The 71,144-nt window shown below is 46.4% G+C and overlaps 1 protein-coding gene, 2 long non-coding RNA genes, 2 other non-coding genes and 1 pseudogene across 10 annotated transcripts; 4 read left to right on the plus strand and 2 right to left on the minus strand.

The window, feature by feature from the left end:
- The first annotated feature begins 5,059 nt into the window (after positions 1 to 5,059).
- LOC120696308 lies at positions 5,060 to 5,166 on the plus strand. The gene has a single exon (XR_005684086.1). It is a non-coding gene; the product is annotated as a small nucleolar RNA R71 (small nucleolar RNA).
- Positions 5,167 to 9,974: 4,808 nt separating this feature from the next.
- On the plus strand, positions 9,975 to 10,083 carry LOC120696309. Its single transcript, XR_005684087.1, has one exon. It is a non-coding gene; the product is annotated as a small nucleolar RNA R71 (small nucleolar RNA).
- A 13,451-nt stretch (positions 10,084 to 23,534) lies between these two features.
- Positions 23,535 to 29,605, plus strand: LOC120673829. Of its 3 annotated transcripts, XR_005674884.1 has the most exons (6): positions 23,535 to 27,206; positions 27,347 to 27,432; positions 27,530 to 27,889; positions 28,445 to 28,730; positions 28,885 to 29,014; positions 29,345 to 29,605. It is a non-coding gene; the product is annotated as an uncharacterized LOC120673829 (long non-coding RNA). The 3 variants fall into 3 exon arrangements; XR_005674880.1 differs by having other exon boundaries at positions 28,445 to 29,014; XR_005674882.1 differs by having other exon boundaries at positions 28,514 to 29,014.
- Positions 29,606 to 30,454: 849 nt separating this feature from the next.
- On the minus strand, positions 30,455 to 30,960 carry LOC120696007. Its single transcript, XR_005683983.1, has 3 exons — positions 30,931 to 30,960; positions 30,755 to 30,850; positions 30,455 to 30,672 (listed from the first exon to the last, which is right to left on the minus strand). It is a non-coding gene; the product is annotated as an uncharacterized LOC120696007 (long non-coding RNA).
- Positions 30,961 to 33,206: 2,246 nt separating this feature from the next.
- On the plus strand, positions 33,207 to 52,750 carry LOC120673844 (putative receptor-like protein 8). 3 transcript variants are annotated; one of them, XM_039954888.1, is made up of 6 exons: positions 33,207 to 33,806; positions 33,929 to 34,414; positions 38,854 to 39,012; positions 44,191 to 44,443; positions 44,544 to 44,693; positions 51,677 to 52,750. In XM_039954888.1, the coding sequence occupies exons 5-6, from the start codon at positions 44,669 to 44,671 to the stop codon at positions 52,606 to 52,608; spliced, it is 957 nt and encodes a 318-aa protein (XP_039810822.1). In that variant the 5' UTR covers positions 33,207 to 33,806; positions 33,929 to 34,414; positions 38,854 to 39,012; positions 44,191 to 44,443; positions 44,544 to 44,668; the 3' UTR covers positions 52,609 to 52,750. The 3 variants fall into 3 exon arrangements, 2 of the variants coding, with proteins under 2 accessions (XP_039810822.1, XP_039810814.1); XR_005674889.1 differs by lacking the exons at positions 44,191 to 44,443; positions 44,544 to 44,693; positions 51,677 to 52,750 and adding an exon at positions 39,525 to 40,011; XM_039954880.1 differs by lacking the exons at positions 33,207 to 33,806; positions 33,929 to 34,414; positions 38,854 to 39,012; positions 44,191 to 44,443; positions 44,544 to 44,693 and adding an exon at positions 51,085 to 51,369 and having other exon boundaries at positions 51,432 to 52,750.
- Positions 52,751 to 52,870: 120 nt separating this feature from the next.
- LOC120673841 lies at positions 52,871 to 57,200 on the minus strand (annotated as a pseudogene). The gene is made up of 12 exons (XR_005674886.1): positions 56,781 to 57,200; positions 56,580 to 56,695; positions 56,382 to 56,488; positions 56,168 to 56,282; positions 55,406 to 55,503; positions 54,691 to 54,797; positions 54,174 to 54,423; positions 54,025 to 54,078; positions 53,762 to 53,905; positions 53,589 to 53,652; positions 53,302 to 53,355; positions 52,871 to 53,199 (listed from the first exon to the last, which is right to left on the minus strand). The product of XR_005674886.1 is annotated as a BRAP2 RING ZnF UBP domain-containing protein 1-like (transcript).
- Positions 57,201 to 71,144: the final 13,944 nt, after the last annotated feature.

Raw genomic sequence — 71,144 nt, forward strand, 5'->3', positions numbered from 1 at the left:
AAGTGTGTGGATATTTTTGGTGGATGGTGGATGAAACTCCTTCATATGAATTCTTTCCCTTATAAAATGTTTTTGGTATGGGATATATTTTCTCTTTCTTTTTTTTCTTTTTTTTACACGCCTTGTGGGCATGTGGCATACCTTCTTTGGGTATGCATCTTTTCTCTCTCTCTCTCTCTCTCTCTCTCTCTCTCTCTCTCTCTCTCTCTCTCTCTCTCTCTTTGACATGCCTTGTGGGCATGCGGCATACCTTCTTTGGGTATGCATTTTTTATTTCTTTTTGTATAGCCCATACATCATGATGATAACTTTGGAGAGAGATAAACATGGTACAACATGGAGTTTTATTTGTGGATGGATGGATGTACTTGCTATCTTCCAGGTGTTAGAAGTATAGCATGTGAGTGGTCATGTACGTGATCTTGATCATGGGCGTATGAAGTGATTCTCACAAAGGGTCACAATAATTTGACAAAGCTCAATGAGAAGACAAGTTGTATGTGGAAAGGCTGTTCAAACTTGTAACTCATATGGCTCTGGATGGGACTTGCATATCACCGAGGAACATTTATTTTTATTTTTGTATTTTTGAAAAGAAATACTCCGGATATCAAGCATCATGTAGGAGAAGATCATGACAACTCTTTTCAGCCATACCATAACCCACAACAACCTAGATTCGAATTCTATTTTTTTTGCTACCCACAAATTTCAAGCTTAAGGTTTGAACATCTAGCCACCAAACTCAGAACTTAGGGAGAGCACAAGGTTATAACTAGGCATATGAAAGGAACTAACAGAGCAACTATTCGTCATCTCAACAAGGAAAAACTACACATGCTTACTACACATACTGGAAAGCAAGTAAATATTTTTTGGGTTTTTAAAGGTTTTGCCAATTTTTATTTGATTTTAGTTGTGCAATTTTTTATGGATTTTCAGAATTTTGCAAATTTTTGTTTGGTTTTATGCAAGGTTTTGAAAGCAGTAAAGATAGAGTTTGATACAAGGTACCTCTCATGGCGTTCCTCCCCCAAGCTAGCTTCAGGCTCACTGCTGCTGGTTGGGATTAAACCCAGCCCAACGGTAGTAGGCCCTCCACTCCTCCTGGGATTGCTGCTGTTGCTGCTCCAGGTTGCGGATCCTCTCGCCTGTGTATTGCTGCCAGTTTTGAGTTGACTCGATGTGCTGGCCCAGCGACTCGTCGATGTTGGTGGTGCGCACGTTCAGCTCGCCCATCTGCTGAGTCAGAGTGGCAAAACCTCTGGACGAAGCTGTACGTCGCGGGGGACCACTGGAGCTGGAACTAGTGGACCGGTGCCCTGAGGCCTGCCGTGCCCACTCGGTGGAGCTGGCACTCTACCATGACGAACCTCCAGCCTCATATTTCTGGGGTTGAGGCTGAGGTTGCTGCTACATGAACTCCTCCCTTCTGGCCCTGCTTCTCGTAACCCTACCAGGAAGACCAGAAACACTATGCCTACGGCTCTCCTCTTGTGGAAAAAGAGGGATGGTTAGCGAACGGCAGTTATACAGATGATACCCCGCGTTTGGCAACGGGATTTCATTTGCATAACCAAGCGAAAAGAAAATCAAGGAGTCATCCGGGCCTTTCTTGAGTGTGTGGCCTTGAACCAAGTACGCCTCATCGATCATAACACGGGGCTCCTCCATGAAGGGAACGGGGTTCCCATCTAAGATTCCCATGTTTCATGCGATGCGGGTGATAAAAGAAGTGCATTCAATAGGACCCGTCATCCTAAAATTTGTGAGCCATTGCTTAACCATTGCTTGTGCAGGGGAGATTCGGATTTTGTTGACCATGGAGTATAATATCATCAACTCATCATTCCGCACTGGTCGTGGATCATCTCTTGGAAAGAGAGTGATAGCCACCCACTTGTGCATCAAACGAAGAGTCGGATTTTGAATCTCATTGCACCGAGGTGCAAACTTGCCATGAACAACTTGACCCAAAATCAAACCCCAAAACTCATGTCGATCAAAACCGCGGCAAGCTTTTGCAAGGGAAACTGGCAAGCAAGTGCTAAAACCAAGGAGGTGACTGAAATTTCTCCAATTAAAATAGCGTTCAACTCCAAAAAGTCGGAAAGAAACACCATCGTCCACCTCCCAAAGAGTGCAAAGAAACTGGATGGTGAGGAGATGAGAACCATTCTCCTCAACGGGCACAAAACCATCCCATCCAACCGCATGCCAAACACGAGTGAAGTCAACATCCATACCTGTTTTTTTCGAGAAGGTCCGGATCAAAGGCTCTGGTATGACCAAAGCTTCGATTCTTGATCATGGCGTAGGCTTGACGCTCGCGGTCATCTTGCAAGTCGAGGTATGGTGCATCATCTTCATCTATCTCCATGTCCTCGGCTTGCGGTTCTGCAGCTTGCTCCTCGAACTGTTCTTCTTGTTCGTCTTGCTCATAATCCATTGTAGTCGGTGTTGGTGCAGGTTCGGGGGAATGATGAGAGCTCGACTCGCCCTGCAAACGGGATGAGCCCAACCTCGTCATCCTCTTAAGAGCTCCGGAAATTTTTCGCCCTGCACCTCTCATGCTTGCAACAAGAACGAACGAGAACAACTCGATTCGGGTTACGTTAGTGAAATGAAAATGAAACTCTTACCCAAATGTTATTCCTCCAAATATGTGATCAATCTTGCAGCAAAGAAATGAGAGAGAGAGTGTTCTTGCAATAAAACTTGAGTCAAAATCCAAAGGAAACCCGACCAAGAATGTGTGAGAGGGAGTGAGAGTGGAGAGAGTGAGCATGAGAGCTCATCACCCCTCTCTCGGCCTCTATTTAAAGGAATTTGGGCGAGTGCACCCGAGGAAGAGCCAGGCACAACGGTCAGGTAGCCGTTGGAGAAGGTGGGGCCCAGGAGCCGTTGGTCCTGGGTCGGCCGACCTGTGGGGTCGGCCGGCCCTAGGGTGGGCCCCCTAGTGCCCCCCTTTGGCCAGATGCTTCCTCAATGGTTATGAACTTTGGAAATATGGTGCACGGCCAAAAGTTTGCTCAAAAATATGTTCAAATTATTTTTTCTAAAGAATTTTAAAACTCAAAAAATATTTTTGGTCTTTCTGTAAAAAGGGAAAAGTGCTAGAAAAATTCCAGCATGCAGAAAACAATTTTGAAAATTTCAAACATGCAGTGGAGAAAAACAAATATGGTGCAAAGAAAATGTTGAAAAGCGGATGAAACAAATATGAGATAAATACCAATTTACCTTTGGTAAGGGCGCGTCATTTAAAGTCCGACATGCACGACTCCTCTTTGATTATGATTGAGCATCCGTCCTGGGAGGAGCAGCGACGGATTGTTGTGCTTTCTCCGCCTTTTTCATTCTTGATGAGGAGGGTTGACCTTGTAGAGTTATCTGGGCTGGTATTACCACCTCTTCATGATTACCCTCCTTTATGACTTCTATCATGAGGCCGATCATGTTGTCCTTCTTTCGTGGTGTTACCACGACTTCTTGTATGCCTCGTGGATTTGGCCCAAACTTGATTTTGATCATAGAGCATTGCTCAACCTTGGGCTGAAATGGGAACCTTTCTTCCTTGCCATTGATATTGAAGTGGATTTCTCCGGCTCCAACATTGATTTGTGCCCCTGCAGTGCTTAGGAATGGTCTCCCTCGGATAAGTCGTGTATCCTTGGAAATGTCCATGTCCAGTACCACAAAGTCGACAGGGATGAAGTAGTCCCTGACTTTTACCGGTACGTCTTCTGCAATCCCCTCCAGATACCATACCGAGGATTCTGCCAACTGGAGATGCATTAAAGTTGGCGTGAGGTGTGTGAAGTTTAGCTTGTCGTAGACAGCTTTTGGCATCACGCTGATGCTTGCTCCCAAGTCACACAAGGCACAGCTGAAGTGTTGTGCCCTGATTGAGCACGTGATTGTGGGGCATCCTGGATCTTTCTTCTTTTCGGGGGGTTGGTTGAGTATAGCTGCGCTACACTCTTCTGTAAGCTTGACAACCTCTGTGGTGGGCAGCGGCTGTTTGTTGTTAATGATGTCCTTGATATATCGGGCGTAGGTCGGCACATGCATAACGTCCAATAGAGGGACGTTAACATGTATCTTCTGGATCATCTCAACAAAATAGGTGAATTATTCATCCACAGTTGCCTTCTTGTTACGGGTGGGGAACGGCAAGAAACTGGTCTCAATGTAATTCTGTGGAGCCATTCCCTTTTCTGGTTCCCTGGTTTCTTCTTGATCCGTTGGTTGTACTTCTTCCTAGGTTGCCGGTGCTTTTCCTGCATGGTTAAGGTGTGGTCGATCACGAGTGGACATACCACCCCTCGTGGTCACCGCTTTAACATTCTCAGAGACAGGAACAGAAGCAGCTATTTGAGCAAGAAGAGATTCAACTTTTTTATTGAAACTTGACTTGTTTTTTAGCGTAGAAGACAAAGTTTCAAGCTTAACATTTAAACTTTCTAGGGATTTATCATTGGCCAAAAGCTTTTTATTTATATTTTCGTTGATTTTAACTTGGCCAAGAACAAGTTCTCTCAAGGGAGGTTGGTTTGAATTGAAATTCGAATTATAAGAAGGATTGTAGTTATTACCTCCGTGAAAAGGTGGACGTGGCTGGTTCCACCCCTGGCCTCCTTGTTGTGGACGGTACCCGTTGTTGTTGTTGTTGAGGTAGGTGCAGTCTTCATGGGTTTCGGGGCAGTCGTTCCCCGAGTGTCCTTCATTACCACAGACTTCGCACGTGAAGTGCGATTCCATGGCACGAGCATAGTTTTCTCTATGCTTCTTGAATTCGGTCCTTTCGCCGAGATGCTTCAGTAGGAGGTCCAGTTTGGCAACGATCATATCCGTCTCCTTGACGATATGCGTGCCCTTGGTGTGGGGTTGGAGTCGTTCATCACTCCACCCCTAATTGGAGGCCATCTTCTCGACCAATGCTTTGGATTTGGCTATGGTCAGGTCGAGGAAGGCTCCTCCAGCAGCAGCATCAATGTTGGCTCGAGATATTGTTGTGAGCCCATTGTAGAAGCTTTGTAGGACGAGCCACTCATCCATGCCAAGATGAGGATAGGCCAGGATGTATTCCTACAGCCTCTCCCAAGCTTCTGGGATGGATTCCATCCCTGTCTGCTGGAAACTTGAAATTCTGCCGCGAAGGGCATTTGTTTTGCCCAGCGGGAAGAATTTTGCGAGGAATGCCTTGGAGCATTTGGCCCAGGTGTCGATGTCTTTTTCTTTATAAAACCACTGTTTCGCCTTCCCCAGGAGGGAAAAGGGAAACTGACGAAGCTTGACAACATCGGCGGCGACACCCCGTATGACAATGGTGTCGCAGAGCTCCTGAAAATTCTGCAAATGTGCATTTGCGTCCTCATTTGGCTTGCCACAGAATGGGCTAGCCTGCACCATGTTGATGAGGCTTGATTTGAGCTCGAAGTTCACGTCCCCGACATTGATGTTGGGGCCAGTGGCCACATTGTCGGTGGAGGGGACGGAGAACTCGCGGAGAGTCTTTTCAGCCATAGACTCAAGAACGAGTGGTGTTCCGAAATGGGTTCCTGTGCCGGGAGGATAGCGAGAGGAGGAACGATGCGAGGTCGTGCCCTTCTCACGAGCCTCTCTGGATTGTCTGTGTTGTTTTCCGGCAGGGAGAAACCAGCCATACACTACTCCTGTCTTCTTTCAAATCAAAAATAAAAGAAGACATAAAGTGACATTAGCCTGAAAGAGTAAAGACTATATCCTGAGTACATGGTCTAAGTTAATATCAACACAATAGCTTTGTTCACATGCCGTCCCCGGCAACGGCGCCAGAAATACTTGTTGACATTTCTTAGCGCAATCACTAGGAATTGTTAATCCTTAGCAACAGCGCCAGAAATGCATGTTGGCAGTCCTTAGTGCAATCACAAGAAATGAGGGCGCCGAACCCATCTTAGCAACTGCACCTAAGGGGTGCCACTCTCGTGGTATAATCAATACGATTACAGATGGATCCGCAAGCGCACGGATATACCATTGTAGCATTTCACCCGGAGAGTAAGGATATCGTTATTTATTTGTGTCCCAAAGGACGGCATCGGCAAAGGTATTATACTCAACATTAACCATGACATTGTGCCTCAAGCAATAGGCAATACTCTAACAGGGGTAAGTACTGATAAAGAATAAGCAAGGGTAATGTGACACAGCACACATCCGCACTCCAAGAGGAAGGAATAAAGGAGAGAAACTATAAAACAAAGAACTACTCTATCCTACGTCAAGTCAGTTGGAGCTTAGGCTAGGTTAAGTGTCCTAGTGCTTCTATCCAAAGCTAGGGTCATGTTAGATCATGGTTAGGACTGCAGGTGCCAGGAAAATGGGATAGCGGGGAGAAGGTCCCACACCGGAGTACATCCAGTCCCGTTACCTCTTTGAATGAACTCCTACACTGAACCCGAACGTCGGGGAGTACGCTAAACGCAACACCGCTGTTACGCCGGACGGACAGGGCTGTCATCACCTGCCGTCTACCCCAGTCACACTATGGAGCACGGTCATATCCGAAGGATCCCGCATACCCGAGCACTACGCTCGTGTATGAAGTCACTACTCTAGGTCTCCCACCCTTCAGATGGACGAGTAAAACACTAGAGCAAGCCCAAAAGCACAACGAACCTCTATCCGTACCCGGATCATCTGGCCTAATCAAGACCGTAGCATAACTTATGAACGAACTAAGCATGGATTGATAAACTATCAAGATAGCAAAGCAACCATGGCAAAACTCTATATTATGAATAGAAGTCTAACAAGTCGGATACAAAGCCATACTAGGAGCCGAGGATTGCTCAACGACCCCGAGGACGACTTGCTCGCTAAAGTGAACTAGCCTAGCTCCACTACCTAGCTAAGAGAGCAAGAGAGAGGAGAGCCTTCTTGGAGAGAATGGAATGAAGTGTGTGTGTGTGTGTGTGTTGAGGGGGGTGGAGGAGAGGCCTATTTATAGCTTTAGAGGTCAGTTTCCCGCCAATGCACATATGGAAGGAGATCAGGTGCCTTGGCAGCCACTCCTCCTCGAAGTGCACCTGGACAGGAACCAGGCCAGGTTTGGCCAACCCAGGGGGTCGGCCGACCCCACCTGGCAGTCTCTCGGCCTGATCTTCTGCTGGATGGTATATTCTTTGATCTTTATCCTTATCCTCTAGTGCATCTTGCGTGGAGGCCCCGTTTCCTCTGACATGTGGGCCCTCTTTGTAAGGGTGTGACGCCGGATGCGATATTCTGCGTAGTTGTATGGCGTCTGCTGCATGTTTTCGTCTTATTCCGCTCTTGCTCATCTAAAATGTACAAAACTCAAAAACAACTGTGGAGCGAGGTGAGTGATACAAATATGTGAGTAAGGCATGTAGTTTTCCTTTATTATTGAGTATAGTTGACGGGTGAAAATGGCACTTAAGCACCGTCAACAGCAGCCCACCTAGGTCTGGCTTGGATCATGATCTCGCGGCCCGCGGCTTAAGAGGCTGGCTTGGGAGATTGGCTCGGCAGGCCAGCTCGGCTCAGACGGCTGGCTCAGCGCGCGGCTCTGTTTCTTGGGCCCTGGAGCAAGCGGCGGTCCAACTCCTCTTCCTTCTCCTCTTCTTTTCTTCATGGGCGGTCTTGGGCCAACTGGGTACTGGCGGGCGGCGGCCCACTTCTTCTTCCTCTTTTCCTCCTTCTCTTCTCCTCACTGATGGAGCAGGCCCACCTGCTGGCTTCTCCCTTCTCTCCTCTGCTTCCTTGCTTCCTCTTGCTAGCGGCTGCCCCAACGGGCCAAGGCAGGACCGCGCCGCAAGGGCGACGGTGGCGAATGGCCAGCTGCGGTCTAGCGGAGGTAGGGCAACACGGGGCTGGACTTGTGTGCATGCGCACGGGGCTCGGGAAGCCGAGTCTGCGGCTCGCCTGCTGCGAGCGCAGCTGGACGCAAGCCAAAAGGGCGTGGCAACGACTGCCATGGCCGCACGGCGGCGCCAAGAGCAGCAAGGTCAGGGACACGGTGGCGGGTTCGATTCGGCCTCAAGGCTCATTCTTGAGGCCGGTGCAAGGATGTGCGCGTGTGTGCGGTCTCTATGTGCAGGGTGCTCGTCCAAAGGTCCTGACGGGCCCGGCTCGCCACAACACAACGTCATAGGCGAGCGCGCCTCCACCAGACACGGTGGCAAGGCGGCGTCGACGGCGTTCCTAGCGGCGGCGGCTTCATTGCAGCCGCAAGGCTGGCAAGGGCAAGGCACGGCGAGGCTTGGTGGTTGCGCGGCGAGGCGAGGCCGGGCACGGGCTCGCGATGGTGTGGGGAGGCCATGACGGCGGGAACCGGGCGAGGAACGCGAGAACAGCAGGGCTCTGGGTGGCCAGGCCAAGGCACGATGAGGGAACGGCAAGGGAGGCGGGGCCGAGGGGACCGCGACAGCGGCCACAAGACAGGACAGAGGTGACGGCGTCAAGGCAGCATGACAGGCCCGAGCTCAGTTCGGTGGTTGTGGCGACAGCAGAGCGGTAGCTCACGTGGTCCGGTGTGTGCGCGGGTGAACGCACGCGGTGCGCTCGGCAAAATGCTGTAGAGGCGCTCGCGTGCGCGACGTCGCGCGGTGTGTGCGGCGAGCAGAGACGTGGCGAGGCTCAATGGTTATAAACTTTGAAATCATGGTGCATGCTCAGAAGTTTGCTCGAAAAGATGTCCAAATTATTTTCCAAAGGATTTTGAAACTCAAAAAATATTTTTGGTATTTTTGTAAAAGGGAAAAAAGTGCTAGAAAAAATTCTAGTACTCGTATTTTTCCTCTTTCGACATCGATCCTTGCCCTAGCGGACCTTAGGAAAGGTCGCCCAAGTACGAGGTCAACTCCGAGGTCGCCCTCCATATCCATTACCACAAAATTGGCAAGGATGAAGGAATCTCGTACTCGTATGAAGATGTGTTCGGCAAGCTGTACGAGCATCGTTGTTGGGGAAAGAGCAGGATATTGAAGTTCTTCATATATTACCTTGGGCATAATGTTGACGCTTGCCCCCAGATCACAGAGACATTGCTCGAAGTGTTTGACGTAGATCGAGCAGCTGATCATGGGGACCCCTGGATCCTCTTGCACTGCTGCCACCATGCCATCCCAAATGTCGTTCCTTGGGGGATTGTACCTACCTGCATGATTAGTGTGTGGTGGCTTCCGGGACGAGTCACCCCATCCGGTGAACACCATGCTGACATTCTCAACGGAAGTCTCAGGTTGCCCCGGGATCTTCCCATTTTCAACAGCAGGTAACGAAGCACCAATTTGAGCAAGTTGATTTTCGATCATTTTGTTGAAACTTAACTAGTTTTTAAGCGTGGAAGACAAAGTTTTAAGCTTTACATTTAAACTTTTCAGGGTTTTGTCATTGGCCAAAAGCTTTTTATTTATATGTTTATTAATTTTAGTTTGACCAAGAACAAGGTCTCTTAAGGGAGGCTGGTTCGAATTGAAATTTGAGTTGAAAGTAGGATTGTAGTTATTACCTCTCTGGAATGGTGGACGTGGCTGGTTCCACCCCTGGCCTCTTTGCTGTGGATGGTACCCGTTGTTGTTGTTGTTGAGATAGGCACAGTCTTCACGAGTTTTGGGGCAGTCATTCCCCGAATGTCCATCATTGCCACAGACTTCACACGTGAAGTGCAAACCCATGGTGTATACGGGAGCATGGATTTGTTGCTTGCTTCCTTCCTCCATCTTCTTGATGAGGAGGTCCAGCTTCGTGGCAATCATATCCATCTCCTTAACGGTATGCATGCCCTTTGTACGGGGTTGGAGTCGTTCATCGCTCCACCCCTAATGGAGACCATTTTCTTGACCAATGCTTTGGCATTAGCGATGGTCAGGTCGAGGAAGGCTCCTCCAGCGGCAGCATCGATGATGGCTCTTGATGTCATTGTGAGCCCATTGTAGAAGCTTTGAAGAACGAGCGACTCGTCCATGCTGTGGTGGGGACAGGCCAGGATGTATTCCTGCAACCTTTCCCAAGCTTCTGGGATGGATTCCATCCCCGTCTGCTGGAAACTTGATATCTTCCCGCGCAAGGCATTTGTTTTGCCCAGCGGGAAGAACTTTGCGAGGAACGCCTAGGAGCATTTTGCCCAGGTGTCGATGTTTTTTTTCTTGTAAAACCACTGTTTCGCCTTCCTCAGCAGGGAGAAGGGAAACAGGCGAAGCTTGATAACATCGGTGGCGACACTCCGTATCACTACGGTGTCACAGAGCTCTAGAAAGTTTTTAGATGAACATTGGCGTCCTCATTTGGCTTGCCACAGAATGGGCTATCCTGCACCATGTTAATGAGGCTGGATTTCAGCTCGAAGTTCACGTCCCCAATGTTGATGTTGGGTCCAGTGGCCACATTGTCGGTGGAGGGGACGGAGAACTCATGGAAAGTCTTTTCAGCCATAGCCTCAATAGCAAGTGGTGCTTCCGAAATGGGTTCTTGTGCAGGGAGAATAGCGAGAGGAGGAACGACGCGAAGTCATGCCCTTCTCACGAGCTTCTCTAGATTGTCTGTGTAGTTTTCTGATAGGGAGAAACCAATCATACACTACCCTTGTCTTCTTTCAAATCAAAAATAAAAGAAGACATAAAGTGACATTAGCCTGAAAGAATAATAACTATATCCTGACTACAAAGCCTAGATTAATATTAGTGCAATAACTTTGTTCACATGCCATCCCCGGCAACGGCGCCAGAAATGCTTGTTGGCATTTCTTAAGTCGCTACCGGGTTTGCGAAGACCTCGACAACGGCCTCAGAATTGCCTGTTGGCGGTCCTTAGTGCAATCACTAGAAATAAGGATGTCGAACCCATCCTAGCAACTGCACCAAAGGGGTGCCACTCTCGTGGTATAATCTATACGATTACAGATGGATCCGTAAGCGCACGGATATACCGTTGTAGCATTTAACCCGGAGAGTAAGGGTATCGTTATTTATTTGTTCCCAAAGAATGGCAGTGGCAAAGGTACTATACTTAACATTAACCATGATATTGTGCCTCAAGCAATAGACAAAACTCTAACAGGGGTAAGTCCTGGTAAAGAAATAAGCAAGGGTAATGCGACACAGCACACAACTACACTCCAAGAGGAAAGAATAAAAGAGAGACAAAACAAAGGACTAATCTACCCTACGTTAAGTCAGCTGGAGCTTAGGCTAGATTAGGTGTCCTAGTGCTTCTATCCAAAGCTGGGGTCATGTTAGGATATGGTTAGGACTACAGGTGCCAGGAAAATGGGATAGCGGAGAGAAGGTCCTGCACCGGAGTACATCCAGTCCTGTTAGCTCTTTGCATGAACTCCTACACCGAACCCGAACGTCGGGAAATATGCTAAACGCAACACAGATGTTACGCCGGACGGACAGGGCTGTCACCACCTGCCGTCTACCCCAGTCACACCGTGGAGCACGGGCATATCCGAAGGATCCCGCATACCTGAGCACCACGTTCGTGCATGAGGTCACTACCCTAGCGTCCCCGGGTCTCCCACCCTTCGGATGGACAAGTAAAATGCTAGAGCAAGCCCGAAAGCACAACGAACCCCTATCCATACCCGGATCATCTGGCCTAACCAAGACCCTGGCATAACTCATGAACGAACTAAGCATGGATTGATAAACTATCAAGATAGCAAAGCAACCATGACATATCTCTATATTATGAATAGAAGTCTGACAAGTTGAATACAAAGCCATACCGGGAGCCGAGGATTGCTCAACGACCTCGAGGACAACTTGCTTCGCTAAGGGAAACTAGCCTAGCTCCACTACCTAGCTAAGAGAGCAAGAGAGAGAGCCTCCTTGGAGAGAGTGGAATGAGAGGTGTGTGTGTGTGTTGAGAGGGGTGAGAGGGGGCCCTATTTATACTAGTGGAGGTCGGTTCCTGCCAAATGCATGTATGGAAGGTGATCAGGTGCCTTGGGGACGACTCCTCCTCGAAATGCACCTAGACGGGAGCCAAGCCAGGTTCGGCCGACCCTGGGGTTCGGCCTACCCCACTTGGCAGGCCCTCGTCCTTATCCTTCTCCGGCAGGCTGACATGTGGGCCCTGGTATCTTTCCTTGTATGCATTATGAGTGGCGCGCCCGTTTGCTCTGCCAGATGGGCCCTCCTTGTAAGTGGGTGACGTTAGATGCGATCTTCTGCGTAGTTGTGTGGCGTCTGCTGCGTGTTTTCTTCTTATTAGGTTCTTGCTCATCTGAAATCATACAAACTTGAAAACAACTGTGGAGCAAGGTTAGTGATACAAATATGTGAGTAAGGCGTATAGTTTTCCTTTATTATTGAGTCTAGTTGACGGTCGGATTTGGCACTTAAGGACCGTCAACACTCCCCCTCGCTCGCAGTGGAGGCCAGCGGTGGAATTGGGCCCAGGATTGAGGGAGGAAAGCGGGGTATCCGAATTTGAACAAAACGGAGAGTGTCCTGAAGAATGGGGTGGAAACGGAAAATGGATCCGCCATGGACAAGGCCAGAGAGGGAGACGAGGAAGGCCACGATTGAAGGGGAGGAGACAGGGCTGGATTTGGCGAATCTGCTGGTGATCAAGCCCATAACCCCACTAGAAAAGTAACGCATCAAGCGCAAACACCAGCGAAGAGGGGGAAGAGGAAGCAGCAATTACCGTGATCCAGAGTGGTGAAGCTTGTAGAAGTGGAGAGGAGGCCGGCAGCAGATCGGCGCAGAGCGGAGTATGGAAGTGCTCGAGGACGAGGTCGACAAAGAGAGCACCTAGAGTCATACCCCGCCGCCTGGCAGTCTCGAGCAGAGACCGGAGCCTAGGAAAGGGGCCGCATGATAGGAATCCCGGACGGAGGAGAGTCGTCGGCGGTGAGGTTGCTGGAGGGGAAGCAGACTGGGTCGCATCCGGGGAGCCGGAGTGGGGGACCACGGGATCCCCCGGCGGAGGGGGCAGCGCTGCCGAGCGGTCGGCCTCCAACCCCATCTCGAGCTCCCTGTTTCCTCTTGGAGGAAAGGTTTTTCGGCATGAAGTAGATGAAGTTTAGATGAAAATATGTGGGCTGTGCAGCGGCATCGGCGTGTTATTATTGTTCAAGTAGATGAAGTTAGACAGCACCATGAAGTGCTCGTACCTAAAACTATATTATTGCTGAACATCTTATCAAGAGAAACATCTTTTCATTTGAACTCGGGCGCGTCGTATTTCTATTTTTGGCTTTCAGAAAAATCATGGAAATAGCAGAGGGATGTCAACCAATCTTTAGCTCCAGCAATGTTCAAAGCGTGCAGCAGAGAAAATTCTTCCTCTATGAGTTAATTACCAGGAACATGACAATTGTTATTATGAGTTTATGACCAATCGCTAGATCTGTAGCGTGCGACATATTAGCCGGATCTTATTCCATGCATAACTCGATATGTACTGCTTCATATTCTTCTCTCGATGTGGTAGCAAGACTTCCCTTCTTTTTTGTTGTTCACTTAAAACACAAAACAGGATGTTCATTCACATTGAGTAGCAAATGACTCGGCAATATCTTTTTTTTACAATTATGTACAACACAGAACATGCCCATGACCGATCACAAGGTTGTCTTTCTTATTTCAATATATTCTGCTTCACTCTTCCAGCACACCAATTCAATAATGTCCTCTTTCGTCACATTCTAGAATTTGCACTACTAGAAAAATGCCTTAAGGCACCGGTTGCAGGTGCCCTTTGGTACTGGTTTTTTGAACCGATACCCCGAAAGTGGTACCAACGACTCGAGCCTTTGGTACTGGGTAAATTAACCGGTACCTAAGGCCTCCAAAATTCACGAAAAAATATTCTCTTTGGTTGGGATTTGAACTCGCGACCTCTAGCCTTGCGCATTGCTCCTTTACCATCTCAGCTACACAGTTCTTCTGATTAAGAAGGAGATTTCCTTTTGAAGTAACCCATGGATGAGCCTAAGGTACCGGTTGGTAACACCAACCGGTACCTAAGGCTCGTCTAAAGGTACCGGTTGGTGGTACCACCCGGTACTAATATAAAAGTTACAACCCGGTACCTATGGAGAGCCTTAGGTACCGGTTGATAATACTAACCGGTACCTAAGGCTCATTCAAAGATTTCATCCACCCCAAAAGTACCGGTATGGAGATGAACCGGTAGCATAGGTACCGATTCATCTCCATACCGGTACTTTTGGGATGGATCTAAGACTTATTTTCTAGTAGTGTTGTCAGCCTTCTATTGCTAGGAAACGTGAACTTGCGAATGAGGGGCATCTGGAAATCAGTTTTCAATACGGCAGTTCATATGTGCAATGTGCAAATGGCCAACTTACTTGCTAATTTAGGTGCCATGCGCTTCAACTGAAGCGAAAGACTCCCATGCCACTTAATTGCCATATTGGACATGGTGCTTGGACAAAGAGCATCCATATGCAATTTCCATCATGCTGCACATTGCATATGGATGCGCTAATAAACAGCACCAGCATCAACTTATGCATTGTAACCGTAGTGTTACATGTCAGTCACGTTGGATCTGTGGTCCAACTGCGTGCCAACCTGCCGAGATTTATTGGCAAATTACTTCACCAAAGTTTGCAGAAACTTGAAAAATAAAGTTCTAAAAAAATCAACAGTGAATGTTTTTTACATCAACAATTGAATTTTTGGGGCCCGTACAAAAGTTGCCAAGTACAGCAGTAAGGACCAAGGTCTACGCGGTTTTTCTTGAAACACAGTACACAGAGACTCACATACGCGCACACCAACTCAGGTTTAGTTTGCATGTGTATTTCCTTTTACGTAAATTATTCACATTAGATCGTAAGTCTCCATATGTAGAAAAAAATAACAACACATAAGGTTAATGGTGATACAGTTAAACCGAGCAGGGACCTGAAATCCTTGGGTATACATCTGTCCTTGTTCGTATTCATTTGCTGGTCAAGCAACTTGTTAATTACTTTGTTAGAGACGTGTCTCATGCATGGGTCGTGCTCACCCTGTTGCCACCCACAGCATATATAGGTCCTCATGATGTGAGATGGCAGAAGCTACACGGCATGGAGTCGATTGCTTAAAAAAATTACAGTGAAGTTTCATCAGTTGTGCCTACCATAAACTAAGGATAATGTTATGAGGCTGTGGCGCAGACGTGTAATGAGCTGTGAATGTGTTCGCTAAAGATTTATCCTGATTTATATGCATAAGAGATATTAATAATACCCACTTGTAATGTTGCAAATCACTCTAATGGACCAAAACTAAGGGCAGATACAGAGAACTACCAATAACCTATACTACTATAATAAGTTCATCACGATCAAGTCAAACCAGGACCATCAGCTGCCTTGACGTTCAGGACAAAGCTTCTCCTCTTTTACCTAAGTGGTCCTATATAGAACCCAGACGACACTGTCACTCTCAATTCATCGGTGGCCTCCCTTTGGCATCACGACTTCATTACCAATAATAAAAATTCTCAACTGGGTATCAAATTGAGCAGGATCCACTTCATCCAACATTAGTCCTACACTGCTAGTCAACCTGAATCTTCTTGTAGGATGAGCCATATATAGATGCTCCAGTTCAGCCGACCACTTCCAGAAATTTACCCTACAATGAGCGAGAATACCAGTAAGCTAAAAAAACATAGAAGTTTGAACCAAATGCAGTTTACAAGTAATGTTGCTAAATGAAAACATTTCAGTATAAAAACTTTTCAACACGAAAGAAAGTTTAAGGTGCCATTTTTACATAACACAGTTTATAACCATGTGTATATTAGACTACAGTTGGAAGTCTAACAATTCTACAAAACAAATTAAATATGTATATTTGTGACAAGTTTAATTTGAGAATGCCTTTTTCTATATCATGCACTTGTGTTAGCTATAGCATTGAAGAAAAAAGTTTGATTTACACCCCTCAAGTATATATAGCCAAAGTTTAAATAACCCCCTAAACTATAACTTGGTTTAATTTACCCCCTTAACTATATCATTTAGTTCATTTTACCACATAATACAATTTGTTTTTTTTGTTTCTCCATACACAAGTTGAATTTTAATTTCAAATTTTGCAGTGTAGTAAATGTATATTTAAAAATTATTATAAGTTTTCATCATTATTTTTCATATAATTTTAAACTCTAATGATTAATTTATTATTAAATATTCTAATCTATCAAAATAATGAATAAAAATTATATTGTATTTTTTCTAACATGTGTTATTATGTGTACTATCATCTTGTAAAATTTCAACTTACAACTCCACCTATGCATGGAGAAATGAAAAGGACAAATTATATTATGGGATAATTTGAACCAAAGGGCATAATTTGGGGGGTAAAATGAACCAAACAAGTTTAGGGGGGTTATCCGAACTTCGGCTATATTTGATGGGAGTAATTTAGACTTTTCCTATATTGGAACTAGTATAGTATTTTAATTTAGAAAAAAGTCTAGTTTACACCCTCGAACTATTACAAAAGACTGAATTTTAACGTTCAGCTACAGAACCGGACAAGTTTGGCCATTAGTGTGGTTTCAAATATGGTTTTATATTTTAATAACAAAAATAAAAATTTCAATTAGATATAAAAAACAAAACTAATTCATTTTAAATTACAAAGATATGAGAGGGGTACTAAAATTTTTCTAAAAATTTAACCTATCTATTGTGGATCTATTTGAATCTTTATTTATTCAACTATAAGAAAATAAAAACTAGGAATATGAAAAAATTGGATCCGAATAACTAAAAAACTAGAGTGCCAATAGATAAAAAAATAACTTACTTAGGGTATTTACAATCAGCGTAGAAACTAGTTTCATATTTTTCTGATTTAAAATAACTTACCTATGAATTTTTTAGTTTAAATTTAAATCTTCTTTATTTTTTAAAAACCCACCTTTGGAACCACCTAAGGGCCAAACTTGCCCGATTTTGATAGTTGGATGTTCTCTGTTATCCTATTTTTTATTTGAAACATTGGATTTCTGTTATAGTTCGAAAGTGTAAACTGAACTTTTTCCTTTAATTTGGCAAGCCTGGCAGTGAACAAATTCAAACCACCGCACCTAGTCTGCCCCTCCCACATACGACAGTTTGAGGCAATACTGGCCAATTATAAGATGTATTTTAGAAGTAATAGGAATTTTTTTTTGAGAAAAGAAGTAATAGGAATTAGCCTACCCCAACTTGCTTGGGAAAAAAAGCTATGTTGTTGTTGTTGTGAAAAGAAGTAATAGGAATTCATAATACAATACAACCCAATTTGGCATTAGGGTAGCACACCCAGCGGTCGGCGCCAAAGAGATGTGTGGCTTGGCAAGCTTGTAGTATTATCAGGACACTCCGCAGCTAGCACTAAGGAAAATATATAGGGCCCGCGCACGTACATGTGTGTGTGGTTATTATTTGGGGTGTTTGCTGGAGGATCTGGAGAGAAACAAGGTAGAGGGAGGGTGCGCCCTCGTAGAACTGCACTTCTTGTATCACTACCTAGCTCCGTTACTAATTATTTGACATTTGTAGAGTAATTCCTTAGGGTATTTACAATCAGCGTAGTGTTGTGCCTTTGATTTTTTATGTTTGCACCGTATGGAAGCAAGTTTATGTTCTTTATGTCCTTCAAGTAAAGCGGTCCAAGAACACAAGAACATCGGCCGCTTTTAAAATTTCCTGAGCCAGGGATCAATTAATGAAAGCCTTCGACTTGGTATGGACATGTTCCATTTTCTCTTTCCCCAACAGAACAGAACTCAAAAGAAAAAAAAGGTATTTATTATTCCTATCAACTGTAGTTGAAACAATTAAACATACATGTTCTAAGTTGTACATGTCCATCAGAATAGCTACAAACACACAAACTTCATACCAGTATCTCAGAAAACAATCTACAAGTCCATATGAAACAAAAGAACAAACTGCATGATTTTATTGACCACTAACTCCTACTGTGGTAAATACATAAGAACACATTTTGAAGATTATTGTGTCTACAATCGTCACAAGCATATGGAGTCAGTGCCTATATGATCCAAGTGGATAACAATGACATTAGCTTGGGGGATACACCAAACCACTGTGTTTCGAGTAACATATATGTGGCTAATGGCCAACGCCATCACTTGGGGTCGACCATAGAACTCGACCATGTCCATCGCTGCCAATGTTAGCCGGTTCACTGGCTGGCGGTGCCAATCCCCATACTTGTGCATCATGCAAGCATGGACTAGCACTACCAGTGGCACTACTAGTTACGACGGAACCCTTCTTGTCATGAACACGATGATCATTTCTTGCAAACATCCTAGCAGCTTGCAGACTAGATGATGAGGCCAAGAGGAACATGCAAATGACCAAAACTGCACGGCTGGTAGACATGGTGCTACCGTGTTACTAAAACTTCTGCTGTGTTCTGAATAGGGATGTGTGCAGCTGAGTTCTGTTATGATCTTATACTAAGAATCTAAGATGTTTAGCATATTTATAGGGAAGAAACTAAAGCATCTGATGTTGGGAAGCTTCAAGGAAGAGCAAGCAGGGTCAAGTTTCGTTGTCGAAGTCAGCCAACTTGGACTTGCAGGGGTATATCATAGTTCCCTCAGTCGGAGGAAAAAGCTTTTGACAGATTCTATGTCGACCACAGCTATTTGTTTGGGATTTGATTGTGTGACATAGGACAAGTAACCCAAGTTTTTGCTGGCTCCATCACGTAGGGAGAAAACATCCATTTAGCATTAATTCATGTGGTCCAAACTATCTGAGCAATATGCAGGTTCCTTGAGATCAACGTCAACCATTCAATTGATGATGACAAAGTAAATAGTGCATGCACATGCTCTAAGCTCTATGTCCAAGAGATTGAGGTACAAATAAGAATTCTTCCCTTGGAAAAAAAATGCCAGCTTACCACGCTTTCGTAAAAGTATTTTAACTTTGACTAGCAAAAATCTTCACACAAATTTAGGTTGGTTATTTCAAAGGGAATCCATTCTACATGCATGTGTAAGTAACTACTCCCACCTGCATACCTCATAATATAGGACGTGCCTGACCTAACAAAGCATGCACATGGAGTATCTGATCATAGTAGACCATCTTTGATGGTCTATAAGTTGGGCATGCAAGCATATACTCTATAGAGTATATGAATGTACTCATTTTTATGTACCCATGGTATAATCACAATATATTATAAAATAGGGGCTTTTGAATAGTTCCTTATTGCTCGCTTATCTTAGAATTAGTATATGAATATACTTAGAGTGATAAATATGTAGATATACGCATAGTGGTATATTAATGATGGGGGTAGCTACATATGCGTGTGTAGATAAAACTCATCCTTTATTTGAATTGCTGATATATGTATGTATGTATGTACGTATACCTAACAAATTACATTGAATGTCAAATAAAGCGTTGTTTGACAACCAAGATGAGCCCCAAAATAGTGATTCAGCAGCAAGCTAAGACCGTACTATACTCAGTAATAGTTGGATTCATGATGAAATTGTGGGACAATGTGGATGGGTCTAGGACGAATATAGTGATATAACAGGAGTAAATGATGCTACTATTTATGTACTTTGGCTAAAGCAATAACATGGGCTTCACTTCGGTAGTACCTCCGGTGTAGACTAAATATATACACAGCCTGTGTGGAACGCAAACTATATTGTCATCAACTTTTTTAAGATTAAGGTTAAAATGCACACCGATTTATTATAACAAGGAAACAAGGGCCATGCTCTGAGTTCACAAAAATGTTACACAACCCAAAAAAGCTCATGCTAGATGTCGTTAAAGCTCCAGAAAGGAGGCCACATTAATGTGACCCTTGGCTAGGCTTCCACTAACAGGAAGCCACACCAATCTCAGTGGAGTTGATGACATGATGTACTTGGAGAGTCACAGGCCTCTTGATTTGAAGCTTTGTTAACAGCTAGTAGGGGAACAAGTCAAATTCAATTCCCCCATCATCGTGAGTACAATGGAAACTTAGATATGTATGGAAAAACAGTTTTCAACAATTTATATCACTAGAACTCAATGTCTTTCATGTGAACTTGACCTTGCACAAATGGCCGCTCATGACCGACACGAAGTCCCCATCAAGAGCACTCGAAAACAAGCTAGCATGCATCCCAAAAAGCAAATGTGAAAACGACAATCAGAACGGTAAGCACAAGTGAGAATGACACTGAATCTTAGATGGGTGTGCTTGTGGCATATTCCTTTTGTATGAGATCAATTGGAGTAACTATGGCTACTACTATAATGACTATATATGTAGTTATATAATTATGATTGCACTGCGTTGATGTATTCTTCTACATTAAAATAATTACTTCTAGCACTTATTACATCTTACTATTCTAAACAGTTTTGTATGCGCACTACTCAATTTTAGGCAAATCATATATTGCAGAACATGATGATGCACATTTGAAAATAAAGTTGGGGGCGGGGAGAGGGGTAATTCTTATTTTTTATATTGTTACATATAAATATTAATTAGTAAAATAACTCGAAATAGACGGTCACTCTGTTAGGCTGGCTTATCAACCAACCAGGCAGTAGTGTTTTTTTCTCACACTAAATCAGCATCAGCCACCAGCCACTAGCTAGCCAACAATACTCAACAAATCAGTACCAGCCACCAGCCACCAGCCACAGCCAAGCAAATGGAGTAGAATCTACATATCGGCATCGGTCATTTACTGGAAATTTGGAACCAGGACAAGTTTTACTGCATGGATTGTTGTGTTCCTGGCCCTTCCAAATTGGTGCTGTCTTCAATATATGTAGTCCAAAAGTTTATAGTATGTATGTGCATCTACGATATTGAATGTGTCATTAAAACTTTTCAATAAAGTTGTGCCCTCATAACTTTCAGCCAGAACAGTATTTGACAACTGGTTATTTCTGTATAGATACTCTACTATTTAGTAAGCTTTTCCCAAAAAAAGGACTGTTTAATATGCTATAGACTACCCCCATAAAAACCTGCTTGATACATCTCCACTAGCTGCTTACAATTTTTTTTAGAAAAAAGAAACTTCAGGGTATGACTGCATACAGACAATTTTTATAGAATTATGAGGAACGAGAGTACTCTATCCTGCTTGTGATGAGTGAATTGTCAACCGTGCGGTGTGATCGTGCGCTTGGTCTTTGGATTGCAGGTACACGGGCGTCGAGTGTCGACGGGGAGCTGCCGTGGAGGTGCTGTGGCTGATGGACCGTGCGGTGGACGGCGGTGAAGGGAAGCCGGGACCGGAGCTCGGACCGGGCGGCAGCTGTGGCGTCCACTCCTAGATCGAGGGCGCAAGCGGCGACGGAAGGCGGGTTTCTTGGTTTGCGCCACAAAACCAAGGAGGCGGACGGCGGTTGAAGACGCCAAGTCGTGGAGGCACGGGCGTCGGTCTCGGGACTGACGGAGGCGACGGGCGTCGACGGCGTCTAGGGCCTCGCTGCGGGCGAGGAGGTGACGGGCGTCGGGCGGCGTCTAGGGCCGTCAGAAGGCCGAGGCGGGAACGGCGTCTAGGGCCACGGCGTGGAGGCGGGAATCTTCCCGCGCGTGAGGTTTTGGCGGTTTTCTCAAAACCGGCCACTTACCCGGGTTTCGCGGACCCTCCAAAACCGCGGACTGGATCTTCATCAAGACGGCGGCATCGTGGAGAAGACTTCGTTCCGAAGAAAGAACCTCGCCCGTCGGATGAGATCGTGTACAGGGGGTGTTGCAGGCCAACCGGTCTGACCGGTCCCTGGCACCGGTCAGACCGGTCTAACCAACCGGTCAGACCGGTCCAGCGTACCGGTCTGACTGGTCCCGCGGGTATAAATACCCCTTCACTTGTGTTAGGTTAATTGCGGCTTTTGTAATCTACTCGTGGACACCTCTGTTCTCCAGGCCGCCGCCCCTGCATCCCCCTCCCTCTGTTCCTCTCGTTTGAGTTGATTTTGTCCATGGATTGTTGAAACCTTGTAAGGGATTTGATTGGGAAAGGAGGCCCTATCCTCCTCGTGCCCTCTAGGCTTATGATTTGATTCAATCCCCTGGTTTTGTGCCTTGTGCAATAGATTTTCGATTTCGTTTTTGGCACACTTGATTGAGAGGAGGCTACGAGTTCTTTGCTGTGATTCCCGTGCTCCCAACTCTGACCTAAACCCTCTGGAATCACTGGCGTGTTCGAATTCGAGTTCTTGAGTGTTTGAGAAAACCCCAATCCCTTTTGATCTCCCCCATAATTCTCACGATTCGTTGATCTTTAGGACGAGATCTTTTGGGGATATGTTCACGGGGTAAGGGCGAAGCAATCCCCCAAGTTTCATCGGTTTTCGTGGTCGTTTGCTCGGGATTTAACGTTTGAATCCAATTTCTCGGGGGTTTTTCTAGGTGCTACCGGTCAGACCGGTAGGCACGACCGGTTAGACCGGTCCAGCGCACCGGTCAGACCGGTCCAGCGCACCAGTCAGACCGGTCCTGGCAGATCAGTTCTGCAGTTTTCCCAATTCGCTTCCGATTTGATTCGTGGTTTCGCTCGCTCGTTCGAGGCCTTTTGTGTTGGTTTAGCTTTTCCATAGCTATTCCAAACTTTGGACAGAACGCTTGAGGGCTTGGGTGATTTTCGGGATATAGGCCGACAGTTCGAATTTCGGAAGAAATTTTGATCGGCTCCCATTCACCCCCCTCTGGTCGCCGGCTTCGGTCCCACAAATTATCAGCTCAAGAGCTGATAAAAATAAATAAAGAAAAGTGTACACAGTGAAGGAAGTAGCTCAAAGCAAAGTCTACTGTTGTTTCTTAATCCATTATTGGCAAAGATATCCATAGCCATGACCCTCTACTTCCAAGTGAATAATCTTTTCTTTTAAGATCCATATATGTGAATGGTATTTGATAGAAATAAGTGCACATAAATGGCATAAAACTATATGGAGGAAATCATCTGTTGCTAAAATTTACAATAAATAAATTTTCTTATAAATAGCATTACATTTCCCATAGATACTTAACTCTAGCCTCAAAAATCAGTTTGCCCTACAGTCACAGTTTTGAACTTATATTTTTGTAGAAGAGTGGTGCACATGATCTCTTTATCATTCACCGAGTAAGCATATAAAGTTCATGCAGATGGAGAACTATATATGTATGTGTTCTCAATCAAAATGGTATATGAGACAATAGATTACTGGCTCGGGTGCACAAAAGTACACGACAAAGGGCGTTGTGACCCATCATAGACACAGTCACAGGTATGCTTTCCCTGGAAGGGTATAGTTGCTATCAGAAATCATCTCTAAGTCTGAGGAGACCAGTGAGCACGGAACATCTCTAACTGAATTTGAACTGTGGCTAGTAAACACATAATTTGTAGTTAATAGGACTCGAGAACAAGTCTCTTACCTTGAAAATATGGGTGCCTAAGATTGGACTAGCCATATACTGTCATAAGTCTGTATATGTCAGCTTTTAATCCACCAAAATTTAGTCAAAGAGGAGTTATCCACCAAAATTTAGTCAAAGAGGAGTTATTGATTTATGTATTATCTATCTCAGACATCTAGCAGCACTAGGCACAAAATTGATTTTAATGCTAACATCGATAGGAAACACACAGAGTTAATTGCGAGACCTAACTGGATGTGCCTAATAACCTGAATGCCATGGAACCTATGGACGACAAATGTTTAGTGGTTCACATAGAGAAAATAGTCGAGTCTTACCCTTTTTTCCTTCTGCTAGTTTCATTGCAAAGATAAAGTCAATAATTTTCCAAATTAAGGACAAATTCAACCTGGCCGTGACTTGGACGTAGCCCCTTTGTGACTGGTGTTGATACTGTTTTGTTTTATTCAGTGTGTACCGATATCTTTGGACTAACCATATCTTACATGCTTTCTCAAATTCCATATTTAGCAATACCTCCTAGTAGATGCTAGTTGCTAGGATCGTGACCGATTAACCTAGAGTACAGGGAACGTACATCGATAGAGCCAAAGGACACGCGCGGTGCTAACCTAACAAACTCTACTTGTCATGGCTAGCAATACCAGGTAGTTTGCGCCCCCCCCCCCCCCACCCCACCCCACACACACACAGTTTGAGCATTGTTGGTATGGACGCACAAAGTGGTCTTGAAGTCCTAGAACAATGGTGATGCCCCCTTGGTCAAGATGTCGGCGAACTGCTGGCATGAAGGGATTTGAAGAACAAGAAATCAATGATAACGATGGCATTTGCTGAAAGCCTGAACTTGAAATGGATTTATTTGCTCATTTGTTCACTGTGGTCTGGGAGAAGGATTCACTTTTCCTGACAGTAAGTTTCCTTTAAACAACGATTGTGTCCTAACTATCAGATTAATTGCATGTCAATATCTTTGGGCCTCTGGATGTCAAAACTCTGGATGAATTCTGATGAGCTTCAATCGGTACCGAGGAGAAGATCAATGTGACTCGGGCGTCTGCCCCCGCATCATCCTAGAGGCGACCCGGGCGGCGCCGCCTCCCATCTCTCATCACCAACCCCCAAACCCTAGCTCAGGTGGCTGTCGCCGCCATCGCCGCGACGGCTAGCGGCTGAGCCGAACTTGGTCTCGGCACGCTCCTCCTATCCCTTTCCTTCACTCCCTTCTTCCCCCGCTTCCCCTGCTCCGTTGGCTCCAAGATCATTCAGGTCGCCTGCCAACCGCCACATTTGTCGGCTTCCGGGTGGCCAATCGTTAGATCCACCGCCCCCTTGTTGGTGATATGCCCAAGAGACAATCATGTGTGGGCCGAATATTGATCCGAGAAAGATTAGAACCTTAATGGGCCTCCGGCGTGATGGCCCATTATTGGGGTCTATATAATGAGGGGCAGGGCTAGGGGCGGATGACGACTCACGCGCCATAAACCCTAGCCACTGCCGCCTCGCCACAAAACCCTAGCCGACCACGCGGTGCTAGCACACCAGCGACCGGCGTTCCCACCCTGTACGTGTGGACTTCGTGGAGGCGTTGCTGCTGTTGCGACGCTGATCGGCGAGGAGGAGACGGAACGACTACTTCCCCTACTTCGACGTGCGATTATGTTGGATGAGTCTACTCCAACACATCTTCCGCTACGCTGCGCATCGAGGGGTAATGATCCATGATCATCCGCTTACATGAGATCCTAATGCGGTAGAATTAGGAATTCTTGCTAGCGTAGCGGTCCCATTTCCTAACACCCCTGTCCCGGATCCATCGTTTATAGGCCCAGGGTGGCCTTCTCCCTCTCGTCGGCGCCGCCTTGAGGGCTGTGGCTGGTGGCCATCGATTCGTGCCATGGTGACTGCGGCCAACATGATTTGATTGGGATCCCGTCGACGATGGTGCCCGCCGTGCCTCCTAGTGCTTGCGTTGCTGGCACTATTGAGGGGTATGCAGCCTTCCCGTTCTTCATGGTGGGGGCCGCCACCATCGGCGGTGGCCACCACCGCTACCGGTGGTCTGCCCCATCAGTCGTCACCGTGTGCTGCCCCTTACCTTCAATTCTTCATGCCGAGGGAGGCAGAAAGCCGTCAGAGTTGTCCTCTTCTTATTTGATCTCAAGATGGAGGACGTATTCTTCGCTCATGTGGTCTCCGCCATGGGGGCTTGCCTCCGATTGCCACCCCCCGTTGGGGTCCTGCTGGGCACTCTATGGGCATTCTAGTAGAGCTGATCCAGGTGAAAATCAAAGAACCGACTTACTGGTTCAGGCGGCCGCAACATCTTAATGTTTCTCTCCTCTTGAGGAATCTTTGGAGACCTTGATGGCAATACCATGGGTGATCGGAAGGCACAGGACCGTCGATGATCCTTACATTAAGTGTTTCTATGAAGATAGTTGATGATGCGAGATTTTTATTACGATGTGAGGACCAAAGCAAGGTTGAAGGAAAGACGTAAAAGAAGATTGAAGCTTAGTCTTTCACTTTCTTTCTTTTTTCTTCCTTTCTTGTCTTTTGTGTTCCTCGGTTGGAGGTTTATAGTCTAAGTACTCGTGTACGCTTAGCCAGATGTATTTCTTTGTGGTCATAGGCATTCATCCGTGAATGTTTAAGATTGGGTTTTTCCCTTAATCTAAAAAACCAAAGTCTCCTTGTTCTGTTTGTTTCTTTCAACATAAATTTTGTTTGAGTTGATATTCAAAAGTTTATTTTATTTCGAGATCAAATCGATTTTGTTTGCATGAATGCACCTAGAGAATGGTCGGCATTCTTCTATAGTTGATCTCTTTTTGCATCTTCTCTTTAACATAGCAACAATTGCTTTGTGTGGTATGTCAGATACCTCCAATCAGTAACAGCTTGCTGAAAACAGTGCACAATGAGTTTCAAATTCAACACATTGTATATTTGTATGCATGAGCTACAAGAAAGTATTGCTAGTGTGTTCAACTACAAGCTGGTACCTTGTGGTTGCCCGTGTATACTACAAGCTGTGCACAGGACCCATGTTCTTCAGTTGTTTTGGGTAGGATAGGAGTAAATTAGTTTTAATTTATTAGCTACCCCCACGCTGGACTAGTTTGCCTACACAAGCCTTGCATTTTTTTCTCTTTTTTAAAACCATGGGTTCATAAAAGAACATTCTGTTTGTAGGTGTCTTTCACTCAAACTTTCTGTGAATTGAATTTCGAAATGAGAAGCTCTGTTTATTGTTTAAAACCAAGGCAGTTTGTAATATGAACAGGGGTTTAACGAGCATGATTATCTCTTTTTGTTGCGGCAGGTATTAGTAGTGCAAATATGGATCTAACAAGTGCACGAAACAATGGTTGATATTATATGGATATCTCTATCTCTATCTCTATCTCTATCTCTATCTCTATCTCTATCTTTGATGTGTGCTGTAGGGCAATCCTGCAAGGTCTTCACCGGAATTGCTCTAGAGTCAAGACACGGTTCCATCGCAGCCGGCTTCGAGAGGATCAAATCTGGTGGTTCCACTATAGCGGCGTGGCCATCGTGTTCGGCAACCTCACAGGCATCGTCCCCTTTCCGCCTCTCTATTCCCCGACCCGTCGACTCGGACAGGCCACCGATGATTTTGCATGGTGCGTTACTCCAGTACCGGTTCCCCTCCCCATTGGTCAAGCTTTTTTCTTTGTAGTTCCAAGCAGGCGCAGGCGCAGGCGCAGGAAGGTGCAACAAGGGGGGATGAGGAATGATAGCATGGTGAGTTGCCGATGTCATTTAATTTTATTCCATTGGTCCTGAGATCATTTTGCTCCAATGCCTGAAAATATCGATGATCTATGGCTTTCTTTCTGAAACATTGAATGTGTAAATAGGAGCCATCTTTTCTCTGTCTGCAGGTTCTTGCATTGAAGGTGCATTCCTTGAATATGATGCACTGTGACCTGAAGTCTGACAACCTGTTATGGGCTATGGCTATATAAAGGTAAATGGGTATCAATTGCTATTTTTCAGCTTTCTCCAATTATCAGTCAATGCATGCTTGACTTTTTTCCCCCTTGGATGGTGCATACTGATTTCAGGATATTGAAAGTTGGCCTTATCAACAGCACGGACGGCCTATGTCAGGCCCAGACATGAGCAGCAACCGCTAAAGTTGATCGCAAAGGACATGTAGACTACATGGCGCCCAAGGTTCTGTGTGGCATGGCCCATGGTTGGACACTGCCTGCTGCATCTTGTGCTTGTAGTTTCAGTGCTAATGGGAAGGGAAGTGTGAACTGTGAAGTCATATTCAGTGACATGGTCCTAAGTCCTGTGGTCATAGCAGTAGCACGATGTGTATTTTGCTGGAGGGTTTCAAAGACACATCAAAGGTTATCTTATAGAAGACAAGTGTTGCATTGAGGCTGAAGTCGCAGTCCTTTGATCCTCCAAGACAGGTGATTTTTGAGAGCTTATGCGAAGTGTTATTCTCGCTAGAACCAGCTATATTGAGATTATGCCTGAATATTGTTTTGAATATATATGAATATATCAATCCTGTAGGCTCCCCACAGAACAACCCCTCCTTGAACTAATTGTCTTTTTAGAGTAGCTGAAGAATTGTTTTTGTTTGTCCATACTTTACAGTCTTTGTTAATTTGGCAATAAAAGCTTCCACATTGAGATATAATAGTTTTAACATTTTTGATACTCTCATTTTTTTATCACTGTTGTGTACACGAGACACTGAATTGGGTGAATAGAGACTGTACTTGAGTTCGTTTGTTTCCATGTAACAAATCATATATGTTCTCAGTTATGATTATTTGATATTATATTATGTAATGCAAAAAACACACTTATCTCTTTCTACTTCTTTTTTTGATAAGAGCCACACTTATCTTATTGACTTGTTACTGGAATTCTCATGGCGCTCGAAATATTAATGTTCCATGTAGACTCCATTTGCACTGTGAGGAATACTTTCAAAATCCCTGCTGAATTCTTTTCAGAATAGACAATGCTCCTTATGCCTTAACTGTGTTCCCTTGCTCCAACATTAGACCACTCTTACTGTAAAGGCTACCGATGATGTATGTGGCTGTACACTTGAGAAAGGATATTCATATCTTGCTTCTGCTTAATAAATCCACGTCAAAATCAGGCAAGTATATTTCGATGTAAATCCTTTTGACTATGCAGTTTGTGATAATTAATGTGCTTTCCTTTTCCAATTCCAACTTCAGTTTAGTGCACTACTTTCCTCTCAGAAAATTGCAAAAGGCAACCATGAACAACGTCAGTGACCTTGTTATTTCAATTGCTCCTTGATCTTTTGCTTCCATTTCTTGTCAGTTTCAGAAGTTCTTAAATCTATTTATTTTGTTGGTATCTAGACCTGATGTATCTATTGATGTATCTATTTCTAAAATTGTCAGATTTTTTTTGACAGCCATCCAAGATCCCCTCGACGTCAGCCCCATATATGTCCCTACCAGACGCCAGCCCAACCTCTGCAAGATCGCTGATGACTCCAAGCCGTACGTAGCCTCCACCACTTGATTGACAACACTGCTCCCATGGTGAGTCCATTTGCCTCATTATTGCTGGAGCATGCCTAATGCCTCAGGCAGATAAATCATACACGACACATATATAAATTCTACATTTATTATGAAATCAAATATTAATTAAAAAAACTAATGGCTTGAGCAGTGTATTATTGCCGCAAGACTTAGCTTATTGGCTCATCAGGTAGATCAAATTTATAAGTAGAAATTTATTTGTGGTTGGTATCATAATTTAGCTTCAGTGTATGTTTCTTCTCTTTGTACTATGCTGATTTTCAAGTAATTCGATTCGATATCCCTAGCTTAGTCTTATAATGTTTCCTATCTTTCCCCTTTTTTCAGGCTGTAATGGAGTGTGGAGCTTCTTCTAAAGTTTCTGAGGCAATGAAACATATCATGGAGACTTGTCACGCATGTCGTTTCTTAATTACTTGTAGTTATTTGTATCATTAGAAGATATTTGTTCTTTTTTCTGTTGTGAATGATGCACTGACTTTTGGGCAGTTCATGAAATGATTCAATATTGAACATAATATCATTCTAATTGTTTGAAAAAATGTTGCTTCATCATGTAACATCTGGATACATCTGTAATTCGTTGCATTCCAATTTGGTTCCCTTATTTCTATCTTTTTTTTTGGCTGCTTTGTGTTTTTGTGAAGTGTAATTTAGCCGTGTTTTCTCATGAATATCCAGGCGGTTCATATTAACCATGATTACATATTATTACTAGAGGTTCTAGCCAAAAACCATCGGTGTTAGTGTTTATTACTAGGCATTCAGTTATAGTATTGTGCAACTATAGCATGCTGTTAAGATTAATATCAAACCTTTTCATGCTCCATGTATTGTTAGAAAAGTTTTAGATCCCGTAGCAACGCATGGGCATATACCTAGTAAAAATTACTAATCCTATAGATGTACGGCGGCCCCCGGCACTGTTGCCCTGTTCATTTGCCCTCCCCTACTGCCAGTCCCTGCGGCTTTTCCCTTCCAGAACAACCGAGAGGATAAGCTCATGAGGAAAAGAAAAAAACAGGGGAAAAGTAGAGCCGTTGTTCTTCTCTCCGCCTCGCTATTCTCTGACTTTACGAAGGAAAGGCACGCGTGGCTTTACACCTGCGGTCCCGCCCGATGCTCACCACTTCCAGTCAGCCTAAGTATCCAGCATTTCTGTGTGGCCCGGCTCCCATTATCAGCCCAAGTAAGGCCCAATCTGAGAAAAAGGAAAGCTGCCTCATGGTGCTATCTGGTTGCCGGCCGCCGACGCCGCCTATTTGCAATTTTCAGTATAGAAACACCAAGTATAACATTCCAAAAGCTGCAAACAATGAGGCTTCTGGAGCTCAAAATACACTAGCTCCAAACATTCCACCAAAAACTGCTACTACAACAATGAATTTCTATAGTTAGCCCTACAGTTTGCATGGTTTCTAGAGCTCAAAATATACTAGCTCGAAATGTTCCACCAAAAGCTGCTACTACTGCAATTAATTTCTACAGTTAGCCATATATTTTGCATGCCTCCAGGAGCTCCACCTATTATCCTGAAATAACAAAATATCATCATAAAAGAACAAAATATCCTTGCACATGACAGGAGCTACTAAATGATGCTGTAACCCCTAAAGAAGATCTTGAATAGGCATATCATCAATTTCGCTAGGACCCTGCAAAACACAAATAAAAAATTAAAACAAGGCAATAATTGAAAATAGTTTAGAGAAATGAGAGAGCAATATGGAAAACTACCGTAAGCAAATCTCTAAAGCTAGTGAAGGCATTGCAATCCACATGAGAATTGTCAGGTGGTACTTGACTTTCTACATTACAACCACCCTCTTCATGCTGCATAAAGCATAAACCTTGCTGTTTAGAAAGTAGCAGTAAATAAAAATACTATATTGAAAGGGTTTTCAGCAGCATACAGTAGTTTTATTTGGCACTTTCTTTTTATATTTCCGTGTCTTGTCAAGCCAGCTTCTATGTCTCTTCGAACTTCTTGGTTGAACCTCTTTTTTCTTTAGGCGTGCAGCACTAAGCAAAGCCTCATCTTGGTGAACATCAGGTTGGGGTGCTGATTCACTCAATATATTTGTAGAGGTGCAGATTTTGTCCTTTAGCTGCTTACCAAAAAGTTCAAGTGCATCGTCCATCAACAAGGAATATTCTGTAGACCTTGCAGCTTCATATGCCAAATTCAAAGTTTTTTGAGACAAAAACCTATAGCGGATCATAGCGTCCAGTTTTGGATTTTCAATGATCCTTCTTCCTTTGCTGTCATGTATGTGTTCCCTCCCTTGCTTCCCTTGTCCAACGCTTCAGAACATAATGGGCTGGTAATAACTTAATATTCATCAAGTCAAGAACTTTCAAAGCATGGGAACACAATACCCCAGTCCTTGTAAATTGGTAACAACTACATGATGATGCTTGCTCTAAAGGATCGCCTACCACTATGCGCTCTTGTTCAGAACTTAAGTCACCATTAGCCCTCACTATTGCTACTGCATATGTGTCATTTCCACTCAAAGGTCTAGCACATGCAGCCATGCTTCTTTCATATTCGGTCTGGAATGCTTCAAATATGGGGTGTGTGTATATTTTGCTGGCTTGCACTAACATAGGTGTATTCATTCTTATTCTAGGTAGCTTTTTTCTAGCTTCAAATTCTTCGTCTAGCTCTTTGTTTCTTTTTGTTTGCACAGCCCTTTCAAAATGCTTCAAGAATCGAATGATGTCTAGATCTGATTTCAAATGGTCTTTTAGGTCACTATTGAAACTCTCACTTAATTGTGTGCTTCTCATCCCCAATGTGAAAACATCCCTCATGTAACATTCAGCCCATTGTTCTTTGAACTTGTAGATGTTTTGCAGCCATGATGCCTTCTTCTTGTCCACCTTATTTATCATGATGTCAAATGCTTCATCAAAGGCTACTTTGTCCTCAATGTCATACATGCAAGCACTAAACTCTGTGAGAATGTGAGGCTTTTTGTTGTCCTTGTCATCATCCTTTTTATCCTTTTTACTGTCACTCAGGTGCTTGGCAGCATTTTGCATTATGTGAAAGGTGCACAGTCCATGCCAAGATTCGATAAATACCTCCCGAACAGCCTTTCCCATTGCAGAGTCTTGATCTGTAAATATAGTTCTAGGATGTTTGCCATTGTGTGCAGCTAGAAAAGCCTTAAAAAGCCATGTGAAAGAAGCACATGTTTCATCAAACATAAGAGCAGCTCCAAAAATAACTGTCTCTCTAAATTGATTGAACCCAACAAAGACACCAAAAGGCCTATATTCTTTGTTTGTGCCAAAAGTAGTGTCAAAGGTGACAACATCCCCAAAGTGAGCATAATCAATTATCATTTTAGCATCAGCCCAAAATATATTGCTTATATGTTCTTCACAATCCAACTGAAGCGCATAGTGAAAAGATGGGTTCTCAGATATCTTGTCTTGAAAATACTTCAACATGCTTCCTGCTTGACCATATGCCAACTCCCTTTGGCGTCTACCTTGTAAGTAATTTTTTTGATCACGACAAGTGTAGCTAAGATTGATTGCTCCTCCAACCATCCGACTAGCCAACTCATGTGCTGCTTTTGGCCTAATTCCTGAATCATCCGCGGCCTCAATTTCAAAAGCTTGCACTTCTGAAATCCTTCTCTGTGATAGCAGCAGATGAAAGGTTTGTGGCAAGTGAAGAACATGATTGTGTGCAAGCACTAGATCTAACACTTCATATGTTCCTTCCACTCGATCTAATGTAAGACCGATTCGAACTGGACAACCTGTCCTTGTTTCAGCTCGAGGATTCTTTGTGTTATTATCTCTCTTGTCTCGTGCTCGATAGCCCTCTTTTGCACACACAAATCGACATGAAGTTATCTTCCCATCATATTTGCTTTCATTTGCGTACCTTTTTCTGACCTCAAAACCTACATGACCTCCATAATCTACCCAAAATGTCCAAGCATCATCTAAATTTCTAAATTTCTGACCAATTTGAGGTACCCAAATAGGATTAACATTCTCCCTGTGTGGAATAAAATGCATACGCATTGCTTACAAATCACGGAACACTGTTCAAAAGTACTGTTTTACACTGTAGCAGGGGTACTGTAGCAATCAATCCTGGCCATCCATCTCAGATCGGGCGGCCGGAAATACACCGAAAGTCACCGCTGCAGTGTTCCCTGCCCTAACCTGGCGCATTCCTCCGCGTCGCCGTCCTCCCACGCCTACTTCTCTCCTTCTCCGCCCTTGGCCGGCTGCCGAGCCTAGCGGCTCAGTGGAGGCGGCCGGCCGTCATGGAGGCAACCTCTGCAGCGCGGTCGCGTAGGTGAGGTACTCTGTGCTCCTGAATCGCCATCAGCCCCGGCAACCCATGCCCCCTGCGCCGTACCAATCCCCTCCCCTTCCTCGCTCCGCCTACACTGGATCAGGAGTCGGCAGGCCGGCACCACATTGCCGCCGATTGCGTGTGCCCGTCAGGCCGCCCTCTCCTCCTCGCTAGGCCCCGACCAGATTAGGCTTCGGCATCCCGGCACGCATCGCCGCCGATTGCCTCTGCCTGTCAGCCTGCCTTCTCCTCCACCGCGTCGTCGTCCTTCCACGCTTCCTTCCATCCTTTCCTCTCCCCACCTCAGACGACCGCCGAAACCTGCGCCTGTATACGCTGTTGGTCGCTGAGCCGCCGCCTCGCAGCTCTTCTGCCTCTGCAATGCTCTGCGCAAGTCGTCGTCCTTCTTTGACGCGGCACGTCGACGGCCTTCCGTCGTCTGCACATGCGACACAGCAGGTCAGCAGAATTAATCGTTACATTATTGGGCAATTTTATATCCCTATGTGCATATTCTTTTTGGTGTGGGCAGCGGCGGTTACTATGCTCATCATTTTGAGTGATCTGTGGTCCTGCTGCAGATTTTTCCAGCTTCAGCCTTTAATATTGTCGTCATTGCTTTGTTAGCGGCAACATGAATTGGATAATCAGATGTGCCTTCTAATTGGTCCTATTGGACATAGTACTTGATTACCAATGGCTGGAGGCTTTTTTCTTCACAAGAATCAAATGGTAGAGCGATTATGCTTTCCTCATGTCCTCCTCCATCAATTGTTGTTGATGCACGCAGAATGCTCAAGGCATCTATCCATCTCCAAATACCAACAGGTAGGTCCTTCCTCTGACTATTTAGCATGCAGTTTCTATGCTTTAGTATGCATGTCTTGGCTGGCTGTTCATTTCCCTTTCAGCATTTGTTGTTGCCCATTCAAAGAATGCGCTTCCTGCTTTGCTCTTATAAATGCAATTGGTCCTCTGCATTCATCCTGAGCTATCCATCAACACATCTTCCGAAACACGACACCAAATGTAACAAAAACACGACTCTCATACCGCTTCGCATCGAGGTAATGACATCATTTCAGCTTGCCTTTGTGCCACCTTACTACTATATTTTTTATTTGAATTGTTGCATCACACTTCTTGCACTGCTTCCTCATGCCAGAAAGTCCTCTTTCATTAGCAGGTTGACATCTTTGCAATTTTCCATGCTCTATTACTTTTTCCATCATCATTATATACTTCTTTCATAATGTAAGGTTTCCTGAGATCTCATGTAGTTGTCCTGTGTCCTACTACCTTCAATTAATTCTATGTAACTAATTTTAAGTGATTTGAGATGCACTTAATATATACTAATTTATGTACTACTGTGGGTACCATTAAATTTCCCAATTTCATATAAGAAAAATGCATTCTCTTAACGATTGGACCATCAGTTATGAATACTTTTGCACGTGGATCAGGGTTACCTGTTCTTATTGCCATATGAATAAACATGTTGCTCTTTCAGGTTAAGTGAAATAGCTGCCTACATCTAGAAACTGCTCATAGTGCATAAATCATTTTGAGTGCATCATTTTATTGATCCCAATTCATTTGATCGTTTCCCAATTTCCATTGTGTAGGGTTGGATGACTTATCTGCTGGGTGTTCATGTTCCCCCATCAGAATCTAAAACCTGTATAAATTTTAAATGTGGCTATACGGGCAGAGACTTTTATATTAATTGTTTACATAATTAACTCTCCCTAATTAAGGACCCTCCCACATTCCATCTCATCCATCCAGCTCATTCTTCATCAGCCCACCTGCCGTTCCTTTCCTCTTCCAGCGTGTACCTCATCCACTTATCACCGTAAGTTGCATTACACTATTGGTGAAATATTGAACCATCGGCTATTTGGTACATAAGCCAACTGGTAAGACAGTTACCATCGGCCATGGTTCATAGAATAGCCATCTGTAATTGTACCACCGTTGGTAATTATCTAACCATTGGCTATAACTACTATTTGCCATCTGTATATTGAGACAGTTGGGAGATACTCTTCCTTGTTTCACTAAGATTAGTATCTTTAACAAGGGCTGCATTACAAATTTGCAAGGACTATTTTGCAACTTGGCTGAAAAATATCTTATCTGCATCTCATCTCTCCTGATCTCTCTCGTCTCTCTCGGTCCTTTCTCCCTGTATGGTCGATCTCCCAATGGCCGACGGTCGGAGCACGGTACGTTGGCTTGTGGGTGAGCGCATGATGCAGCAGCTCCTGGCCAGCCGGCGCGCAGGGACACATGATGCAGTGGGCGGGCAGGTTCCACGACAGTGCGAAGTAGTGGCTAGCCGGCGGGCGACGACACAGCAAGACCCGCCGACACGGTGACTGGAGTATGGAGAGAGGCAGGTATTCTGATTCCTCCATATTCGTCGATGCCTCCGATGTTTCTCGCCAAAAATCGATTACCGCACCGAATCAAGAGGAATTGTCGTCCCGTGGAGGCAGAGGCGTACAAGATGGCTCGGCCATGGGCACCGGCGCCATCAATCATGACCTCGGTCGCCGCCGAGTCGAGTAAGGAGGAGGAGGTGAGGAACCGCACAATTTGAACCAATTTAAAATGAGGCACCGACCCTCTGGCTACTTCAACATAAATTTATTGAAACCCGGTAGTCCTTGGAGCATGAATCCATCCCATGCTCCACTAGCACAATTCCAGAATCTCACACACAAGCATAGTAAACATGATCCATCATAGGTTTTACAAGCTCAAGTTATTACAACATAGTCTAGTTGCGAAAGGTTGGGCGGCCGAGTTGGCTAGCCCGGCTCGGTAGCGTCGCTCCCCAACAGGTCCTGAGTTCGATTCTCATCAGAAGCGATTTTCGAAGCGAATTTCCGGCTGTTGGGGTAAAAAAAAACCCTCGCTGTGCTCGCCACGAGGCTTGGCCCTCTCGGGCATGGGCCAGGGTTTGTGGGTTTTCTCTACCCGGGTAAGCCGATATGGCTTTCTCTTAATGAAAAAACGGTGTGGCCGTTTCCTCCCCTTGGGTAGAGTTTTTTTTTTTACAACATAGTCTAGTTCAACATGGAACATAATTCAATGTAAAGGAGTTTGTGCATGAAAGTAAACTTAGTTCATCACATGGAGCATAAAGTTGTTTCTCCGATTCAAGTCACACAACTAAATAGATAACTCTCCCCGAGGCTTCCCACGTGCTTCCATCTTCTACTTCGCTCCATTGCCGCCGTCGTAGTAGTAGGAAGGGTCATAGGCGGCTTCATTCTGAGGGTAGGGCTGCGCCTGGTAGTCACCTGTAAAACACTTATCGCAGTACCGTGAGTACGAGGTACTGGCAGGACTTACTTCCTTGATTAAGCATGGAGTATGAAGCTGTAGTTTATAGGAGGGCAGTAGACATTATTGCAAGCGGGGAACTCAAATGTAATAAGAAAAATAACTCGACATCTACACTAGATAGCAAAATCAATCATAGTGGTGTGAAGAGTAGCATGTAATGAGCTCAACGCGAAAGGAGCATAAATGGTAACTCTACGATGGCGGAGAGGCGCCAAGGCGTGCTCAATGACCGAGAGCGCGGCTATCATGATGATTGAAATCCCTGCAGGGTGTGCAACTGGATCCACACGAGAACAAGACCAACGGCCATACTCTCCACGACAAGTGTAAGCATTGATTCATGTCTTAACCTTTCACGTACCCGTCCGGGCAACACCACCTCTTCGAGCAGCAGAATTGGCAAAGAGGCCGGGTTGATGGGTGCAATGATCCCTATCAGTGGCGGATGCAGGATGAGAGACAAGGGGGGGCTGAAACAATGGATATGTTGATTTGTGTGAAGATTTAATGGTAATTTGAGGCTTTTGCTACAGTGATTTACATGTAATTAGGGGCTCTTAGGGGGGGCTGGAGCCCCCCAGCCCCCCCTTTGGATCCGCCGCTGATCCCTATACAGGCGACTCATCCACCCGCCAACCAACCTGCCCACACCAAGCAAATAATTCAGGCGACTTATGGTACCAACCCGCCCACACCAAGCAAATAATTCGGGCGACTTATGGTACTCGGATTACCGTCCTATTCCGGCATGTGGTTTGCACAAGATAGTGCCAATGTCCAAGGTACCTATGACAATCCTTGACTGACTCTAGTGGTTCAACAACCACCCGCTCAGAGTCCGATCATCGTCTTTAAGGAGTGCTCATATTTTAGCATTCACACCTAGCTCATCTATAAAGCCATATATCTCGCAAGAGTGGTGCCATGCCACATCTTGACTTCTACCCCAAGGAGCTGCGGCTTGGCCTCGGCAGCAGCTAGCGCTGCCCCCATCGTGCGGCGTGGCATCGTCGAGCGGCGGTCCGGCCCCCGCCCGCGCTGCCGTATCCTAATGGCAACAACCACCACGGCGTGGTCGGTGAGGAAGAGTGCGCTAGCGGGTTCCCGCGAGGAGGAACAGGCCGTGAGGATGAGCAAGCAGCGGGGTCCGCGAGGAGTGCGGGAGAGGCGGCGGCGCGGCGGTGAGGAAGAGCGTGCCGGTGGGTTCCGCGAGGAGGAGCGGGCGGTGAGGACGGGGCAGCGTGGTCCACGAGGAGTGCGGGAGAGGAGGAGGGTGGACAACGAGGAGACGGCGAACTGGTGAGGCCCACGGCAAACATAACGCGGGGCTGAGATAACTCAGCGTGGTAGCGTGGTAAACACGCGAGTCGTACACACGTGCTGCCGCACGATTGGTTGAAGTTCCGAGATACACCAGGAGCCTCGCTTTCTCCCAGCGTTAAAGATTTAGATATGTTAAATGTTACCATTGCATACTCTTATTTCAATCAAGCCTTTTTTTTTCAAAAAAAGGTTGTTCAATCTAAGAGCCCGTTTAGTTACCAAAAATTTTTACCTCCCCTTTGAACACATGCATGCAGTATTAAATATAGTTAAAAAATAAAACTAATTGCACAGTTTGAATGTACACGACGAGACGAATTTTTTGAGCCTAATTAGTGCATAATTAGCCATAAGTGCTACAGTAACTCACATGTGCTAATGATGCGGTCAAAGGCCTCAAAAGATTTGTCACACGGTTTCCAAGTGAGTTCTGAAATTAGTTTTTTAATTAGTGTCCGAAAAACCCTCCCGAGATCTGGTCAAATAGTCGATTTGACATCCAAAAATTTTCATTTTGGGAACTAAACAGCCCCTAAGGCTTGCATCACTCTATCTTATCTTTGGTCTGATAATTAATTATAGCGCTTGTCTAAATAACTTGGAGCCAAATAATTTCTTAATACAAGTAGTCCCTTAGACGTGATCCAACTGTCGCTGCTTTAGTTATGTTTATTTATGCCCTTTTCATTATACATATACTCTACTTGTATTCTAATGTTAGATACTGTCAAGTCACATATATATACACACACACAGTCCATTGAGCTCATACGACACTTGATTGAGTTGCTGAAAAGATCATGTATTATGCTATTATGCGCAGGTCCAGCACTTCTCGTGGCTGGTTTTTATCAAGTCTACAAAGTGGCACCCCATCTTTGCGTGGATATCATTCTAGGGTATATATCCTACAAGTTAAGTGTCTTAGCAGCAGAGCTGAAAAAAATTGGAAAAGCAAACCTATGCGCTCGGATGCAGTATGGTAAGTTCAAAGTATCTGTATCTGTCTTTTATCTTTTAGTGTTCACTACATGTGAGAGCACTTTTTATTAAGAAAACATAGGTTCTTTGATATGACTACCAAAGACTACATGTTTAAGAGACTAGTGGCACCTGAAACCTGTCGTTCTGAAAGTTGTGGGTCACATGTCTGTCTAACACTAACCTGTCTGTCTATTACTAAACATGAAAAGGGTCTCTGCCATATGGGTAAACCTTCTCAGCTCGGTTTGGGATATAGAACAAAAAAAATAATAAAACCTGTTTTTTCTTGATAGTGGGCTGTGCTAGTAGTTAATTTTTTATACATCTCTTAAATGTATTTTCCTTATAGTTAGAAGTTAGGCCAAAGAACCTGTAGTTTTCTGAACTTCACTCCAATGTTGAGCAATGCTTATGGTAACAAATACTTAGGGAGTGCCCTTAAGTTGTTGTTGAGCAAATTGACAAGAGTATGATTCAAGATAGTGAGAAAAGCCTTCAATACTTTTGCAGCTATCTTTGAGCATCTAATAAACCAATGAACGTACCTACCCATGTGTCGAAACAAAGAAGACGGGAACGATGGACGACAGCAAAAAAGCCCTGCTCAAGGGACCTCATCACACAAGTCTTGGCCGGAAGTTGCCGTGGACACCAGTGCTTGACGTGATGCAGTGATGCGCAGGGTCACTTCCTGATCATTTTCCCCCTGAACAAGCTAAAGACCCGCTTTGCATCAATGGTCAATGCACGGGCATTTCGTGACGCAGTAGTCGCGTCTATACGTCAACCATAGGCCATCTTACACCAGCTGCTGATTCTATTTTAAAAATCTGCTAATAATAGTTGCATCTGATCCAAACATATTAGATATTGCGCCGGCTAATAAGAATAGTATAATCTAAAACAAACCAGTACGTTACTAACTGTTAGCGACCGAGTGTAATTCAAAAGGTTAGGTTCTTTATGGTGGAACCAGTACATCCGGATTCAAATCCTAGACTTGACAGGAGTACTCATATTTTCCTGGATTGAGAGGTGACGTGTCTATCGACAGTGAGACACCTGCGGTGACTTCGTCAATCTCAAAATCCATCCGTCCTATTCTCTCAAAGGCGTTCATCATATAGGAATATGATTTTCATACATGTGTTCGTAAGGGTGAGTGTGCATGTGTTTGTGAGCGTCTGATATATCATTAAAAAGGCAGTTACTAACAGCTAGTATTAATCTATATATATACTCTCCAAACTAACAATCTAACCATCTTAGAAACTGAGAATCTGAACACACCAGCTTTTTTTAGCTAGCTATGTCCTTAAAATCAGTGGTCAATAAGACTCAGTAGCTGTAAACAGGTCTTAGTCATTTGATGCTTGCCTCCAAGAAACACGACAATCTTTGATCTTTCTGAAAAAAAAAATCCACGCGTTACCCCTTTTTCCTAGGAATCACCAAACGCCTTTTTATCTGTGAGCAGCGACAGCCAATAGTGCCCCCGAGTGCACGGCCGGACCGGAGGCAGCAGGCGGTCGGGACACATGGTTGTCTAGGTAGTATCTTTTTCTTCAGACACTATCAATCGCACACCTTGCTTCCTGGTCCAATTCTTCAGTTCTTCCTCCCAGCGAGCTTCGCCGACTTGAACAGCCACGGTCACTGCCTGCTTGCCCCCTCGCTGAGAAGGCTGGTGGCAGATCGCCAAGGAGTTGAATGCTGAAAGTATCGCCAGGGCTCTCACTGCTGCAGCAGCTTACGGCTGCTGCGGCGACGGTGCTCGCGGCCGTGAAAGTGATCGGATGCTCTAGCCTAAGAGGGGGAGGAGGTGAATTAGATAATTCTAAAAACTTTAATCTATGACTCCAACTAGTTTACACAAAATTTAAACTAAAGCAAGCTATCTAATTGTGCAACTATGATTTTTCTAGTATGAAACCCTCATCCCAAAAGAGTTATGCAACGTATAGCCAATCCTATTAAGATACTACTCTATAAAAGTAAAGGCATACAAGTTGCAATATGAAATGCGAAAAACGTAAAGGAGGGATGAGATGAAGTGAATTCTCGACACGAGGATTTATCCCGTGGTTCGGATTGCCACAAAGGCGCCTCTACATCCACGTTGTTGAAGCACTCACGAAGAGTATTGCTTCCCGGCAATCAAGTCTCTCCCGCGGACACAACCACGGTCACCTTGATCCCGATTTCCACTAAGGAGCTTCACCAAGAAGGGTAGGGGTCTCCACGTCTCCCGCACAAAGTCATCGATGCCGCTCCACTCCAAGCCGGAGGGTCGAAGACGTGCCGGCGAGCCACCAAGACTCCAAGGATGGCCGGTGCACCGAGATACAATTTTTGGTTCACTCTAGAACCAGCTCACAAGGCTCGACACCTTGCTCTCACACTCTCTCAAGAGCTAACCTAGTACTAACACTCTCAAATGTGTGCTAAGGATTAAGGATTTGAACGCTAAGCACTTGGGTGGCTTGGAGAACTTCTTCAATGTGTCTAGGGCTTCACTTGGACTCCAGCAACTCCAAAATGGCCGGGAGATGGCATATATAGCCCACAAACTTGAGGTAGCCGTAGTTGTTGGGCACTTTTCTGCGTAGGCGTCGGTTCATCCGGTGCTAGACCGTCAGTTAAACCGATCACACAGCTTCAAACTAGCCATTGGGCTCAGACTGCTGCTGACTTAGTACCGTCGGTTAAACCGACGCAATACACCAACGCTGCGTCGGTTCATCCGGTGCTGAAGAGATCTGCTTGAATACCGTTGCACTTCCTCATCCGCTGACGTTATTGCTCCGACGCTTTGCACTGACGTACCGTCAGTTAAACCGGTGCTGAAGACTTTCTCCTGCCTGCTAGACATGCTCTCTGGACAATGCCAAGATGTATACACCGACGCCTCTTTGTTGCATTGTCGGTTCAACCAGTGCTCCTTGAGTTTCTTTAGTTGACGCAGCCATGCACTGTCCAATACACCGATGCCAGAGCGTCGGTCCATCCGATGCCCTCCGGTTACACCAATGCCCTGATATCGGTTTAATCGGTGCTACTTTTTTTGCAGAACTCGTCCATTTTGGCATTTCTTTGAGTTCTTTCTTCGTGTTTTGCTTTATAAAGGCTTTTTACTTGATCCCTGGGACTTAGAAACATTCACTTGACAAACTTGTTAGTCCCATTGATTGTGTTGTCATTCAATCACCAAAATCACAAAACAATGGTCTAATGGGGCTATGTTCCTTACAATCTCTCCCTTTTTGGCGATTGATGACAATACAATCAAAGCAAGCATAAAAATGCAAGAATTGACAAAATAAACCACTTACACTTGCTTGGATGCTTATCATCATCCAATGTTGGCTTTGCCTCCCCCTAAATCCTTGAATCCCATTTGCTTCTTCCCGTATTTGCTACTTCTTCTTATTCGCTTGATATTTCTCCTCCTTTAGAAGATACTTGCTTTTGATCCACATCTACCTTGCTTTGATCCAAATTTCTCCCTTTTTGGAATCAAATCACTTAAAAAGGCCTTGCAAAATAATATAGCTTAAAGAGAAAAGTTAGTAGTCTAAGGAGTTAGTTTCATGAATCATGGTCCAATTGTATGATATCAATGAAGATACCAATTTAAAAATTCACTAAGGTGGATCACAAAATTGTGAAACTAGCATGATATGACCTAAGCTTTCCACAAAATATGTACACAAAATGATAATATGAAAATTAAGTGCACAACTCATCATTTTAAATAAGAAAGCTTAGACCAAATCATGCATGGAGGTAACTCTAAAAGATCAAAGGATTGACAATGATATCAATGAAAAGAGTTAGAACTTTGCATACTTCCAGGGGTGTGTTTAATCACCTTGATTATACCAATTGAAAATGACTTGAATAAAGACAATTGATGCCAATTGAAAGTTTTTGAGTGAAGAACACTTGGTACACCAAGGTGGACAAATGTATGAGCACATAGCTTATGAACTTAGATATAAAAATTTAAGTTCATTAGAGCATGGCTCAATATGAATTAAAGTACACTAATTTATCTAATCACTCTTATATAGTTGTTAATTCACATTAAGGATGAATAACATTCTCTTAGAGTGTTTACTCTGTTGAGAGACTACAAAAGATAAACTTGCAAACATGTTAGTCTCCAAAATCACAAACCATAGGAAGAACTCCCTCTAAGAGTATGTATTTAGTGTTTGAATCACCAAGCAAATGTATGCACAAAGTTTTTGACAATATTGGGAAGTTTACTCTGTAGCTTGTGTTCATGGTACACAAATAAAATAGATCCCTCGCTTCTCTATGTGTAGCTTTCTACACACTTATCAAACCATGTAGGTTACTTATGGGTTAGAGTATGACACAAGCAACCCACCATATATAACATTAGAAAATACAATGCATGCAAACGGTCTAGCAAAAATAATGGAGCTGGCGTCAAAGCTATCAGGAATGACGGTGGCGCTCCGATCCTTGCACCCGAGCAGATCGCAGTCTCCGCGAGTCTTGTACATCAACCGTAGAGGAGCGAGGGAGAGACGCGGGCGAGATAAAGTTTACCATCCGGTTTTCGGTTTACAATACCAATCTTGTCCCTTTTGGTCCAATAGACTTTTGGTAGTTGTGGTACCTTTTTCTTTTTACCTCATCTTACCTCTTGAAAGATGTCATAGGTGAGTTTATAAAACTATAAAAAGACTATTGTTTGAGCCTTTCCATAGTTTACAAAACTACAAGATTTGTTGTGTCTAAACACCCGGCTGCTCTCCAAAACCAAGATATTTTGCAAAAAAAACATGGTATATATGTTTTTTCTCAAAACTTTAAAAATACTTTGCAGCCAAACAGAATGCGCTTACGCATGGTCAAAACAAAACAACGGTTGGCAAGTCCTCATCACCTCAACCATTACAAGTCTTCCAGCTGGTGCTGTGGGCCTGTGGTCCTGTGGAGGCATTGTGATTATGGTTTGAGCAATACAATGGTTTATAAAACTATAAGATTTGTTGCATCTAAATACTCTGTTGCTCTCCAAAACCAAAGTAATTTGCAAAATTATAGTATTTTAAAAAAATTAAAATATTTTGCATATAAACCTATGAACGTGCTTACGCACCCATGGAAACAAAGCACTTGATAAGTCCTGGCGTGACAGGAACAATGGACGACAGCAAAAGCTCTGCTCCAGGGACCTCATCACCTAACACTGTAGCGCAACTATAGATGCGTTTCCAGCCATCCAGTTGCAGATGGACCCATGCAATTCATAGCTACAGCGCACACACTACAGTGATTTGTGAACAGTACGGCGTGCCGGGCAGACTTCAACTCGACGGCTTTCTCCGCTTTCCCTGAGCTTCAGTTCCTCCATTTCTCTAAGAATTATGCCATTTTCCAAAGCTGGGATGGTACGTATACATACGTGCATGCAGTGGTTTCTAGATCCATCATACATATATACGCGCATTTCCTCTTGATATATAACCATGTCATCTGGACCTTGATCAGGTCTGGCAGGATTAAGCAAGCTTCGCCATCTCGACCTCAGCTACAACTGCTTGCAAAACATCAGTGATCAGGAGCCTCTCGGAAAGTTGGTCTCCTTGGAGATTTTACACCTTGAGTTCACCGACATGGTTGGGACGCTTCCAGCTTCAGGTACGGCCTTTGCTCCAAATAAACCTGACATCTGGTTTCAAGCTATGAGACTGCCAACCAGGGTTCAAATCCTAGTTGTCAAAAAAAAAGGCCTCTTGTTGGCTCAAACCTTATCCATTATTAAATCCGGACTTTGTTGGTAAAAAAAAGGACACCGCCACCTGGGCTATAATTCATAGGTGTTTGATCGAGCCGGTCTTAGAGGTCTATTTAGACCGGCTGTGGGTTAGCCCTCCTCCAATGGTGCATGTAAGCAACTTGTAGGGAGGATAGAGAAGAGTTATATCTCGATCAAGAAATAGGCTCATAACACATACCTTAAGACCATACGAGGTTGATTTGTCGGCTCATCTTTATTTTGAACTATGTGTAAGAGTTAGACCATTAAAAAATACATCTCATGCTATTTCTTTTGATAAAAAAATATAACAAAGCCCGCCAATCTAATTTACCACATCTTATTTCGTTTTAGATTATATTTATTTATTTTTAATGCACCCCACCCATATGATTTGCAGCTCTTGACAACCTCAAATATCTGCAAGAAGTTGATTTGAGCACTAATCAACTGCTTGATGGAAACCTGCCGGCATCCTTGTTTACACTTTCCTCGTATCTGCAAAGGAGAGGATAGGAGAGAATAGTGGCTTGTATTCCTCCAAACCCTAGAAGGGTGGGATATATAGTTCCTATACACGGGCCTCTAGATGGGCCTCTATACATGGGCTCAATATACTCCAACACCCCCCCGCAGTCTGAACTACCGGCGCAGCGGTGTTCAAGACTGGACAACAAGAAAGCTAACACCCCCCCGCAGTCTGAACTACCGACGCAGCGGTGTTCAAGACTGGACAAGAAGAGAGTACAAATAGAGTACAAATGGCAAATACCCCCCGCAGCCACAACTAGCCACCGGCTACGTTGAGGCTGGATCGAAACTCCGAGAAGGTCGACGAGGGCAGCCCCTTGGTGAAGATGTCAGCAAACTGGGAGGTAGTCGGGACATGGAGTACCCGAACATCGCCGATGGCGACTCTGTCGCGCACGAAGTGTAGGTCGATCTTCACGTGCTTCGTCCGCTGATGCTGGACGGGGTTGGTGGAGAGGTACACAGCGCTGACGTTGTCGCAGTAGACGAGCGTGCTCTTGGCGAGCGGGCTGTGAAGCTCCGCCAAGAGCTGTCGTAGCCAGGACGCCTCCGCCACGCCGTTGGCGACAGCCCGGTACTCCGCCTCGGCACTGGAGCGCGAGACAACCGGCTGCCGCTTGGACGACCAGGAGACCAGGTTGCCGCCCAGGAAGACGGCGTAGCCGGAGGTGGAGCGACGAGTGTCCGGGCAGCCAGCCCAGTCAGCGTCGGTGTAGACCACCAGCTCAGCAGAGGACGAGCGGTGAAGTACCAGGCCGAGGTCCACAGTACCACGGACGTACCGAAGGAGACGCTTCAGCGCAGCAAGGTGTGACTCCCGGGGATCATGCATATGGAGACAGACCTGCTGAACAGCGTAGGTGAGGTCCGGCCTGGTGAAGGTGAGGTACTGCAAAGCGCCGGCCAAACTCCGGTAGGCAGTAGGATCAGCCACCGGATCACCCAGAGCAGCAGACAGCTTCGCCTGAGTGTCGACTGGAGTGGAGCAGGGCTTACAATCAGTCATCCCAGCCCGCTCCAGAATATCGAGGGCGTACTGCCGCTGGTGAAGGAGAAGACCAGACGGGCGAGGCTCAACAGTGACGCCCAAGAAGTGGTGGAGCTGACCGAGATCCTTCATAGCGAACTCCTGCTGTAGAGAGGAGATGACACTCTGAAGCAGCTGCGGACTGGAAGCTGTGAGCACAATGTCATCGACATATAGCAGCAGATAGGCAGTCGCATCCCCACGGCGGTAGACGAAGAGAGACGTGTCAGACTTGGCCTCGGTGAATCCCAGTGTCAGCAAGAACGTGGTGAGCCGAGAGTACCAAGCCCGAGGAGCCTGCTTCAGACCATAGAGAGACTTGTTGAGCCGGCAGACCATATCCGGACGACTCGAGTCCACAAATCCCGCTGGCTGAGAGCAGTAGACAGTCTCTGACAAGGTGCCGTGAAGAAACACATTCTTCACGTCCAGCTGGTGCACAGGCCAAGTGCGCGAGAGCGCAAGCGAGAGGACCGTGCGCACCGTAGCGGGCTTCACGACCGGGCTGAAGGTCTCATCATAGTCCACACCAGGTCGCTGAGTGAACCCCCGGAGAACCCAGCGAGCCTTGTAGCGCTCCAGTGTGCCGTCAGCCCGACGCTTGTGCGTCCAGATCCACTTGCCAGTCACCACATTGCAACCATACGGACGCGGCACGAGGTCCCACGTCTGGTTGGCAAGAAGAGCCGTGTACTCCTCTTCCATCGCGCGACGCCAGTGAGGATCCGCCAAGGCGTCGCGGACAGAGGAGGGTACCGGAGAGACCCTAGGCTCTCCCTCGGTGGCGGAGAGAGTCGCGGCCTGGGACGCCATCCGCCGAGTCACCATGGGATGGATATGCCGAGGATCCCGATGTATGACCGGCGGGTGGTACACCTCCGACTCGGCTCGAGAGGGAGCCGGAGGTGGCGGCGGCGACGGTTCCGGTGTCGGCGTCGCAGGAGCCTCTGGAGCAGGAGGCGGCGCCGGTGTCGACGCCGAACGACGCCGGTACACCTGCACCGGCTCAGCGTACCGCTGCGGTGTCGGGTTCGGCGCCGAGCGGCGCCGGTACACCTGCACCGGCTGAGCGTACCGCGCAGGTGCAGGGGAAGGCACCAGGGCCGCGCGTGGCGCAGCGTGTGACACCGGGTCCGCGCGCGGCACGACCAGAGGTCTGGGGACCGCACGTGGCGCGACCGCGGGCACCGGGGCTGCGCTCGGCGCAGCGGGGATCACCGGAAACGGTGCCGGCGTGCCGGGAAAACCTGCAGGAAAAGGACAGACAGGTAACGGTGGCTGTACCACCGGGTCAGTCGGAAACAGAGACTCCAGCTCGGGGTCAGGAGAAGGTGTAGAGGAGGTGGAGTAGGGGAAATCCGACTCGTCGAAGACGACGTGTCGGGAGATTAGGACGCGGCGAGTGGTGAGGTCAAAGCATCGGTACCCCTTGTGGTCAGGGGAGTAACCGAAGAACACACAACGAGTCGAGCGGGGCGCCAGCTTGTGAGGAGCTGTGGCGGAGGTGTTAGGGTAACACGCACACCCGAAGACCCGAAGGTGGTCGTAGCGAGGATGGGTACCGAAGAGAGCGTGGTGTGGAGTGGGAGCAGGAGAAGCAGTGGACGGAAGGCGGTTGAGCAGGTAGGTGGCGGTGTGGAGGCTCTCAGCCCAGAAGCGCGGGGGCAGGGAAGCCTGGATCAGAAGGGTGCGCACGACGTCGTTCGTCGTGCGAATCATCCGCTCAGCCTTGCCGTTTTGAGGAGAGGTATACGGACAAGACATACGCAGCTGAACACCCCGAGACAGGAAGAAGGAACGAGAGGTGGAGTTGTCAAACTCCCGCTCGTTGTCACACTGGACGGCCTTAACAGTGAGGCCGAACTGAGTGGACACCCAGGCAAAGAAGTGGAGGAGGGTGGGGAAGGTCTCAGACTTGGCGCGCAAAGGAAACGTCCAAGAGTAGTGCGAGAAGTCGTCGACCACCACCAGATAGTACTTATAACCAGAAAGGCTAAGTACAGGAGAGGTCCACAGGTCACAGTGAACAAGATCGAATGCACGCGTCGCATGCGAAGAAGAAGAAAAAGGAAGCCGAACATGACGACCGAGCTGGCACGCATGGCAGAGGGGCTGAGCAGGAGCCCTAGCACCAGGAAGATCGGTACTACGATCGAGCTGAGCCAGAACGTCGCGGCCAGGGTGACCAAGACGACGGTGCCAAGTGGTGGAAGACGGCGTCGCGGCAAAAGCGGCAGACCAAGACGGCCAGGGCGAAGAAGAAGACGAGAGTGGTGCAGCGGAAGAAGGAAGGCGAAGGGTGTAAAGGGGCCCCGTGCTGTCACACCGGAGTAGCGGACGCCGGGAGGCCGAATCCTTTACAGTGAGGCCCGAAGAATCAAACTCGATGGAACAAGAATTGTCAGCTGTAAACTGACGAATGGAAAGAAGGTTATGAACCATCTGAGGAGCAACGAGGACATTGGGAAGATGAAAGGAGCCAGGAGCAGAACCCACGGCAGTGACAGGAAGGCAAGACCCGTCACCAACCATGATGGAAGAAGGACAAGAGGGGTGTGGGGGTCGGACAGAAGAGAGGATACCGACATGTGGGGTGGTGTGGAAGGAGGCACCCGAGTCGGCGATCCACTCGGTGCTGACCGGCGGCGTCCGCCCCGTGGCGCTCAAGGACGGCGCCCCAGGCCAGGTCGGCTGCTGGCTGGGTGGAGCGGGCGGCAGCCAGAACGGCGCAAACAGAGGGGCAGCAGCGGCGAGCATGGCCGCCGGCTGGGGCTGAGGACGAGGGCCCACCCCCTGCGCGGCGGGCGTGACTGCCTGGGCTTGCGCGGCGTGCGCGACGGGCGCGACGGCCGGCGCAGCGGCGAGGGAGGCAGCAACCCGCGTGGGGTCCCTGTGCGCGACGGTCTGCGCGGCGTGCGCGGCGGGCGCAACGGCTTGCGCGGCGTGCGCGGCAGCAAGGGAGGCGGCAGCCCGCGCGGCCAGCGCAGCGTGTGCGGCGGGCGCGACGGCCTGGGCCTGCGCGGCGTGCGCAGTGGTCTGCTCGATGGCAGCAAGCGCGTCGCGCTCACGTCGCAGGGCACGCCAGGCCGCAGCGGACACCGCGGGCGCGCTGCTGCAGGAGGACGCGGGCGCGGTGGCGGCGCCCTGGGGCCACGGTCGCGCCGGGCCGAGAGCAGGGGCGGCGTCGGCGACGTCCAGGAGCCACGGCCGCACCGCGCCATGAGCAGGGGCGGCGGCGGCGGTGCCCTGGGTCGCTTGCAGCACCGGAGCAGCAGCCCGCGTGGCGGCGTAGGGCGTCCGTGGCGCGCCCAGCGGCCCTGCAGCAGCGGCGGAGAGGGTGGCCGCGGGATCCACAGCGGCCTGCGCGGCAACCCAAGGAGCCTGCGGCCCTGCAGCGTCAGCGGCGAGGATGGCCGCGGGATCCTCACGGCGGCGCGCCTCAAGCTGCGGGGGTGACCAGCGCAGTGTAGCAGGTTGGTGCGTGGCGCGGCATCCAGGCGGGTGCGCGCAGCGCGACGTCCAGGCAAGGGCGTGCGTGCGGCGTCCAGGCGGCCCGGCGGCGTGGCGTCCAGGCGGCTCGGCGGCGCGGCGTCCAGGGGGTCGCGGCACGGCCTCCAGAGGGCCCCGCGGTGCGGCCTCCAGCGGCCCCGGTCCGGCTTCCGGGCGCGATGGCAGCGTGGGAGGTCGCTGTGGCCCGGCGACGCGGAAGCTCGCCCGACAGGGAGGGGGCGCGGCCCGGGGCGCGGGATCCGGCGGCGGCGCGGCCCGGGGCGCGGGATCCGGCGGCGGCGGCGGCGCGGCCCAGGGCGCGGGTCCGGCGGCGGCGGCACGGCCCAGGGCGCGGGATCCGGCGGCGGCGCGGCCCGGGGCACGGGATCCGGCGGCGGTGCGGCACGCGGACCCTGCCCCCCTGGAGCAGAGGCCCCGGCGGCGGAGAAGCAGAGCAGAGCAGAGGAAAGGGCAGCCGGCCCAGTGGAGGCGGCGGCCAGCAGAGGAGCTAGCACGCTCGGCGCAGGGGCGGCGGCCGAAGCAGAGGAAGAAGAGGGAAGGGGAGGGAAGGAGGAGAGGGGGGGGGCGGCGCCGGCGGCCGGCGCGCCATGGAGGCGGCGGCGGCGGCAGCCACGAGAGCTAGTTTGATACCATGCAAAGGAGAGGATAGGAGAGAATAGTGGCTTGTATTCCTCCAAACCCTAGAAGGGTGGGATATATAGTTCCTATACACGGGCCTCTAGATGGGCCTCTATACATGGGCTCAATATACTCCAACAGTATCGAACACTTGAATGTTTCCGATAATCTTCTTGAAGGAAATTTTCCTATGAGCCCAGGGTTAAATCTATCTTCATCCTTTAGGAGTCTCAATTTCTCCATGAACAACCTGAGTGGCAATTTCTCGTTCCTTTGGCTGAGAAACCTCACAAATCTAGAGAGGATAGATCTTTCAGGAAATGTTCGTTTGGCTGTTGGTGTCAATTTCCCTGGATGGACACCTCCATTTCAGCTGAAAGAGCTCGTGCTATCTCGTTGTGACATTGACAAGAAATTTTTTGCCGAGCCACATTTTCTACGCATACAAAATTATCTAGAGGTGCTTGGTTTATCAAATAATAACTTGTCGGGAAGCTTTCCGAGTTGGTTATTTACACAAAAACCAACACTTCTCTACCTTAATCTGGGAAATAACTTGCTATCCTGGTCATTGGACCAGATAGTCCATAGCCGGACAAGTATCCAAGCAATCAGCCTGTCTCAGAATCGTATTTCAGGACATCTACCAGCCAACATCAGCTCAATTTTCCCTAACACAACATTTCTAGATTTCTCTGGCAATAGTATTTCCGGGAGAATACCATCGCATTTGTGCAACATAAGCAGCTTGGAGTATTTGAACCTATCAAATAACAATCTGTCAGGGGAGTTGCCCAGTTGCCTGTTCTCTGATCACCCCATGCTGAAAACTCTGAAGGTCTCAAATAACAAACTAAGTGGCCCTATACTTGGCGGGAAGAGCCATCTGTCGATCAAGTGGGAACTATACCTTGACGGCAACAACTTTGAAGGAGAGCTGCCTCGATATCTGAAAGGGCGTTTTGAATCCATGGGAACGCTGGATTTCCATGGCAATAAACTGTCTGGTAAACCTAAATTTTTTCTGTGGTTCCTTCCTAACCTGTGAAATAGACCCAAGCATTTGCAGCTTGGGCGTTTGGCTTTTAGATATATCTAACAACATCTCGGGCTCTTTACCAAACTGTAGCCAGCCGATACCGCTTAATTTCTTAAACATGTCTAGGAATCGGTTTTCAGGTGATATAGCAACGTCTACAATGTTGAGTAACGCTGGTATTACAGCTTTGGATCTCAGTTACAATCAGTTCACTGGAAACATCGATTGGGTACACAATCTAGAAAGTGTTCGGTACCTTCAATTGGGCAGGAATAAGTTTGAGAGCCAAATTCCTCGGGACCTTTGCAAGCTAGAATACCTGAGGATCATCGACTTGTCGCATAACCGACTGTCAGGTTCGCTGCCACCATGCATCGGTGACCTTCCATTCCAAGGAAAATCATCTGATCAACCGTACTGGGACCTCCGCTGTCTCCGGGTGTTTCATCACCCAGCCTTCAGCTACACCAGCTGCTACGAGCAGAGCGGGTTCAGCTTCGGCACCAAATGGAACCTCTACAATTACCGGAGAGACTTCAGCGACCGGTTCTTCGGCTTCGACCTCTCTGAGAACATGCTGTCCGGCGAGATCCCGCCGGAGCTGGGGCACCTGAGCAGCCTCAAGGCGCTCAACCTGTCCCCCAACTTGTTCGCCGGCCCGATCCCGGCGGCGCTCGCGAACATGAGCGAGATAGAGAGCTTAGACCTGTCCCACAACCAGCTGAGCAGGGCGATACCGTCGGAGCTGTCCCGCCTGTCGGCGCTGGCCGTCTTCTCAGTGGCGTACAATGACCTCTCCGGCTGCGTGTCGGACGCCGTTAAGCTCGGTTCTTTTGATGCGCGGAGCTACGAAGGGAACAGGGACCTCGAGGTGGCGTCGCGGGAAACCGGCGAGTGCACATCCGGATCAGGACCGGACGCTCCGCCGCCGGCGGGAGGCAGCGCAGGCGAGGAGGCGGGGGACCCGGTGCTCTACGCGGTCAGTGCTGCCTCGTTCGTCCTGTCGTTATGGGTCACTGTTGGATTCATTTTTTGCCATCCGTTCGGGCAGCGTGTAATACTGAAACTGTAGCCAGTGGTTCTCTTCTGCCGTAAGTTGCATGAATCTATGTAATGTAATCCTCAAATGAACGTGTTTTTGTATGTATGATTTCCTTCTTCCGTTTTTGTATGTATGATTTCCTTCTTCCCTCAGAAAATAAATATTCAATCCATTTCAAATTGTAGGTTGTTTTAATTTTTTTTAATATATGGTCTTTGCTATATACCTAGCTATAGCGGATATTTAGATACATAGAAAAATGAATGTATCTGGAAGAACCAAAAGACCTACATTTTGGAACAAAGGAAGTACAGTTTATAACCAGTGGAGAGCATAAGATTCACGTTTTTTTAGTCATCACAAATCATGTATAATGGCCTACCATGTCAAGCTCCCACTATTGACGTTTTTTTTACTGTTTTATCTTGTTACATGATCTAAAGAGCAAATTAGAGTCGACAGTAAAAGATGTTTTTGACAATAGGCAAAGCTGCTATTAATTCCTCTTCTTGCTGCTTATTCTTGATGACCTTTTACCCTTGCCTCCAGAATCTGGCACCATAGCAAGTGGTACCAGCCTATTGACTTCTGCAACTTGATGGAAAATTTGAAATCCTTTAGCTGCATGAAATTTACAGTGTACGTTAATGAGTGACCGTTGTACTACTACTGGAATAGAAATACCACCATCTAAGGTATACTTCAAAAGAAAACGATAAGCACCTGTTCTTCCAGGTCACGGATCATTTCGTCCTTGACTTCAACTGTGCTCTCTCCCTGTGAGTGTAAATTTATCAAACAAACAAAAGGCAACTTAGTGGTCAAAAAACAAAAGAATAGAGCAATCAACTTTTTCATTTTACTAACACTTCAAGAACATATGCAGTCCTTAAATCATTGCAGATATAATGAACTCAATCCTTCCAACAATAACATATAAATAGTACTGTTTCTGTTTTTCGAAACCATAATAGTAATAGTTCCTCTTTGCATAAAGGCACCGAGCATACGTTTCCTCTATGTCTCTTAGTGTCTGACGCCACACATCTTGGCTTCTAGTGAGTTTTTCATTATCTACAAATAAAAAGAACAAAATAGTTACACAAAAAAACAGTCATGAGTTACAATGCTAACAACTGGTGCAGCTTGTGATTCATAACATGCATGGGACAAAAATGCTCACTTCTGCAACTTTCTTTTTCTCAACGATGAGGTTCTCAAGCTTAACTTGGATCTCTTGAACCTTATCGTTTACAGCTTTATCAACAGCTTCAGAAATGTGCTGTTCCTTGTTTCTTTTAGCCTCAGACAACATGCCCTCGTAATACTGAGCATGAAAGAATATAGGCAGACGAATGAATCAGAAAAAAAAACTACAGTTTTAACTGGCTAAAAAGTCTATACACCAACAGCGACATATAAACTCTGCAGATAAGTGGAGTGCACCTCTCTCTGAGTTTCGAGTTGGCTTGCCAGGAGGTGATTGTACTCGTCCACGATCTATTGAAAAGAGCAGAGTGTATATAAGTTATAAAATGAAATTACCAAAAAGAAATGATTCAGTAATTCGAATCAAGTGAGATTAAAATTCTTACTGTTTCAGCTTTGCTGCTGAACATGGCTCCACCCATGTCTGAGTCATCACTGCACGAGCAGTGTACACAGTCATCCCCAGAGTATTTACATTTAGACTTAAACTTAGCATGCTTTGCGTCACTCTTGGAATGATTCAGTCGATGGACAAAACTGTCACCAACATAATCCCAAACACGCTGCGTTTCCAAGTCTAGCAAATAGCAGTGCTGAGTGTCTTTCCAGTGCTGTTTCGCATGTCCTTCCTTATACCTAGAGCATCGAAATCAATAAAGGCAAGATTGTTGGGGCAGTTAGAGATAGGGTTTGGGCAGTTAGAGAGAGTTTGAATTCATTCCAAGATGTGTATAGTAATTGTTCTGATGACAACCAATGTCCCACATCACTATGACCGTATATCTTTCCCTGTAGCAGTCTTAACCTTGACTCCGAAATCATGGAAAATACTTTAACATGAATAGCCTTGAGAGACAAAGAGTTATTACAACAGGAAATATTACGTCAGTAGGGTATTGACACCTTCCACATCCAACAAAACCACATATCACACATATCCAGAGGTCTCCAGTTGTTTGGCAAACAGAGCATGTAGAATTTTCGGATTGCCTCTGACAAAACTGACATACCTGAAATGGAAACAACTATGAGTAAAGTTCCCTAAGTGATAGTGGAGGCTAAGAGTTCTCAATACACTGGAACCAACTATATATTAGATCTGGTCGACGAACTGAAATATATTGGAAATTGGAATACATAAGCAAGTATCTGCTGCTCATTTAAAGCATTGCAATCCATGTATGTCTGTATAATGCCCCTAGGACTCACATGATCAGCATGACCAATCTGGTGTGATTCTTATATAGAATATACATGCAGACATGAGTGAATATTCAGTAATCAGTACTGCATGTGCCCCTTCCCTGGGTTCCTACTGGGTGCCAAAGACATCAATTGACATGTGCAAGGTCCCAAGACTCATTAAACAGTTCATGTTGGACTTGTCATGTATTTCCAACTACCATAAAGGAAAGCAAGCATAACGCAACCAGAAATTCAATAATCCTCAAGAAGACTATCTAATTAACACAAATAGAAATTAGTATCAGCAGTTTTCATTGGAAACCCAGTGCAGATATATCACGAGGAAGAAGAATAACCATAACAAGCCAACTGTGTGATTGCTTGTTGCCCTAGATGAGGAAATGAGGAAGAGAGCAAAACAATTGTTCGTTACCGGACAAGATGAATTGACCAACACTGAAACGCATGAACACTGGAATGAATGATCACATGTAGTTGCCAGAATCCCGCTGATGTCTTGATCCAATCTTTCTGATTAATTGACACATAAAAATGGAAAACACAGAACAATTAGGCATGAAACACCTTATAACAGGTGACTTGAAAACAACCAACAAAATATGAAAAATAAATGAAATGTTGCATCAAACAGAAAGGTGTTTAAGTTCACAGCTATGGGCAAAAAACTGACAAAGTTAGTATCTACTATTTATGAAGTTCCACGTGTAAACAATGTTGGTTATGCAACATATGGTAAGCCATAAAACTAGTTCTTTTTTCCTGAAAAAATTTTTGGAAATACAATTTGATAGACCATAATCAATAAGGGGTATCGATTCTAGGATGTTAGAAAAGTGCATGCTGAAGGCAACTTTAAAGTAGTTCGTCAAAATCAATAGGCATTGGAATACACTTCAGGAATATAGTTATTAGTTAAGTCAATAAGGAACTATGACTCCAAAGACACATAAGTTTCAATTTTGCAGAGCTTATCAAACTCACGGGGTGCTATTTCCAAGCATACAGAAGTGATCAAATATCTTCATTAGAGATCACAACAGGAATTCACCCCCACTAATGAACATATATAGGTTGCTACGCACAATATTCAAATGTTGTGACACCATGGCATGTACATGTGCTTGTAAATTGTGCAGTAGAGCCCCAAAGCAATCCAAAAAAACAGTAAGCTTACCTATGCAAACAGGACATATTGGAAGCTCGGTGGATCCAACCGGTGGAGTCGCTGCTATCTCAGTAGACGGTGTATACTGCACTGCAGCTATAAACAGAACATGGCAAACCTCCCCCTACGCCATGGAACAAGAGGTAATCAGGCGCACTCCCCAATTGAGCAACAGTTTCATATTATGATGATCAGCAAAGTTGAGAAAATACAAAATTAGCACCTCTGAGGACGAGAACCTCCAGCCATTCAGGTCCAAGTAGAACCCGTCAGCGCTCTTCTGGTCCTCACTCCACAAGCACGCCATAACGGTCCTCCACCCCATCATCTCTACGGTTAGAAGTTACAACAGCATGAGTAAGTAAATTGCTCAATAAACAGAGCATAGTGCAATTAAGGAAACTGATAGGCGATAGTTCACCTGATGAAACGGATGTCCGAGGCGCGCCCAAGGTAGGGGCCGCAGAAGCGGATGAAGTCGTCCGGCGAAACGCGCGTCGGAACTGCGAGCACCAGAAGGCGCGTGTCTCGCCATGGCTGCAAAAGAGACAGGAGGCAACCAGGCATCAGCGCGCGTGAAAACGACCAAGCAAGTAACAGAGCAACAAGGAACAGCAGTTACCGGGAGGAGCGAATCGGAGGCGGGCTGCGGAGCGGCCAGCCCGGAAGAGGAGGATGAAGTGGCGGCGACGGCGGAGGCGTAGGAGGAGGAGTTGGAGGTGGAGGACGACGAGCGGTAGAGGTGGATGACGCCGCTGATGTGGTGGATCCTAGGGCTTCGTGCAGGCGCGGCCGAGGTCGCGCCGGGGACCTCAAGGTGAGGTAGGGACGATGTGGTGGCGGAAGGGGAAGGGTGGCTGGAGGACGGGGAGAGGGGGTGGGAAGTGGTGGCGGCGCCGCTGTTGGTGCCGACTTCGTCGGCGGCGACGGCGGCCGGGGAGGCGGCGGGGTCGTCGACGGACTGGATTCGCAGGACGAACATGATGGCTGAGTTTGCTTGTTGGGCTTTTGGGCCTTTTTCGGCTTTTCCACTGGAAGAGTTCCGAGTTCGATTATTTGGTTTTTATTAGCCATTTTTTTTCTCCACTAAAAACAAAACGGTGAGAATTTGGCTCTAGAAAAAAAATTGCACCCACCATTCCTCAACTTCTATGATTGTAGTCCAACCAGTTGCAAAACATGCAAATAGATGCATCAACTTGTAAAATATATGCATATATGGTCAAGCGTACACCGGGGGGCGTATTTTGCTGTTGTGATAGGGTAACATGGAATATGTTGATTAGATCTGTAGAAGAGAGAGGGCCGGAATTCAAATATGTGCTCCTTAATTAGCTGATTGTATTAACCTAGAAATCGGTGACTATACTAAATATAATGCAGTTTTTTATTATAAAAATCATGTACAATATTATTTTGGATTGGCGCGGGTCGTGGTGGGCCCCTGCCACAGGCCGGGTGCATCTCCTCTGTCATCCGCTTGACCGCCTGACAAGGCGGGCAGGATGCGTGCCCTTCCCTTAGGTCGGGCGGAAGGGGTTCGCTACCTTAGGTCGGACGAGGCGAAGAGCCCTTCGTATAGGTCGGGGCCAATCGGTGACGCTACCAGGCTGGCTGACGGAGCGTCTTAGCCCCTAAACTTTAATCTTTGGATATCTGGTATATTTATACCCAACATTAATAGAACGAATCACACTTTTACTACTAAACTATACCCGCTACGTGTAGATTATGATACCAACGCTACCCTTTGTCAAGGGTAGCCATTTAATTTGGGAAAAATCTAATTTACACCTTCGAACTATCACAAAAAGTTCAGTTTTCAATGTTCAACTACAACCGGATAACGAGTCATCCAACTGTCGAAACCCAAGTTATTAGGACCGAACCGGTTATCGAACCGGTGAGAGCGTTGGTTTGATGGTTCATTGGTTCAATCGTTATGAACCGGTTGAACCGTCGGTTCAAAAGTTTTGAACCGTTGAACTGAACCGGTCACGGATACTATGAACCGGTCATATATATACAAATAATAATTAATATTACATACTAAATAATGCATAGTTTATCATAAGAAAAATAAGCTCATAGATGACCCAACTATCTTGTGTACAATATCCCCATGCTGGATCAGTTTTTCTTCTTGTCTTTGCTACTGTTTCTGCATCTTGAACACTAGGTGTTGAACTTGGGATGCTGTCAACTGTAGTTGGAGTTCCTGAAGAATCCACTATGCCAAGATAAAGCCATAATAAGCAACAGAACATAGTATATCTATATCCATTTAATATCTTACTCTGAGTTGCATGCAAGTTTAATGTTCTCACTGAATCTGCAAAGTCTCAACTCAAGACTTAACGCACACTATACAAATTGAATCAATAAAGTATTCAGTCTGGAACTCAAGATACTAACCGTTGGCCATGTTGTGCTGGCTTTGCTTCCTTGCTTGTGGAACGTCACCCTGCCGGCCGGCCGGCCGCACACCGTCGTACGACACGGAAAGGGACTCAGGGAGGTGAAGGCTTGGAGCGCCGTGCTGCTGGGGCCTGCTGCTGCCCCCGGCCGCTGGATCTCGCTGAGAACAGGCTGCACCGCTGCAGGGACAGGTCGACAAGTTCAGACTTCAGAGCTTGAGGCCACCGATGGCTTGCTGCAGGTCAAGAACGAGCAGGGGATGAGAGGGAGGGGGCGCCTCTGACCTGACGAAGAGCAGGAGCAGGCCTTTTCACCCAGCGAAGCAGATGCGCCGCCGGCCGCCGCCTTTTCCTCTCGCTCGTCTCAGATGCGCCGCCGCCTAGCAGCGCCAAATGAAAGGGGGGCGTCTATTCATCGCCTTTCTGCGATTGAAGGCGTCCAATCGCAGCAGCGAGCGCCGCCCCCGCCGCCGCCCTCCACCGCCGCCACGCTAACCGAGGTCGCATCCCCGCCCTCCTTCGACGCCACGCCCCGCCCGAGACCTGGCCCGGCCGGCGGCGGCGCTCCGCCGCGCCGCCTCGCCGCCCGCCCACACACCACCGCCCACCGCCGGTCGATTCCTCCCCCCCCCGCCCACCTTCTCTTCTAAGTCCGGTGGCCATGGAGCCTCCACCGCCGCCGCCGCCACCCCAGCAACTCCGAATCTAAAGGCCGCCGCCGCCCTCCACCACCCCGGCCTCGCCGGCGGCCGCTCCCCCCACCGACCACCCTCGCCGGCCACCCCCTCCCCCTCCCCCGTCCCCTAGCTTGCCGGCGGGCGCTCCCCTCTCCCCTGGCTAGAGGTGGAAGATGTACAGGAGCGCTTCTACGATAGCTTGGCACGGTGGTAACCCAAGGATCTAAAAATTTCCCTCCCAAATGTCGCTGGTAACCCTAAATGTGAGAACAACTAAGTCTTTCCAGTTATACCCTTGAGTAGAAAACACTTTACTGAATCGATAGAGGGGTAAAATGGGTAAACTTTCAAAAGCTGTCCGGTTCGTATGGAACCGGCAAAAAACCGGCCGGTTCAACCGGTTTTTTCCGGTTCGATTGCACAGACGGTCTTTTAAGTGAACCGAGTCGGTGTAGTCTCTGGTTCGCGGTTTTTCTGGTCCGACCGGCGGTCCGGTTCGGTCCTAATAACTAGGATCGAAATCGGACAAGTTTGGTCCTTAGGGTGGTTTTAGAAGTTTTTTTTGTTTTTAAAACAATAAAAAAATTCAATTAGATCTAAAAGTCAAAACTAATTCATTTTAAATCAGAAAAATATGAAAGGGTACTAAAATTTTTCTAGAAATGTAACCTATTGATTATTGATCTATTTGAATCTTTATTTATTCAACTACAAGCAAATAAGTACTAGGAATATGAAAAAATAGGATCTGAATAACTAAGAAGTAGAGTGCCAATAGTAGGCCTGGGCATTCGGTTAATTCAGTAAAATTGGGTCGGGTAATTCATTAAAAATTCGGGTAATCAGAATTGCTACCCGAAATTTACCCAAAAAAAAAGAATACCCGAAGATTCGGGTTCCCGAAAATTTGGGTTCGGGCATCGGGTTATCCCAATTACCCGATCTACTGCAGCGAGTGGAGCTGGACGACGGCCGGTGAGGGGGCGAGGGTGCGGCGGCGGCGCCGGCAGCGTTGGCCTGTGTCACGGGCATGGTGGCTGCAAGGGCGGAGAAGGTGGACACCGGCGAGGAAGATGGCTGGTGAGGGGCACGGGGGCGGTGGGCGCCAGCGGCATCAGCCTGTGGCGTGGGCACGGTGGCTGCGAGGGCGAAGCAGGTATGGACGCCGGCGAGGTGCGCAGGGACGGTGGTGGCATGGGGCGCGAGCAGCTGAGGTGCCATGCGACACGGGCGTGCAGGGCCCTGGGTGGCACCTCCTGGCAAGCGGCAGCCGGCGGGTGACGGGATGGGAGATGGTCTGGATGGAGATGGGGAATCAGGGGGCATCCGCCGGATGTGTGGATGAGGATGAGTTAGAGTTAGAAAAATTATGGGGATAGCTAGGATTAGATGTGGGCTACTGGGCTGCGTAGTCTTGGCCTGATCTGGGCTTCTAATTGATTTCGGGTAATTCGGGTTATTTGGGTACCGGGGCTGTATACTCGAATTACTCGAAATAAATTTAGGTTTCTCAAAGTCGTACCTGGTATTTCGGATTCGGGTATTTTGGGTTTGGGTTGGGGTATTTCAGATTCGGGTATCGGGTTCGGGAAATTATGCCCAGGGATAGTCAATAGATAGCTTACACTTTTAGAAAAAAATTGGTACTAGTTTCATATTTACATTTAAATATTTTTTATTTTTTTAAACACCTTTGAAACCACTCTGGGCCAAACTTACCTGGTTTCGTTAGTTGGATGTCCTCCGTTATCCTATTTTGTACTTGAAGGTTGAAAATTAGATTTTTGTTATAGTTTGAGAGTGTAAACCGAACTTTTTCCTCTATTTCGTAAGCCTGGCAGTGAACAAATCAAAACCACCGCATCCAGTCTGCCACTCCCACATACGACAGTTTCAGGCAATACTGGCGAATTATAAGATGTATTTTGGAAGTAATAGGAATTCATAATACAATACAACCCAATTTGGCATTAGGGTAGCACACCCAGCGGCCAAAGGGATGGCTTGGCAAGCTTGTGGTATTATCAGGACATTCAACAGCTAGCACTGAGGAAAACAGGGCCCGCGCGTACGTACGTGCGTGTGTGTTGGTTTGGGGTGTTTGTTGGAGGATCTGGAGATTTTTTATGTTTGCACTGTATGGAAACAAGTTCATGGTGTTTATGTCCTTAAAGTAAAGCGGTCCAATTGAACATGCCGCTTTTAAAATTTCCGGAGCCATGGATCGATTAATGAAAGCCTTCGACTTGGTATGGACATGTTTCATTTTTCCCTTTCCCAAACAAAAGAGAACTCAAAAGAAAAGAAAAGGGTATTTATTATTCCTATCATCTGTAGTTGAAACAGATAATCATACATGTTCTAAGTTGTACATCTCCATCAGAACAGCTACAAACACACAAACTGCATACTAGTATTTCAGAAAACAATCTACAAGGTCCATATGAAACAAAAGAACAAACTGGATGATTTTATTAGCACCAACTCCTACTGTGGTAAATACATAAGAACACGTTTTGAAGATTATTGTGTCTACAATCATCACAAGCATATAGAGTGATTATTGTGTCTACAATCGTCACAAGCATATAGAGTCAGGGCCTATATGATCCAAGTGCATAGCAATGACATTAGCTAGGGGGATACGCCGCTAAACCACTGTGTTTCGAGTAACATATGGCTAGTGGCCAACGCCATCACTTGGGGTCGACCATAGAACTCGACCATGTCCATCGCTGGCAATGTCAGCCGGTTCATTGGCTGGTGGTGCCAATGCCCATACTTGTGCATGATGCAAGCATAGACTAGCTCTACCAGTGGCGCTACTAGTTACGACGGAACCCTTCTTGTCAGGAACACGATGATCATTTCTTGCAAACATCCTAGCAGCTTGCAGACTAGATGATGAGGCCAAGAGGAACATGCAAATGACCAAAACTTCACGGCTGGTAGACATGGTGCTACCGTGTTACTAAAACTTCTGCTGTGTTGTTACCGTGTTACTAAAACTTCTGTGTTCTGAATAGGGATGTGTGCAGCTGAGTTCTGTTATGATCTTACTAAGATGTTTAGCATATTTATAGGGAAGAAACTAAAGCATCTGATGTTGGGAAGCTTCAAGGAAGGGCAAGCAGGGTCAAGTTTTGTTGACGAAGTCAGCCAACTTGGACTTGCAGGGGTATATCATAGTTCCCTCAGTCGAAGGAAAAAGCTTTTGACAGATTCTATGTCGACCACAGCTATTTGTTTGGGATTTGATTGTGTGACATAGGAGCTGGCTCCATCTTGTAGGGAGAAAACATCCATTTAGCACTAAGTCATGTGGTCCAAACTATCTAAGCAATATGCAGGTTCCTTAACATCAACGTCAATCATTCAATTGATGATGACAAAGTAAATAGTGCATGCACATGCTCTAAGCTCTATGTCTAAGAGATTGGGTTAATTACACCAATAAGGTACAAATAAGAATTCTTCCCTTTGGAGAAAAAAATGCCAGCTTACCACGCTTTTGTAAAAGTATTTTGACTTTGACTAGCAAAAATCTTCACACAAATTTAGATTGGTTATTTCAAAGGAAATCCATTCTACACACATGTGTAAGTAACTACTCCCACCTGCATAGCTCACAATATAGGACGTACATGACCTAACAAAGCATGCATATGGAGTATCTGATCATACTAGACCATCTTTGATGGTCTATAAGTTGGGCATGTGAGCATATACTCTATAGAGTATGATGTGAACGTACTCGTTTTTATAGACACGTGCTATAATCACAATATATTTGAAAACAGCGGCTTTTGAATAGTTTTCTTTATTGTTCGCTTTGTAGTATCTTAGAATTAGTATGTGAACATACTTAGAGTGATAAATGAGTATATGTAAATACACGCACAGTGGTATATTGATGATGAGGGTAACTACATATGCGTGTATAGATAAAAACTCATCCATCTTTTGAATTGCTGAGATATGTATGTATGTATGTACATACGTATGCCTAAAGAATTACATTCAATGTCAAAATAAAGTGTTCTTTGACAACAAAGATGAGGCCTAAAATAGCGATTCAGCAGCAAGCTAAGACCATACTATACTAAGTAATAGTTGGATTCATGAGGAAATTGTGGGACAATGTGGATGGGTCTAGGATGAATATAATAGTGATATAGCATGAGTAAATGATGCATATACTATTTATGAACTTTGGCTAAAGCAATAACATGGGCTAAACTTCGGTAGTACCTCCGGCGTAGACTAAATACACAGCCTGTGTGGAACGCAAACTATATTGTCATCAATTTTTTTTAAGATTAAGGTTAAAATGTACACCGATTTATTATAGCAAGGAAACAAGGGCCATGCTCTGAGTTCACAGAAATGTTACAACTCAAAAACCTCATGCTAGATGTCGTTAAAGCTCCACAAATGAGGCCACTGTGACCCTGGCTTTCACTAGCAGGAAGCCACACCAATCTCAGTGGAGTTGATGACACGATGTACTTGGAGAGTCTCACAGGCCTTTTGATTTGAAACTTTGTTAACATCTAGTAGGGGAACAAGTCAAATTCAATACCCCATCATCGTGAGTACAATGGAAACTTAGATATGTATGGAAAAACAGTTTTTCAACAATTTATATCAGTAGAACTCAATGTCTTTCATGTAGGAACTTGACCTTGCACACATGCTCGCTCATGACCGACACGAAGTCCTCATCAAGCGCACTCGAAAACAAGCTAGCATGCATCCCAAAAAGCAAATGTGAAAACGACAATCAGAACAGTTCTGTGTGCACACTACTCAATTTTAGGCAAATCAGATATTGCAGACACATGATGATGCACATTTGAAAATAAAGTTGGGGCCGGGGAGAGGGGTAATGCTTGTTTTTTTTTACATTGTTACTTATAAATATTAATTAGTAAAATAATCCGAAATAGGCAGTACCAAGCATACACTACTACAAAACTGGATTAACTGAGGCGCTTTGAAAAGGCCTCGGAGGCGGACAGAAAAAATAACCGCCAGGCATTAACCAAGGCGGTCATTTTCTATTAACCGAGGCGGTTTCCAAAACCGCCTCGCAAAATAGATTATCCGAGGTGGACATTTTATTTACCGAGGTGGTTTAAATAACCGCCTCGGTTAATTATTTACGGAGTCGGACATCTATAAGACAACCACCTCAAAAAATCCGGCCCAACCCAGGCCCAAATGGCAGCCCACTGCGGCACTCAGCTATAAAATAAAAACTTAACCCTAACCCACTACCACCCCCACCCTATCCCGCGCCGCCCCCTGCCTCCCCATCCCGTGCGCCCCTCCCTCCACTCTCTCTCTCTCTCTCTCTCTCTCTCTCTCTCTCTCTCTCTCTCCGCCTTCTCCATCGCCGGCTCCCCTCCCGCACCCCCAGCGCCTCCCCTCTGCCTTCCGACGCAGAGCGCCACGCGCAGCTGCAGGCGGGCAGAGCGTCGCGGGCAGGGCGGGGAGCTGCAGCCGCGGGGAGCCGCTCAGAGGAGCAGGGGCCCCAGCGAAGCTCGGCGGCGGGGAGCTCGGAAGCGGAGGCGACGGACCCCCTCCGGCGTGGATCCGCTCATCCCTCGAGCGGATCTGGCGAGGACGGCAGTGGATCGGGAGGTCGAACTCCGCGGCTTCCCTCGTCGGCGCTCCCCAATCCGCCCTGTCCCATTTCCATGGAGCCGAGCGGCAAGGAGGCCACCGCCAAGTGCGCCAAGCCTTCCCCCGCCGGCGAGAACAGCCTCAGCGCGCTCCCTGATGATGGCGGCCGTGCCCCTCCTCCCCTACCCCGACGGCGGCGGCGGCGCCCCTCCTCTACCCAGACGGCGGCGGCGGCACCCCTCCCCCAACCCGACGGCGGCGGCGGCGCTCCTCCCCAACCTCGATGGCGGCGTGAGGCCTCAGTGGAGGCCTGGCGCCCTCTCTTCCTCCGGTTGCGGTGGCTCGGCGCAGCTGGATCCGGTGACGGTGTCGGTGTTTTACCTGTAAGCTCTCCGAGGTATACCCCGAGGCGATTGGTTGTAGGCAGGGACTCGCCGAGATCAGAACGCGATAGTGCAAGGAACACAAAGATTTAGACAGGTTTAGGCCGCCGGAGCGTAATACCCTACGTCCTGTGTGGTGGTTTGTATTGCCTTAGGTGTTGTTTGATATTGTCTCTTCTTCTGGAGAGGTCCCTGTTCGCCCTTATATAATCTGGGAGAACAGGGTTACATGGAAAGTCCTAGTTGAGTACTGTTAGAGTCCTAGTCCAAAGAGATCAGTTAGTTTCCATGTACATTGACTAGCCCTACTCCTATTCGAGTAGTTACAGCAGAGGTAGGGAATACCCATGTGCTACTCCCTACTTTAGAATATTCCACGCCTGTGAGCAGTCCCGCTGCCCTAGGTCTGACAAGCCCCCGAGCTCTTCGTAGTCGAGTCTTGCAGGCGTCGAGTGCTTCTGAAGACGTTTACTGAGGGCTTCGAGTTCTTCGAGTGCTTCTGCAGTCCATAGCCCTGGCATGTATGTCCCGAGTACTTCCGAAGTCTGTTGCTCAGGCTTGGAGTCCATCGAGTGCATCGAATAGTCTTCTGAGTACTTTCCTTGGCTGCGTTGAGGCTGTGAGGTGCTCAGGCCCTGAAATCCTTTCCTTCATATATGGTGCGCGATGTACTCGCACTCCATATGGAGTAGCCCCCGAGCCTTAGGTTGAACCGAAGGATCAGGCTGGGGGTTAGAACAGTCTTCTGGATCTTTTTGAATTTTCTTTTCGGAATTCGGATTGTTTCTGAAAAAATATGCCATTTTTGTAAGGTATATCCTGTAGCCCCCGAGCCTTGATCGCAAATAACTTGATTTGGGGTGAAGGGTCCAGAGTTATCTTGAGTGTCCTTTCTTCTTACGTCAATGCTGCTGGAGTGATTTGTTTGGTAAAAGATGCTTTTGTACTGTGCGGTTTGCAGGTCCACGTGGCGAGTGCTGTTTGTTGGAATCTTCACTGTTCCATCTGTGACTTCCTTGTCTTTGGGTGTCACGAGGGGTACTGAGGCTCAGCTGCTTCTTCTATTTAAACGTCGTTTGAGGCCCTTGTATCTTCAAACTTTCTATTGTAGCTATGAGTTCTAAGTGGGGTTCTTCGTTGGAGAGTACTCGACCTCCTGATAGAGGTAGTCGATACATGCCGATAGATGCTAGAAGAGTATTTGCGGGCAACAGAAGTACTTGCAATCTTCCTAGCTGCCGGCCTTGCTTCTCTAGGCTGATCCATCCTGGTCGTCTTGAACCTGGTGGGCTGATGTTGGAAGCCGTGTCAGAAGCCTTTGGAGTCTGGTGGTGTCATACTTTGTGGGGAACTTTTAGTGGTTTCCCCTTGATAGCTTCAGCGGAGATGGCATTGTTTTTATTGCCAAAACATATCAGGGAGAAGAGCAAATGCAAGAAGAGGATTTGCGATGCTCCTGATCTTGTATCTCTTCTTGCTAACAAGCCTTTTCTCTCTTGGTGTTTCTAAATTATTCCCATTTGGGAATAACAAGATTTGTATCTCTGTAACAACCCTGAGGCTGACAGCTCTGTTTTGTAGTTGAGCTCGAGTGGATTCGAGTAGTTTGTTCATTCAGATAAGTGTATTTTCCTCTTTTCGAATGTAATCCTTGAGTGAGAATTTCCTCCCCTCTTTTTGCCTCGTGACCTTTGGTCTTCTTGTTATTTACAAAAACTACCACTGACTCTGTTTATTTAACTCCTCGAGTAAACCTAGGTTTAGCACGCTTTCAGTCTTAATTTGCTCCGCCGCCTCTAGTTCATCTGCTCTTGCCTCCGAGTGCCGCGAGAAACTAGCCACCGCTAGCCCCCGAGCGTGAAGCAAGAGAGGATCATCTTCTCCTCTCTCCCATGGCGCCCAAGAAGACTGCTGGGAAGGGGAAGGCGGGCAAAGCTGGCGGAGATGGTGAGTAAGTGTACCGATTTTCATCTGTTTGGTCTTGTAGAAGAGCATCTTCTTCAACCCCGAAACGTTATCCATTGGAGGAGATCTGATAGTGAATCCTTTTCTCATGAAGGGATGAATGAATCTGTTGTTTTTCACCCCCATGTTCTTCGAGGCCTCGGCTTTCCCGATTCAAATTTCTTCCGAGGTCTTTTGCATCATTGGGGGATTCAAGTGCATCACTTGACCCCTAACTCCATTTTGCATATCTCCATTTTTGTCCATCTTTGCGAAGCTTTCTTGGGGATCGAGCCCCATTTTGATCTATTTTAATTTTTCTTCCATCTGAAACCCCATCCCAATGATTCCGTGATAGATGTAGTTGGGGGTGCTGAGTTGCAGTTTCATCAGGGGAAGAAACCAAAGTATATTCCGTATGAGTTGAGTGATAAGGTCATCGACTAGAAGGAGATGTGGTTCTATGATAGGAATGTGTCTTCTTCTCTTCCTCTTAGAACTCCTGTCCTGTCGGTGTTTTACCGTTGGGTTCTCCGAGGGGTATCCCGAGGAGAGTGGTTATGAGTAAGGACTCGCTGAGATCAGAACACAATGGTGCAAGGAACACAAGGATTTAGATAGGTTCGGGCCGCCAGAGCGTAATACCCTACATCTTGTGTGGTAGTTCGTATTCCCTCTGGTATTGTTCGATATTTTGGAGGGGTCCCCGTCCGCCCTTATATATCATGGGAGGACAGGGTTACATGGAAAGCCCTAGCCGAGTACGTTTAGAGTCCTACTCCGAGTGGGTCGGGTAGTTTTCTTGTACTCCGGCTAGTTCTACTGCTGTCCGAGTAGATACATGGCGACGAGGGGTAGTTCATGTACTACCCCTTATTCCAGAACATTCTATGCCTATGAGCAGTCCCGTCGTCCCGGGCCTGACAAGCCCCCGAGCTCTTCGTAGTCGAGTACTGCAGGCATCGAGTGCTTTTGAGTGCGTCGGGAGTCCATTGCTCAGGCTTGGACTCCTTTGAGTGCTTCGAGTAGTCTTGCGAGTACTTCCTTGGCTGCATCGAGGCTATGAGGTGCTCTAGCCCCGAATCCCTTCTTCTAATATGGTGCACGATGTACTCGCGCTCCATATGGAGTAGCCCCCGAACCCTAGGTTGAACCGAAGGATCAGGCTGAGGGTTATTTCTTGGTCTTCAGTGTCTTTTCTGGAAAAAAAAGTTTGTCATTTATGACACATGCTTCGTAGCCCCCGAGCCTTGACTTGAAATCCCTCGATTTAGAGTTAAGGTTCCCAAACCGAGGCGTTCTTTGTGACCTTTGGTTTTTCTGGTAATTCCGGGAATGCCATTGTCCTGATTATTTAACTGTGGTGATCCCATCTGTGTTTTCATCTGCTCTTGCCTCAAGCCATTTCCTTAGCCTCCTGTTTTAGGCTTCGTCTTCCATCTCCCTTTGAATTCTCAGCCCCCAAGCATATGCGTGAGAAGAGGCTCGTGGCCTTCCGGATGGCGCCGAAGAAGTCCAAGTGCCAGGGATCCGAGAAGGAGGCGACGATTGCGGATGGTTGGAGGAAGAGTAAGTTGTCAGAATCCGCGATCTCGTCTCTTGTCGGTCGTCGACTTCTCCATCCTAGGTCGGTTGTTCAGTGGTTTTCGGCTGAGGGACACGAAAGACCGTATGAAAGAGTTGCAGAGACTGTTATGTTCAAGGCTTTTGTCGAACGAGGATTGGGGATTCCCGTCTGTGACTTCTTGCGGGGTCTCCTCTTTTTCTGGGGGATCCAGCTTCATCATTTGACTCTGACTTCCATTCTCCATATTTCTATTTTTGTTCATTTGTGCGAGGCTTTTTTTGGAATCTACCCGCACTTTGACTTGTTCAAGAGTCTGTTCTTTGTGGCAGAACCACTTTGAATTACACTAGTTCGAGTGTGCTAAACATCTAAACGCACCTCAACTGATATAATCATTGGTCTGTCGGGTAACATCCCGATGTAACCACTGAATATCCGATCGTAACACAAGTATACGTCCCGCACGAAGGCGAGTCAGAGATACAACATTCCACAATATTTTACATCACATAGATAAGGGTACAATTTACATCAGAGTTTTGAAGCTAGTAAACTGAAGTTCTAGCTTTTACAAACTTATTCAAAGGAACTTTATAAAGGTTTAACAGTAACTAAGTGTAAAAGAGAAGTTCTGCAATGGAAAGTAAAATACGACTGTACATAAACGTTGTAGGGTAGATGCCATGGTAAGCCCGAGCATGACATCATTCAACCGACTCATTGCTGGCCGGGAATGATTCCCACTCCATAGACCAGCCAGGAGGTAAAACACTAGGCCAAGTTAAACTAGTGTTTGGGTCTTCCAAAGTCATACCTAAAATTAATGTCACCAACAAGACTGAGTATGATAATACTCAGCAAGACTGATTCGTCTAAGGGTATATAGTAGCCCATATCTAGACATGATAGTCTTGAAAAGGTTCTGGTGTTTCTTTTGCTGAAAAGCAACAAAGAGTATGTCCTTAATTTCAAGTTTTACCTTTTAGATTCTAATTTCATTAACCATTCTAGGTATGCACCTATCTATATACAAACATGGTAGAGGAATTAATTTCATCTAACCATATTTGGTATCTTCATTGTTCCACTTCTTACTCTATGTGGCAAAGGGATCAAGTAGTCTCAATTTCTGTGAGAAACAAACAATTCTAAATCGAATTTCCAATCTTGCAAGGGTAAACCTAACACACACGCTTGGAGTACTGTCGAGTCACTCCCAAGCAACCGTTGGCTTTTCATTCCGGTTCATGGATCAGTGCCACTCTCCCCGACTACAGGGAACAACCACATCCCTGCACCCGTGGTGTTGCAACATAAATTTAACTTCCTATCTCTAAGAGAGAGTGGGGGTATGTCCACTTGCCGGGCCGATCAGTTACTAGGCTTACCACGTACCATATTTACGGCATGTGGCTAGTACTTTCAAACGCTTGACCACCGCTACCACACACTGCGGCCTTACCAATTTCATCAACACAGACGGATTTCAACCATGAAGCTTGTAACTATATCCGTCCATGGTCCTTATAGTGATTGCAAGAATGTAAACAATGAACTCCTATAGAGCTCGCGAGTGACAGGCAATCACACGACTTTTACCGGTCCTATTAGCATAGCATCTATTCGGACTCAGTTCTAGTATTCAATCAATAGGTACCTAGAATTATGCATCTAAGGGTTTCATTCAACTCCAATAACTTAAATGCATAAGTAAATAGTAATAAGTTGCATAATTTAAAATAATAGGATTATGCACCGGGGCTTGCCTGTAGTGATGTCTATAGAGTCAGTAGGATTTAGATCTTTCGAATCGGAGTTCGGGACTTCAGTTAATTCCACAATGTTGGCCTAAGCTTCAGAAATATACCCGTCTAGTTCCTGGATGAGTTCGTACATTCCGTCTGCTAGCGGGGTGATTTCTATATGAAATGCAATAGTTGGAAAAATAGTGAGGTGCTTGAGTATAGCTTTCCTTCACTATAAAGTTGTAAACCAACAAAGCAACATTTAAAACTAAGCCTAAATGTTTTACTTCACTGGATAATCATTTACCGAGTGAAAGTGAACACGATGAACTCCATAAAGTAACATGGAAAAGGGGTTTTTATTTCAACAAAACAAACAACAAAAAAGATTTTAAAAAGAAACTTTAAGAACATAAGCAATACACAAAAAGAAATTTTAAAAGCACAAACTAAAGTCCACTAATGGGTCTAGAAAAAAATTACATAGAGCTAGACATACTCCATAGAATGTATGGTCCAAAGCTCACTCAAAGTATAGCTCTAGGACAAAAGACATAAATAAAAGAGCTATAACTTACTCCTATTTTTAGAATTAGCTACACAAAAATTCACCTCAACCTCACAA

This window comes from Panicum virgatum, chromosome 2K (genome assembly GCF_016808335.1).
Source record: "Panicum virgatum strain AP13 chromosome 2K, P.virgatum_v5, whole genome shotgun sequence".
In the NCBI taxonomy this organism is placed as follows: Eukaryota; Viridiplantae; Streptophyta; class Magnoliopsida; order Poales; family Poaceae; genus Panicum; species Panicum virgatum.

Coding starts and splice junctions, on each gene's coding strand:
- LOC120673844 (XM_039954880.1), top strand. CDS start 51,487: ATGGCAATAAACTGTCTGGTAAACCTAAATTTTTTCTGTGGTTCCTTC.